At 44.1% G+C, this 70,244-nt stretch overlaps 1 protein-coding gene across 1 annotated transcript; it reads left to right on the forward strand.

The window, feature by feature from the left end:
* Window positions 1-30,029: 30,029 nt before the first annotated feature.
* VLDLR (very low density lipoprotein receptor) lies at window positions 30,030-60,346 on the forward strand. Its single transcript, XM_024734250.1, has 19 exons — window positions 30,030-30,172; window positions 41,252-41,400; window positions 45,577-45,699; window positions 47,085-47,207; window positions 48,865-49,236; window positions 49,339-49,461; window positions 49,552-49,674; window positions 50,111-50,230; window positions 50,335-50,460; window positions 50,967-51,138; window positions 51,742-51,960; window positions 53,696-53,814; window positions 54,425-54,564; window positions 54,887-55,028; window positions 55,876-56,022; window positions 57,239-57,322; window positions 57,710-57,790; window positions 58,633-58,802; window positions 59,692-60,346. Exons 1-19 carry the CDS (start codon window positions 30,030-30,032, stop codon window positions 59,725-59,727), a joined length of 2,712 nt encoding a protein of 903 aa, XP_024590018.1. The 3' UTR covers window positions 59,728-60,346.
* The last annotated feature ends 9,898 nt before the right edge of the window (window positions 60,347-70,244 follow it).

Here is a 70,244-nt window from a genome sequence, read left to right on the forward strand (position 1 = left end):
ATTCTTATCTACCAAACAACAAATAAGATGGGGAAATGCTGTTACACTGAAATACAGAAAGACTCTTGCATGGACAATGCATGGCCTGGTGCAGAAAATGCCAAAATAAATGAAATACTTGACAAACAACTGAAGAGCGATGAGAAAGCCAAGACAATGAAAATGTACTACTTCTGAAGGAGCCTCAGAGATAGGAAGTTTAGAGATGAAATCGGAAAAAGTAGAAAAGGCCCTGCAAAACTTTTCTAAAAACGAATTGGTAAGATGGTAAGGAACGGGGGGAGCTATTTTGAGGCAGAGACGACCTTATTTTTTTCCAAGCATGTGAAAATCCACTTGGGGCAAAATATTTTGGCCAGACCCTAATTGCACAGTATGTTTGTTTTTCAAGCTAATAAGGCAAACATATACCACTTAGATTCTAATGTGCTATGATATCAAAGGGCTTTGAAGTATTTTTCATTTACTCAGTTAGCAAAGTGGTTCTGAATCCTTTCTATCCACTAGATGTATTTGGGAGCTTTTAAACTTACAGATGCCTTGGCCCTCCAACTCCCCAGAAATTCTGATTTCATTGGTTTACGGTAGAGCTCGGGCATAGGCTTGTTTTGTTTGTTTGTTTGTGTTTGTTTTTTGTTCGTTTAAAACTCGTGTACTGATTCCAAAGTGAAAGCCAGAGTTGAGAAAAACTGGATCAAAAAATAATACTCGGTGGCATTGAGGGTACAGTGAAGTCAGAACACACAGAAACACTAATGAGTGAAAATCAGTATCATCTGTCTGAAATGCAATTTAACAATATGTCAGACGCCTAAACAAATTGATTCCCTTTCTAAGAATATATCCTAAAGAAATGGGCAGAAAATCAAAGATTAATACATGAAATGTTCACTGCAACATTAGTTATTAACAATATCTAATAATGGGTACAATTAAATAGCCTGACACATCTGCGTTAAAACGTTTTCAAAGAAACACTTCAAAAGTGCTAACAATGGTCTCATAATGGGGTTACATTACTAACATTCATTTCTTTATAGTTTTATGTACTTTTTCAAATAATCTATGTACACATGTTAATTTTACAACAATCAGGAATAAAACAAAAAACATTTCTTTCCAAAGCCTTTGGTTGTAGTATTTGTGGGATCTTCTTTTGGCTGGAAAAGTCTGATTACTGCCATATTTCCTGAGTATCAGGCTTTTAGGTTTTAGTTTGAAGAAAAACTTAGGTTTTCATCATTAAATGATCAGGTCAAATAAGCTGTAGAGAAATACTCAGAATACTTTTTAGAGAAAGCTTTCATAGCTTCTTTATAAAATTAGCTCTTCTATTTCATGAAAAGTATAATTTAATCTTCAAAATATAATTTTAAAGGAATATAACTATATACAGTCATTATGTATAATGAAATTAGCCCAAATTTTCTATAGCATTGTTGCCAAAGATACTATTCCCCTAGGAGAAGTTTAACCAGAACTGTTTTTGAATATGTTAAATATACCAGATAATGCATGATACAGTAAACAACACAGAAAAGCTGTGGGTATTCATTTATAAAGGTGTTCCTCCAGAACTGGACACTTCATCTTTTTCTCTCCTTATTCCGTACTTCTCATTTTGTCCCCATGATCCTTTCCCCGAAAAAGAGAGGTAGTCTACTGTCCCTCTGAACTCAAATATTTACAATATTTACAATTGCAATATTTAGTTTTGCTTCGTGGAAACTCACAGCTGAGCCAAGCACACTGCAGCTTTGGTTTCCAATTTCACATTCCCCAGAAAAAAACAGCTAGCTTAATGTCATGGCTATTGAGTTAATTGCTGCTTTGATGACTTGGGGTAATGACTTGCACAAGCCCCTAATTTAAACCACTTCAGAAAATGTGCACAAGCTCTGTTGGGTATGGACAAGAGTCCAGTCTGAGTCACTATGTTACAGAGAAGGATGACTGTTGCCACACTGGCTGAGAAGGGAGAAAGAGAACCCGGCCATGCTGTTAGCACTATGGGTGAGAACCACGGGCTATTTGCTTAGCCGTCACGGGTAAGGAAAAGGGTTCTTTCTCAATGGTTTGGGCGAGTCAGACGTGAGCTACTGTTCAGGTCACAAGCCTCGAATTCGCTAGAGGGGAAGAACACGTAGGTTACCTCTGGACACACAGAGGAATAGTTTATTTGGACTAGGCTCAGCCAATACTGCATGGAAGAAGCCGAACTAAGAGCGGGTGTGGTTAGAGAGTCTCCATTTGCTAAAGGCAAAGACAATGGGCTGTAGACTGCAACCTAGGGAGGCCCAGCAAAGGAGATGAGTGTAAATGAGCTCAGGAAAACCTATAAAACGGGCAGTTTGATGTGGGTACTTTCCACCAGCTCAACACTAGATGCTGAGCGGCTCCCCAGGGCCCACCCAGGTCCTGTCTTTGTTTTCACACAATTGTCAGTTAATTCCCACTAACTCGAAAACGGCAAAGGCAGGGCTGGCTGACAACATCCCAAGTGGTGACACTCATTGCGTCTATTTACATTTTAGACAGAGAGGAGAAGGGACGTACAGAAATCCAGGAAAAACTCCGGTTGCTGCCCGGCAGGACTGGCAGCTCCCCTCCTCCCAAGCCCTCAACAGCAGCTTCGGTGAAGGGATCTAAGGCAGCTCCATTTCTCTGTCATCTTCTAGGGATTGAGGGTAATGAGGACGCAGACTGTAATACAACTAAAAGGACCTTAGGGATCACTTGAGACTCACTTAAATTTAAATGAACAGATCAAGACAGCACGTCTTCTCTGAAAAGTCACTGATTATTCTTCTAAACTTCATACATATTTTACCCCATCCCCATCTCAACTCCACCAGCACCCCAGAACTTCAGCAGGGATCTAAGACTGCCATCCTTGAAAGAATATTAATAATCATGTTATAATAACAACTGGTGAACATTTACTATGCTTCAGGCACTGCATTACAACGTGAACTCGAGTACGTCACCCTCATCATCTCCGCCATTATCGATTCTCAGATACAGAAACAACCTCAGAAAAGGGGAAGGTTTTATCCCAGGTGACATAGCAAGAATGCGTGGGTCCAATATCAACCCCAGGAAACCCCATGACGGAGCCTTGATCTGAAGCACTCACTATAGGAGGGGGACGAGGGGAGAGGAGAGGGAGCAGAGGTGAGTCAGCCATACCTGAGCGCTGACTGTATGCCAACCTCTTTGCTAAGCGCCTTTCACCCACTTCGGCTTATTACAACATCCTAAGATAGGCTTGTTTCATCAACTCCTATGTTACACATAAGAAAACTGAGGTTCAAAGGGGTTAGATGATTTCTCTCTGGTCCTCCCAACTGGTAAATGCTGGAACTAGCATCAGGATCCAGACAGCCAGATGCCCAAGTGTTTTTGGACCCAATATTCTTGCTGCTACCAGGAAGAGGAACTCACTGAGACGTCTGGCTGGTAATTTGAACCTTGAGCATATTCTAATCTCTAGGAGGATACGGAAAGTTTCGTTTTGTGTTGTTTGATGTTTTTTTTTATTTGCTTTGTTTTTCTTAAAAAGCATGAAAAGGAGGCAGTTAAGAGGGTCCTCCAACACTGTAACTCCACCTTAAATAGAGATGGTGCAAAAGCACAGAGAAAAAGTTGATCGATTACTCTTCCTCATGAACCGCAAGTTTAATCACTAGGGGGTTGTAAGACCAAAGAACACTAAAACTAGTATATGTAAAAGAGGGTTGTTCTTTAGTACTATTATCTTTTTATAGACTCCAAATAAAACTAATTTCCCCACAGTAAATACAATCTACAGCATGACACCTGAATCGCAGATGCCTGTTGGAGTCCATTACACACCATATTATTTCCCTGGTATCTGATGAAAGCGAGAAAGGATGATGAACATTTTGGCATGCTTTATACAAGGCTGATCAATATTTTCCATTTCTCCAGTTATGTGCTACTACAATTCACCAGCCGAGAGGACAAGTTAACGGGATACAGCAGGAGAGAGCAGGCCAAGCAGACCCATACGTCAAGGCAAAAAGAGAAGGGAAAAATTAACGGAAAGAAGCTGGAGGAAGAGGAAGGATTAGAGATGCACAACAAGCTCATCAAAAATCCTGTGAAGTGACCAGTACACATATCATGAAGGTGGCGGAGTGAGCGAGAAAGCACCCACCATCCACGCAGCACCAGCCCAGTGTTGTCAGTCTGTCTCCACATGACCGTCAGCAATTCCTGGAGCCCCGGAAAGCAGAAGCTTCAGATCCTAGACTCATCACCAAGAGGAGACCCAGAAGAGAACTTTGAAACTCTGGCCAGTTGCAGCATCAGCTCACTCCCTCTAAGATCGGTCTCGGTAGGCTGAAGGCTGCCCGTTAGAGTCAGTGTTGACAGGTTAGACTTGAGGCTCCCTGACACTGCTAGGTTGGGGTGCCTTGCTTCCTGGGTCCCCATTTTCCCCAAGGACTTGAGAGTTGGCAGTAATGGAAGAAAGGTGTGCAGATCTGGGGATAAAGTCCAGTCTTAGCCAGGTGGATTACCAGCAACTACCTATCTCCTAGCATGCTCTGGTGGGTTAGCGTGAGGAGACTATATTGGAGCCCATCGTTGAGTTCCTTCAACTAAATAAAGCAGAGCTTGGGGATATATTTAAGAATATCAAAGCCAAACCATCACATGACCAGGGAATCAGGAAATGGCCACGAGGCCAGGGTTAGAAATGTGGACATTAGAACCCATCAGAAGCCAAGAGAACAATGAAGAATAAGGTCAGGAGTGATGAAGACCCAAGTCAGGTTTCCTGGGAAGAAAAGGAAAATCAGAGACAGTCGCTAAGGATCCGCCTGCTCAGACAGATGGGAGACTAGGGAGATGGAACTCCAACAAGAACATCTCCTGTGGCTTCAAAGCACCTGCTGCATCTGCTCAAGTCTCCTGGACTTGATTCTTCCATGAATTTACCCCAGGGGCCACTCGATCTGCTTGTTTTTTTGTTTGTTTGTTTGTTTTGCAGTACGCAGGCCTCTCACTGTTGTGGTCTCTCCCGTTGCGGAGCACAGGCTCCGGACGCGCAGGCCCAGCGGCCATGGCTCACGGACCCAGCCGCTCCGCGGCATGTGGGATCTTCCCGGACCGGGGCACGAATCCGCGTCCCCTGCATCGGCAGGCGGACTCTCAACCACTGCGTCACCAGGGAAGCCCCAATCTGCTTGTTTAAAAGTGGATGTTTATTAAATTTGCTTCTGGGATACCCACAGCCCTCACTACACGTAATAAACTAATGACCCACAAAGCAAGAGGACAGCCTTCTGTGAAGCTCCAGTTGACATGACTGTCCAGACAAAGAAGGGCCATCAGATGAATCTTTGGCCTAATGGGATACATACTTGATAAGGGTTATCTCTAGGAAGGGCAAGGAAGAATATGGGACCAAGGCATCAAAAAGGGCTTTAATTTTACCTATAATGTTTTATCTTATTAAAAAAATTCGGAGTTTGAAATGTTAATTATAAATTTTACATGGTGGAAATAAATTGCTATATTATGCTCAGCGCTTTCCAATATTTTTTCTAATGAATCGAAATAAAGAGAAAGAAACCAAAAAAAATTATGAGAGCGAGGAAGGGAGGATTGGGGGATAGGAGGGGGAGGGGGAGGGGGAAATAACAGGAAACGGGGGAGCTGGATGGGAGTGAGAGGAAAAGAGGAAACATTCATGTGGAAAGGCTCTGTGAGGCTATTAAAGAACCTAGGGCTCAACTGACACTGAAACCCAGCTCCACAGAGGTCCTTACAAGTATCTCAACTAAAGGGAGAATGAAGAAGTTTTAGAAGCCATGAACATCGAGACAAACATTCTTAGAATCCACAGATAGACCCAGAGTCCTCTTCCCAGGAACGGTGTGACCCGAGCCTCTAAAGGAGAGAAGACAATTACAGGTGAAATCCATTGATGTTCCCAGAATTTCAGGGACCCAGTAACCCTCTGAACCAATCGTCACACGTTTTCGAAGTCATTTGTCTAGTCTAGCAAGGCAGTTTCTCTGCTTTAGAATAGAAGCTCATGAGAAAAGAGGATTCACTTTGCAGTTAAATGCTGAACCAATCTGTCAGGAAATTGACATTTTCTATGACGGAGTACCTAGACTACATTTACATTTCTGAAACAGAAGTATGAGCAGTAAACATACCACCTAGGGACAGCCTACCTCTTATGCTAGAAGCACAAGAATCCATTCCCTCTTGCGACAAGAAAGAAAACTGGAGTTTTTTCTCTTATAAGACTTTAAATATCCAAAACTAGCAGCTTATAAAATTTTCAATGTTGGAGAGAAGAAAAAATCCCAAACATGTACAGACTGTTTCCTTTCATTAACTGAATACTGGTAACCGAGGAGGATTCATAACTGCAGGCAAAATACATTCTCTCATTAATCCCAGCTGCTTAATTAAACCAAATGAAAGGTTCTAATTTTATTACGTCTTTTCAGATACTTAAATTCATTTATTGGGAAAGGAAGAATTTAGAAGGTTCAAGTCACATTTGGTTAAATTTCCTCAGAAGAAATCATCTTTTAGTGCAAAAGGGATTGTCTGAGACAACCTACTGATGGATTTCCTGCCCCCCACTTTTTAAGGCTGTCAGAGAACAAAGCAACCATAACACTGGGTCTGATTTCTACAAGCCTCATATGATAGGAAGAAAAAAGCTTAGCTTCTTCACTGGAAAGTCACACTTCAGTCCCAGGAGAAGGTAAAATCTGACCATGGCATCTGGCTAGCAGAAAACTACCTCAATTTAAGAAAATGCATTTATATATCCCTTCCTGGAACAGAAGGTAATTCAAAGTCGCAGAGAAAAAAGTGACACATTTCAAAGCCATACAGTAAGGAGATAAGGAAATCTACACAAGGTCAGCAAAGAAATATCTGAACCTAGAGGTCATTCCAGACATGAGTTCAGTGCATTTGCGCTTGTATTTAAGCATCAGAAATGTTTTATTTCTGGGAGGGAGAAACACAAAATTGAAAGAAATGAGCAATAGATTATTGGGAAGTTTTGTATATGGGGACTAGTTTAAATGTAAACACCAGTGTCTAACTCTATAATCGGTAACAAATTTTTGTCCATCTCGCCCCAAAAAAGGAAAAATTCTTGACCGTGAAAAAAGGGACTCCTGGGAAAGCTACTTTAAAAGAGGAGAAGACCTGCCAAATAGTACCATTCTCGTCTCTTTACTGATCACCGATCCATTTAAACAGCCTCTTTTCCTAATTTTCCCAAAGCATTGTTTTCTCACAGCATGTGGGTGTATAGCACTTCACCGAAGGCCTAAAACCATGGTAGGAATTATATCACAGCACCCTACATGCCCCAATAATAGAAAATACAATCACTGATTTTATGCAGCTTAGTTAAATGAAAAATGATATAAAATTATATGCAAATTCTAATTTTGTTAACATTACCCATGGTAGATGGCGGGCATGGGGAGGAAACATACAAAAGTGCTAATAGCAGTTACCTTAAGGTAATAAAATTATCGTTAACTTTTTTCTTCTCCTTCCTCCAAATTATCTACATCTTCTCTGATGCACCTGCCCTTCAACATGCAGGAGTAGACGGCCTCCTCTTCGCCTCCCACACCTTTGCGTTTCCTTTTTACATTTATAAAGGAATGTCATCTCTGCCCCAGCTTATCGAACCGTTTCAAGTTTGTGTCTCTGCACTTTCCCATCTACAAAGAACTGCCTTCCAGTTACTTATCCGAGATGACTGCCAACTCTTTGCTGCTCAATATTTTGCACAAGTTCATTTGAAAATACATAGTATAAATGGAGAATTGCCTGAAGGCTTTCTTTTCCTTTATAGAATCACACTTTGGCAAAATGCCAGCAATGAGGGACATTCTATAAAGCAGTCCTATAGAATTCAGTGGCAGTCACTGTGGGGCATTTGAGAAAATTGATCCTCAGAGCTCAAAATATACTCTTTATTTGTACCTGTGAGAAAAACGTAATTCTGTTCTCAGTGCCAGGGACAGTTGAGCTCCTTCTAAGAAACTTTATTTTTAAAAATCATGTAACCAAATGAGATTTTCCTCTTTGCCCTGGTTGCCAAATTTTCATCCCACAAGCACACATTTTCTACCCCCAACTTTGCCTTATTTCTCATTGTCCTTAGTCCTCGTTACATTTTATCTTTTTTTTTTTTTTTTTTGCGGTACGTGGGCCTCTCACTGTTGTGGCCTCTCCCGCTGCGGAGCACAGGCTGCGGACGCGCAGGCTCAGCGGCCATGGCTCACGGGCCCAGCCGCTCCGCGGCATGTGGGATCCTCCCGGACCGGGGCACGAACCCACGTCCCCTGCATTGGCAGGCGGACTCTCAACCACTGCGCCACCAGGGAAGCCCCTATGTTCTTATGTTTTAATTATCTTAGTCTTTATGAAACAAGATAGTTACAAGAAAAGCACTTGCCTTAATGTTATAAAGAAAATCAAGTTTGAAAAAGTGTCCATGGACTGATGGAAGCATATGATCAGAACTTCCTTTCACTCTTCAGTGAAAAAGACAGCCAGCATCTTCTTTGGCAAAACAACACTGATAAAGGAAAAGAATACTTCTCCAACCTTCAATATTTTCTCTAAGAATCCTGGGCTGTTTTCCATAAGAAAGCTGGATCTTTTTAAGAAGTTCTGAGCTAGCAAAATGTTTTCATTAAATACATCCAAACAGTTTTTCTCTGTGGTTTGTCCCAGGGAAATGTGTGCACATGAGAGGACCTGCTGGTTGCTTGTTTTGCATCAACAGAAGCACACATTATATTCGCTTTGGGGGGAAATAGCACAGATAAGGAAGACTCCCATGAACTTCTGTTCCAGGTCCTTTCCAAACAGAATAGTAATAGGTTCTAACTCTGCTTAGCTAGAGATAAGTCAGCATGACAAGGCAAACCTGCAATTCCAAAGCAGCCACTGCATATACCCCCAATTGTATAAAGGTTATTGTATGATGGTCATTATGCCATGGCTGCTCAGAGGTCCCTTGGGACTGAGGATGAAGTATTAAGAAGAAATTCCCTTAAGTATTAAGGGTCAGAGGGAAGATGTCTGCTTTCATATTTAAAACATTCCATGCAACATGATCCAGAGTTGGCTTGTTTTCCCCCTAAATTACTTTCTAGAAAAAGTCCCATCACTTTTTGCAGAAATGGAGCTGTACTTTGTCACAGCGTTGTTCTATGCAGCCTCAGTTGTGACAAATGCTCTTCCCCACAAAAATGAGTCCTCAAAGGATGACTGTTTTACCATAAGCAACGACAAAAATAAATGCAGTGAGTTCTAACCAAGTGCCTGAAACCCTGCAAAGCTTTTCACTAAAGATCTCATTACTCCTCACCACCAACCTTCCAGGTAGGCCTATGCCCATTTTCACACTGAGGCTCAGCCTGCCGAGTACCTTTTCCAGGGTCACACAGTTACCAGATGACTGAAACAGGATTCAAACCCAGATCTGTCTAACTCCCAAGTACACACTCTTAAACATGACTTGATTGGGACTCTACTTGTCCAGAAGAGCAGAAAGTCTACATTCCCTTTCCAGCACCTGCCCACCCCAAAAGATCTAAGAACTCCCCAGGCACTTCCTCATAAACAAGGGGTTTCTTCATCCCTCTTGGTTCTAGGTAGCCCCTAGAACCAGAACTCAGATGTCTCCTTTGATCCCAGAAGACCATAATAGCTCCTGACAGAAGATGGGTGCTTTAGAAAACAAAGACCAGAAACCTGGTGTTATGGACTTATTGTTTTCATCACCCCAAACTTCATACACTGAAGCCCTGGAGGTAAGGTCTTTGGGAGATAATCAGGTTTAGATGAGGTCATGAGGGTGGGGCCTCCATTATGGCATTTGTGTCCTTATAAGAAGAGGAAGACAGACCAGAGCTCTCTCTCTGCTACGTGAGGACACAGAGAGAAGGCAACACCTATAAGCCAGGAAAAGAGGAACTAAATCAGCTGACACTTGATCTTAGCCTTCCCAGCTTCCAGAACTTTGAGAAATAAATTCCTGGTGTTTAGGTCACCCAGTTTGGTGTATTTTGTTATCGCAGTTCAAGCTAATATACCTGGGGTCCCATGAAGTTCAATAAGGTCTTCCATTGGCTATTAATCCCTTCACTAGAAGGCCTGGTCACTTCCAACTGTCTCCAGAGCAATGGAGGTGAGCTGGACCTCTACCCTTGTGCTTCTCAATGAGAATGGCATGACCTACAGAGGGTGTTTTAAAATTAGAAGGGCACATTTTGGTTGTCACAGTGACTGAAGGTGTGTTACTGGCTTTTAGTGGGCAGAGCCAGGGATTCTAGACATCCTGCAAAGCAGGTGGTACATCTTACTCATCAAGAACAATGACCTACATGACTCAACCATCCAAAAATACTCTACCAAGCATTAAAGTTTTATCCCCTGTTTATAATTATCTGAGCCTAGATCCTGATTCTGTTTTACATATAAGCACAAAAGATCGTGGCAAGGTTTTAACATACACTGAAATTTCCAGGAATGCAGCTACCACGTTCAGTAAAGGGAAAATTATTGGGTTATTTGTTTGGAACGTCACCAGTTGTGGCTCACCATTTCAGAAGACTGTATCACTAACAGCTAAGCTGCTTGTAATATGACAGTCTTCAACCCACTATACCTGTATCAGTTGGCCTATGTGGCCATTGTGCTCACAGAGATTCTACACGTGTAATATCTGACTTTGTATTGTGTCTTCTGGTATAGTTGGGCCATATTGCTTTATTACAAATTGGTTTCCATTCATTTTTTCTTTATATTATACTTAGGACATTAGGTTATTTTTTGTAGATCATATGGGTGTATATGTGCTATTATCTATAACTTTCATTTCAAGATAGGAAAGGAGCATTTTAAGATATTCCTTATTAAAGGGGTAAACTGAGAGCATTGGGAACCACTCTACTCCCCCACCAAACAGAGTGCCAAATCCTGTCTAGGCAACATGGATCTTCAATTAGAAAGGAGGAGGGTTCCCTACTCAGAGTTATCTCAGCTGTGGGTGTCACATGCCAAACGTGACTTGGGCTCCCAACTGCCATCTCTTTAGATTCACCCACCCAAGACATTTGCTCAAGGCCAAACCCTTTGCTTTTGGGAACAAGGCAACATCCAGCATCTCTGCTCACATCCAACACATGTTTCCACCCTGAGTGCTTTTACAGAGGCCTTTTTATACTCCTATGGTACTAGATCACTCAGCCCACCCTGAAGGTTTCTATAGCCTGAAATTACTAGGAAAGAGGGTTGAGATTTTGGTCTCTTCCTTCCCAGGAAGGTTATCAAAGTCCTTATGCAAATTTACGTACCCCTACCTACCCCTTCATATGCACTTTCTCTCTTTGGAGCCAGATGAAATGCTGTAGGAGATAAGTAGGGCAGGAACTATCTCCTTTCCCCAGTTGAAGAAAGTGAGGCCCAGGAGGAGTTCAGGAGCTTACTCAAAGACACAGAGCTCATGAGCAGCAGAGTCTAGACTCCAACCCCAGTTTTTGAATCCAAATGTCAGCACAGGTCATATCACATCAAAGTGATGAAAATGGAAAATGTTGCAAAGCCATCCCAGAGTCAAACAAGCCCCTTCTGCAACATGCTGTAAAATGTATTCACTGTTTCGTAAACAAGGTAACCAGAGTCACCCCCGCTAGACAAGTAGAGAGGATAGGACTTACAATTTGGACAGTACTGGGTCACCAACAGGAGCCAGAAATTCTTTTAACACACACACACACACAAACTCCCACCTGTTACTTACTCAGCTGCTATTAATGGAAAATGCCCAAATTGGAATTATCAAACACCACTGCGTATTATCCCCTGCGTTGCTGAACTCGAAGGTCGGCGGAGCCTGGGAAAGAGCAAGAAGTTTCAAGGATGCCTCTTTTTCGTGTGTGTTCCTCATCACAGCAGGAGAGCTAAGGCCGCTTTCTGCTCTGAAACTCCATACCGCTTGGACAGAAGTTATTCTTCCTTTCCCTTACCGAGCACGGGCACCTCACCATTTCCCTTCAGTGGGTGCCCCTGAACTCCGGGAGAGCACTCCAGGAGCTGATGGAACAGCCCTCCCACTTGCCTCTCAGAACTAACCTAGATCTGTGAGCAGAATGCAGCTCTGTGAGTGAGAAGGGCTGTGGGCTTCTGGGATCTGGAAACCAGTACTTGCTACAAGCAACGGGAGCACCTCCAGGCTGTATGCATGGGACAGATGTGCACCCCTAGTGCCCACCCATCAGAGTTCATCCCTTAACGATGGCACTTGTTCTGCATAATCTCTATCAATGAACAAGTACCACAGATCACATTCGGTGGTTCAAATTACACACAGTGGAACCCCACTGTTAACTTCTCTCCACAAAGCAACTTTAGCACAAGGTAAATGTTTCTTGTGTCCAGTCCCCAACTTAAGCTGCCAAGTTACACAAGGATTCCGGTACAAAGTGTCACATCTATGAGAGGTCCACGTTACATGCTCCAAAGGACAGAACTTTATGAAGGCTTCAAGCATTTGGGGTCTCAGTTCTGATTCCAGTAGGAATTTCAGTAGGTTACAGAAGGTAAGTCAGTACAGGCTGGGGACAGACATTCCTCATGTGTGTATGTGCTGAAGCCTCCCAGCGTGGGCACCATGGCTGTGGTCCCAAACATTACAGGGAGGTCAACACAGTTGAAGGGATTGGACAGCCTTAAAAGGTTAAAAATAACAAAAGGAGGGCAAAGTTACACAGCAAACAAAGAGCAATGTTTTGTGATCCCCAACCTTATTGAATATGACATGTATATAATGGCCAAAATTTCATAGACCCCATCTCACATGACACTAGCAACCAAAGGCCAAAATAAGCCACGAGAAAACACGTGACCATAGCAGGGGGTTCTGGGTGGGAAGAGAGGGTGATGCACTCACAGAGACAGGTCGGGGCAGGAGGCTCCAAGTGTCCATAATAAGGGGGTTAGCCTTTCGAAGGAAAGACACTGGAAATTTCTCAGCAAGAGTAATGTGTACAGTAGGAAAAGCTGAGAAGATGAATTCGGCAGTCCATCTACACATGACCCTTGAACACATGTCTATGAACTGCACGAGTCCACTTACATATGGAGCTTTTCCAATAAATACATTGGAAAAGTTTTTGGAGATCTGTGACAATTTAAAAAACATGCACGCGAACTACATGGCCTAGATATACCAAAAAAATTAAGAAAAAGCTATGTCATGAATGCATAAAATATATGTAGATACTAGTCTATCCTTACACAGGCACAAAGGTAAGTGATACTGCATGTAAAATTAATCACATATTAGTTTCCTTACTGTTTTATAACTTTGCTTTCAAACAATTACATTACCATACAACATGCCTCTCTCTGGTAATTGGAGAAACTGTATATCAGCCTATCATCACAGGTAGGTGGGTTTTGAAGTGTAACAATGTTTCCAACACAATATCCAATATGAACATCACTGCAATACTGTATGCCATAAAAATTTTATAACGATTCATTCATTAGTGTACAGGTTAGGCTACTGTGAAGCAATCGTATTGATGACACTAGGCTACCACAGGGCAATCGTATTGCTGCTTCTTTGTTAGCAACGCACGAATCATTATACCATATGTCAGTATATCATCATAAATATGAATTTCTTTGTACATTATCTTTTTACTTTTGATGCTAGTGTTAGTATAACATCTACACTGTTTTATATCATATAAGACGGTACTGATACAGGTATTAACAGACAAGGCATCTTGTAAACAAAGTAAACTTACAGTATGGATAAAAACAGTACAGTGTTGTAAATGTATTTTCCCTTGTGATTTTCTTAACATTCTCTTTTTCCTAGTTTACTTTATTGTGAGAATGCAGTATATAATACATATACAAAATATGTGTTAATCGGCTATTTATGTTATCAGTAAGGCTTCTGGTCAACAGTAGACTATTTGTAGCTAAGTTTGGGGGGAATCAAAAGTTATATGCAGGGCTTCTCTGGTGGCGCAGTGGTTGAGAGTCCGCCTGCCGATGCAGGGGACACGGGTTCGTGCCCCGGTCTGGGAAGATCCCACATGCCGCGGAGCAGTTAGGCCCGTGAGCCACGGCCGCTGAGCCTGTGCGTCCGGAGCCTGTGCTCCGCAACGGGAGAGGTCACAGCAGTGAGTGGCCCGCGTACCGAAAAAAAAAAAAAGTCATATACAGATTTTTGACTGCATGGGGTTGGGGGGTTGGCACCCCTAACCCCTGAATTGTTCAAGGGTCAACTGTATAAATAAATGCCACAAACGATCACAGTCTCTTTTTCAATCCAATTCAATCAATCAAAGACTCCCACTATACCCACAAGAAGTTTTTTTGGTTTTATTTTTTTTTTAATTAACAAGGGAGTATTTGGGGAGAGAAACACGAAGAGCCCACCAAAAATCCTGGTAAGCACACAATAAGGCACAGGGCTTGCTGCTGTGATTGTAAACCTAAGAAGTACAGTGTCATGTCTAGATACAGGACAAGTATTTATAGCATGATTGAAATGGCCAGCACCATTTCCTTCCAGAGATATTCTGGTGATTAAGAAAATAAAGATTCTAATGGAACAGCTACTTCATCTGACAGAGTATCACACCTGTCAGTGGAAAAAACACTGAAGCCAGTTCATCTCAGCGTCAAAGGAAATGGGAAGAGAATCTGACCTATACTGCTAAACAGTTCCTGTTTTCACCTTCAATTTCTAAATAACCCTTGTTGCAATACTTCCAGTAATTCCTCCAGTGAATCTTCCCCTGAAGTGGACCTTGATTTGAGGAAATGATTTAAGATCTACAAGGCACCCTTCCATTCCTCTTCATATCCTGTGAATTTTCTGCCATGGGCAGGACCTCCCAAGATTTCTTAAGAGAGCCAGGCAGAAGGCAGGGCAGGGACTGGGAAGTGGAATGAAGAAAAGAAAAATAAGCAAATTTATTGGATGTCATTACATTTCCCTTGCAAAGGCAGAAAAAGAAATAACTACCGCATTTGTTCTTTCCTTCAAGTTAACAGAATTTCTAATTACCCTACTTTGCCACAAGATCCTATCAGAACAACAGAGGGAGGTACGACGTCTCCATTTCTCTCTTCAAGGAATCTTCTCTAAGACTCCAGGTTTTGCTGAGGTGAGTCAATTTGGTGTTGTCATGATGACACAAATACTTCTTGGTGTCTCTTGTTTTGTTCTGTCATTTTATTTTTGCCTTGCGCCAAAAAACAAACAAACAAACAAAATGGATGGAGGCTAGATTTAAGCATGGCCATTTGGGAAAAAGAGTAAGAAACAAGAAAAACATAGTGTGCCTTCTTAAAGCATGAGACATAGAGTTCACCAAGAGACTGCAACGTAAACTTTATCTGGCCATGTTCAGTATTAACACCCATCTTTCTCTATGTGAGATTTAGAACTCAACCAATCTGGGACACTTGCTTAAGCTGAGTCTGGACACTGATCTCTGCTTGAGCTCCTTCCAAACTGCTGAAGAGGGATTATTCCCCTGAAAGTCTGTCCACAGTCTCCTCCCAGGGAGTAATGATGTCATGTTTGTAGAGTACTTCGAACATTCTCAGAAGAAAGGCAGTGCACAAATTCAAGACATTCTTCTCACACTATGTAAGACATAACCATCACTTTTTGTTGTTGCTACACATTTAGAAAACAGCCCCACCAGCCAGGCAAGTGCTATGGAATCACTATAAAACGAAGAGAAGATCTTCCATGACCTTCAGAGATTTTCTGTTGGGTGTTCTGCATAGTGTTTGTGCCAGCCAGCCTGCCCTTTCTCCCTCATCTCTTTGTTCTTTGTTGGAGTCTCCGGCAAACGGAAGAGAGGAGTAAAGGAATGTCAAGAGAGAAACCTCAGCAGTTACCCATCTTCCTTTCAGTCACTTATTCACAGAAACATGCCTTTCTGGAGTTCACCAAGAGAACCTGATTAAAAGACCTGTTCATATATTCCAATTCAATTTCACAAACATGGCAAATATTTAAACCATAATTTTTGCTTACTATTTGTATCAGGAAAGGAGTAAGTTTTGATTGCAAAGAAGAATACTGGTGATATTGGGGTGTTACGGCTAAGAAGGTGAAAGGCAAGTATTAGATTCAGTAGAAGTCTCAGCTGTGTCTCATTTCCCAAGCTCCCTCATCCCAATCCCAGTACCCTCCCAACTCCATCTCTATCTACATAAGACCTCTGATCTGTGCTTCCCAATGGCCTTCTGTTATCTTCTTTTATTTTTCTTAAAGGTCCACATGTGTTTAATTAATTTATTTATTTTAATTTAATTTATTTTTGGCTGTGTTGGGTCTTCGTTGCTACGCATGGGCTCTCTCTAGTTGCAGCGAGCAGGGGCTACTCTTCGTTGTGGAGCACGGGCTCTAGGCACGCGGGCTTCAGTGGTTGCAGCAGTGAGCTCAGTAGCTGTGGCACGCGGGCTCTAGAGCACACGGGCTTCAGTAGTTGTGGCACGCAGGCTTAGCTGCTCCGTGGCACATGGGATCTTCCCGGACCAGGGATCGAACCCGTGTCCACCGCACTGGCAGGCGGATTCTTAACCACTGCGTCACCAGGGAAGCCCATGTTATCTTCTTCCCAAGTCAAATCCAAGGAACAAGGTTTGATTTGGGTCATTAACCATCAATCGTCCTTCAGTTTGGATCAGTAACCATGAACCTTTCTTCAACTCTAGAAGGAAACCCCACCCAAAGGGTGAAGCTTTTTTATTTCCCTCACATGTAAGAATTGTCCATCCAGAAAAACAATCAGACCCAGAAAATTACTGTGGTAAACATACTCTCTGAGAGAGTTCAATTTCCCCTGGGGTAGGGGAAATAATTGTTAAGGTCTCAAAATAGAATTTCAATTTCCACCAGGTCTTACATGTGTTCCCACCACAGTTTAGAAAACAACCACAACTTGCACGTTGTTAGCCTATGAGATGATCAGCTGAAATCACTATTCCTTAATGTTCAAAAACATACTTTGTCTCCCACACAACTTATTCAAGGGCTCCTTTACGACTTCAGTGGGGGCTTCTCTGGTGGCGCAGCGGTTGAGAGTCCGCCTGCCGATGCAGGGGACACGGTTTCGTGCCCCTATCCGGGAAGATCCCACATGCCGCGGAGCGGCTGCGCCCGTGAGCCATGGCCACTGAGCCTGCACGTCCGGAGCCTGTGCTCCGGAATGGGAGAGGCCACAACAGTGAGAGGCCCGCAAACCGCAAAAAAAAGAAAAAAAGACTTAAGTGGAAAACCCAGCTCTTGCTCAAATTGCCTCTCCTAGTACAACGGAATCCCCTTAACCCTTTGATCTGTCTATCCATTTATTCCAGACTTCTGACTCTAGGAATCATTAAGTGGTCTTTCCTCTCTTAGATGGCAAACTCTGTCATGCTTCATAATTGAGTGGGCACTCGATAAATGAATGCTACAGTGCTAGGAGGAATAATACACTTCCTATTGGCAGCAAATCCAAGAGAAACTTCCTTAGAAGGAAGGACTGTCAATTACCACTTAACAAGCCTGAATTTTGGCTCCTGTAGAAAAGGCAAACAAAACAATAACAACTCACTCCTCAGTGGCAGCCACATCGCTATCTGGTTGCTGCCCTCCAGTCACCTGGCAGGCGGCTGGGCCCCAGAAAGTGCTCAGCAAGTCCTTGCTGGGGGACTGATGTGCAAAGGCATGAGACTGGCGATACATAATCTATCACTGATGGGGAGACACCAGCTGGGTTCCTAGCAGTCTGGTTGTGCAGAGCTTCTGACTTCCCATGGTCCTTGGCTCTCTTACAGCTGACAAATCTAGCTGAATGTGGGATGCCAGGCCAGGAGCGGGACACACAGAGCGAGGACAGCGAGGCTGTTCTGGAACACAGACGGGGGATTTGCTCGTGTTTCCTCTGCAGCCGCCGCCATGGCATCCCTGTCGCCCTTGGGGTGAAGTTCATTCAAGTGTTACCACCCAGCTTTTCCTGTCTTCTCTGGGCCAGGCAGGGCATCAGGCCTGACACCAAGTGAGTCATAATTAGAATGCAAGTCACTTGGGAAGCTTAAAAATGCTCACATCTAGGCCCTGTTTCCAGACACTGTTATTGAATTGATCTTGAGTAGGACTGCAGGGTTGATAGTCTTAAAAAGCTCTCCGGGGAATTTTAATGTGCATATGGGGTCCAGTACCACTGCCTTCCAACGTTCCAATCCTGGGCCCACACCTGTAATCCCTTTGCCTCTCTTTTACACGGGAGGTAAAAGATAATAATAAAAACAACAACAAAACAATAAATGTCATTACTATTAACAAGAGTCGCTAACAATTCCTGAGCACTTATCATATGCCAGGCATATTTCTAACTGCTTTACTTGTATCAATATGAGTGCACTGAATTCTTTTCTCTTTTTATTTATTTATTTATTTTGCATTACGTGGGCCTCTCACCGTTGTGGCCTCTCCCGTTGCGGAGCACAGGCTCCGGACACGCAGGCTCAGCGGCCACGGCTCACGGGCCCAGCCGCTCCGCGGCATGTGGGATCTTCCCGGACCGGGGCACGAACCCGTGTCCCCTGCATCGGCAGGCAGACTCTCAACCACTGCGCCACCAGGGAAGCCCTGAATTCTTATAAGAAGTGGGCATACTTGTTATCTCCATTTTTCAGGTGAAAAAACTAAGGCATATCGAGAGGTTAAATAACTTGCCCAAAATTTCACAGCCAGTAAGTGATTGAGCCAAGCTTTGAACCCAGGAAGACTGGCTCCAGCACCTTCTCTCATAATTGTTAACCTACATTGCCTCCCTGCACGCACCGAAGGCACAAAGGCTTTCAGGGACCACATAGGGCGACCTCTGGATCCTATACAGCCATAATCACCTTCTCAAAAAATCATATTTCTGAAGACATATATCTGATCCATCATGTCTTGATCCAAAACCTTCAATGGTTTACCAACTGCTTATGGGATACAGATCAAAACGATACACAAATAACTTCCCCAACTGTACTTGGCTACCCCTCTGGTATCTACTCCCACCTTAAGCCACTCTACCCTTCAACACTTCAGAATTACTTGCACCTCCTTCAAACAACCATAAAAAGCAGGCTGGAAAACCCAGGCTTCCCTCCACACTCCAGACACAGTCATCAGCATTTGAACTCCTCGTAAATGTGTTTCTAAACGATTTAGAGATGCTAGGACAAAACCTTCTCAGAGAGCCAGGTTGGACAGAAGCATATCCATGTAGAAACTCAGCCCTTCAAGGAATGCAAGCAGCAATATCACATGAATTTAAACTACATACATAGCCAACTAAAACAACATTAGATATACCAACTATCCATTTCTACAAAACTCCTAAAAGTTTGAAAATGGAACTATCCTGGTGAAATGGTACATGCTTTACAGCTCACTGCGTTACTCATAACTTGCAGATTAAAATTCTTATGTTCTAATAAGCATCTATACTTAGCTAGCACGGTAGGGACCACAAAGCCCCTACTTCCAAAAACACTCCAGTTGTAAGAGTGTTCTAAATGCTACAGCACTACGTTCTAAAACCTCTTGTAAATTGCATTTATGACAAATGAAAGCAATCAAATTTGGGACAAGGATCAGAGGAATTAACTATCAGAATTAAAGCAGAAGTGGTCAAGCACTTCATCCCTGCCTTGAAAAACAAAACAAAACCCTTGCAAACTAAAGGGCACTATGAATTCACAATGCAGCCAGAATGTAGATAGCCTACACTGGTCTACCTCAATTTGAATGTAATCTACTTGTCATTTGCTTTACATCTCCCAGGTCTGTAAATCTACACATTGCCCTTTGATACTGCATTCACAGCTGTCATCCACTGGACAAAACCCAGTTTGTCCTTTCGTTGTTCAAAGGGAGAACATCCTTCTAACGGGCCATCCAAGTTCCAAATAATGTTCCCCTACCCTGTTCGAGGTAAAAAGCTCCTACATTTCAGAATCATCTGACTTTACCTAGTCTAGCCCAGGATATCTCAACTGTGGCACCATTGATACAGATAATTCTTTGCTGAGGGGGCTGTTCTGTGCACTGTAGGAGAAGCAGCAGCAGCCCTGGGCTCAACCCCCTGAACAACTACAGTAGTACCTCTCCCTGAGGCATGACAACTTAAAAATGTTCACTGGGGGCAAAACTGTTCCCAGCTGAGAATCACTGGTCCACCCTCATACTCAACCCATTTTGGAGTTTCTCTCTAAACATAACTCTATTTTTACCACATTTGGCCACACTTCTACTCTCTGAAATTCTTCAAAAGCCATCTGCAAAATAGTCTTTGGCCTTGGGATTTTAAAAAAAAAGTGTTCTTATTAAATCGTAACCCTCAATAAAGGTTCATTTGTAATAAGCCCATATGGAGTTTTTGATTCAGGGCTGAGGTATGGTGGGAGTCGACTTGGTCAGGATGCCCAAGAGAGCAACTGTTTAAGACGGTCCTTACTGATACCTGCATTCCTCTTCAAAACCACGCCAGAAGGGGTGGGCATGTTATTTCCACCGTAAATACGTCCACAGGTGGAGTTTTGCCCAGTGCTTTATCATATAGACGCTACTTCCCTCAAGAGGACACCTCTATCAGCTAATTACTTGTTAACAATGGAAAACTCAATCCATACTGGGCTTAAGCAACACAGGGAATTTATTTGCTAAGAAAAGTGAAAGTCCTACAAATGGCAGCTTTCAGGAGAATCGCACGTGGGCTCCAGCTCCAGTTTGGGTGCTATTTCCCTGATTCTCTCAGCTTCCTCTTCTCCATGAGTCAGCTGGTCTTCAGATTGGCTTCCTTCACAGTGGCACAATGGCTACAGAAGTCCTGGCCTAAGTCCATACACCACATTGCTTATAAAAGAGTGCCTTGCCACAGAGGGAACCTACCTCAACATAATAAAGGCCGTATATGACAAACCCACAGCCAACATCGTTCTCAATGGTGAAAGGCTGAAAGCATTTCCTCTAAGATCAGGAACAAGACAAGGATGTCTACTCTTGCCACTTCTACTCAACATAGTTTTGGAAGTCCTAGCCATGGCAATCAAAGAAGAAAAAGAAATAAAGGAATACGAATTGGAAAAGAAGTAAAACTGTCACTGTTTGCAGATGACATGATACTATACATAGAAAATCCTGAAGATGCTATCAGAAAACTACTAGAGCTCATCAATGAATGCGGTAAAATTTCAGGATACAAATTAATACCCAGAAATCTGTTGCACTTCTATACACTAACAATTAAAGATCAGAAGGAGAAATTAAAGAAACAGTCCCATTTGGTATCGCATCAAAAAGAATAAAATACCTAGGGATAAACCTACCTAAGGAGACAAAAAAACCTGTACTCTGAAAACTATAAGACGCTGATGAAAAACATCAAAGCTGACACAAACAAATGGAAAGATATACCATGTTCTTGGAATTAAAGAAACAGTCCCATTTGGCATCGCATCAAAAAGAATAAAATACCTAGGGATAAACCTACCTAAGGAGACAAAAAAACCTGTACTCTGAAAACTATAAGACGCTGATGAAAAACATCAAAGCTGACACAAACAAATGGAAAGATATACCATGTTCTTGGATTGGAAGAATCAATACCATCAAAATGACTATACTATCCAAGGCAATCTACAGATTCAACGCAATCCCTATCAAATTACCAAGGGCATTTTTCACAAAACTAGAACAAAAAATCTTAAAATTTGTATAGAGATACAAAAGACCCCAAACAGCCAAAGCAATCTTGAGAAAGAAAAACAGAGCTGGAGGAATCAGACCGCCCCCTACACCCTGCCAACTTCAGACTATACTATAAAGCTACAGTCATCAAAACAGTATGGTACTGGCACAAAAACAGAAATAAAGATCAGTGGAACAGGATAGAAAGCCCAGAAATAAACCCACGCCCCTATGGTCAATTAATCTATGACAAAGGAGGCAAGACTATACAATGGATGAAAGACAGTCTCTGCAATAAATGGTGCTGGGAAACTGGACAGCTACATGTAGAAAAATGAAATTGGAACATTCTTTAACACCATACACAAAAATAAACTCAAAACAGATTAAGGACCTAAATGTAAGATGAGATACTATAAAAGCGCTTAGAAAAAAACAAAGGCAGAACACTCTTCGTTGACATAAATCACAGCAATATCTTTTTGGATCTGTCTCCTAGAGAAATGGAAGTACAAACAAAAACAAACAAATGGGACCTAATTAAGCTCAAAAACTTTTGCACAGCAAAGGAAACCACAAACAAAACGAAAAGACAACCCACAGAATGGAAGAAAATATTTGCAAACAATGCAACCGACAAGGGATTAGTCTCCAAAATTTACAAACAGCTCATATGACTCAATATCAAAAAACAAACAAACAACCCAGTCAAAAAATAGGCAGAAGACCTAAACAGACATTTCTTCAAAGAAGACATACGGATGGCCAAGAGGCACCTGAAAAGATGCTCAACATCTCTAATTATCAGAGAAATGCAAATCAAAACTACAATGAAATATCACCTCAGACCAGTCAGAATGGCCATCATCAAAAAATCTACAAACAGTAAATGCTGGAGAGGGTGTGGAGAAAAGGGAACCCTCCTACACTGTAGATGGGAATGTAAATTAGTACAGCCACTATGGAGAACAGTATGGAGGTTCCTTAAAAAACTAAAAATGGAACTACTATATGATCCAATAATCCCACTCCTGGGCATGTATCCAGAGAAAAACATGGTTCAAAAGGATACATGCACTCCAATGTTCATTGCAGCGCTGTTTACAATAGCCAAAACATGGAAGCAACCTAAATGTCCATCGACAGATGAAAGGATAAAGAAGATGTGGTACATACATTCCATGTATTTATATGTGTGTGTGTGTGTATGTGTGTGTATATATATATATATATATATACACACACATGCATACACACACACACACACACAATGAAATATTACTCAGCCATTAAAAATAATGAAATAAGGCCATTTGCAGCAACATGGATGGACTTGGAAATTACCATACTAAGTGAAGTAAGTCAGGCATAGAAAGACAAGTATCATATGATATTGCTTATATGAGGAATCTAAAAAAAAATGGTAAATGAACTTATTTACAAAACAGAAACAGATTCACAGATTTAGAGATTGAACTTATGGTTACCAGGGGGAAGGGGACGGGGAGGGATAGATTAGGAGTTTGGGACTGACATGTACACACTACTATATTTAAAACAGATAACCAACAAGGACCTACTGTATAGCAGAGGGAATTCTGCTCAATATTCTGTAATAACCTAAATGGGAAACTAATTTGAAAAAAAAAGGATACATAGATATGAATAACTGAATCACTTTGCTGTACACTTGAAACTAACACAACATTGCTAATCAACTATGATCCAATATAAAATAAAATTTTTAATTAAATTAATTAAAAATAACAACACTGGAAAAAAATTAAAAATAAGAAGTCAGTGAAAAGGAAAAAAAAAGAAAAATAAAAAAAGGGTGCCTTTCTAACCAAGCAAAAATCCTGAACTTCATTATAACTGGATCGACTTGAATAATGTGCTTAGGACTGAAGTATCCAATCAGTGTGGCCAGAAGACCACAGGCTGACTGGTTGAGACCCTTGAATTGATCACAGTGGCTGAGGGGGGAAGTTATGCTGATGGATTTAGAGCGATGGTTCTCAAAATGTGTTCCCTGACCAGTTACATCAGCATCTCCTGGAAACTTGTTAGAAATGCAAATACTCTGGCTCCACCCCAGACCAGCTGAACCAGAAACTCTGGGATGGTGCCTAGCAATCCGTGTTTAACCAGTCCTCCAGGTGATTCTCATGAAAGCTAAAGTTTGTGAGCCACTGGTTTAAACCATCAGATCCTACCTGTAAAGCCTAGAGTGCGGTGAATCCCGTTTATTTCACTGGCTGCCACACAATTAGAAAATGGTGGAGCGGAGGCCTGAGAAAGTACCGTCAAAATACTGTAGAAGGAGAAGGCTCCAGAAGGGGACAGTTCATTTCACTTCTTACTTCCTATGGTAAGGCTATGAAGTAGAAAACACAGTAATGAGTGCTTCAGCCTAGCAACATGGTTTGAAGATGACTTCTGCTGCCCATATTTATTAGTTTCCAGGGCTTGAAGAAAAAGAAATGCCCAACATTGACCTTCCCGTTCTCTGTGAGCCCTAACCCACTTTCCCTGGGGAAATTGGACAAATATATACATACAGGTTTTAGAGAAGTAAAGCTACTTGGCAGTTAAGACTGCATTGAAGAAGACATTCTGTAGGAAGGTTTCTTAATCACGGCTAATCCTAAGAGTCGCCTGGAGTAAGGTTACAAGTCCAGCCTCTTGGGCTGGACTAGACCTACAGAGTAAGGATCTCCAAGGGAGGGACCTGGGAATCTGTGTTTTTAACACACATTTCCAGGAATTCTTTTTTTTTTTTTTTTGGCGGTATGCGGGCCTCTCACTGTTGTGGCCTCTCACATTGCGGGGCACAGGCTCCGGACGCGCAGGCTCCACGGCATGTGGGATCTTCCCGGACCGGGGCACGAACCCGTGTCCCCTGCATCGGCAGGTGGACTCTCAACCACTGTGCCACCAGGGAAGCCCGAGGGATTTTTTTTTTTAATAAATTTATTTTTGGCTGCATTGGGTCTTTGTCGCTGGGCAGGGGCTTTCTCTAGTTGCAGAGAAGGGGGGCTACTCTTCGTTGTGGTGCTTGCGCCTCTCATTGCGGTGGTTTCTCTTGTTGCAGTGCGTGGGTTCCAGGCACGCAGGCTTCAGCAGTTGTGGCTCACAGGCTTAGTTGCTCCGCGGCATGTGGGATCTTCCTGGACCAGGGCTCGAGCCCGTGTCCCCCACATTGGCAGGCAGATTCTTAACCACGGCGCCACCAGGGAAGTCCCCAGGGATTCTTATGGATTGACCATGGTTGGAAAACACTGTTCTAAAAGCTGTATGCAGGGCTTCCCTGGTGGCGTAGTGGTAGACAGTCCGCCTGCTGATGCAGCGGACATGGGTTCGTGCCCCGGTCCGGGCAGATCCCGCATGCCGTGGAGCGGCTGGGCGCGTGAGCCATGGCCGCTGAGCCTGCGCATCCGGAGCCTGTGCTCCGCAACGGGAGAGGCCACAACAGTGAGAGGCCCGCGTACCACAAAATAAATAACTTACTTACTTAATTAATTAAAGCTATATGCAGAGGACTGGGGAGAAAAATCTCATGAAAGAATTACGTGAATATTTCTGACTGCAAATAATAGCTTCTTCCTGTCCTTTCTTGGTGCCTTCCGTCACTACCAGGGCCTCTAACTATTCTTCCTCTAGTCTCATCCTACACTGCTTCCCAAAGAAGTCACCCTACAGACCACTTCACGTCAGAGTTCTAAAACACACTGCATGTCAGGCCTCTGATCACAATCTATCACGGTAGAAATCCATCACAAGTCCTCACCATGGCCAACAGCATCAAGTCCGAAGCGTTGGCATGAAAGGGGGGGGGGATAAATTAGGAGTCTGGGGTTAACAGATATGCAATGCTATATATAAAATAAATGAACGACAAGGACCTACTACTATACAGCACAGGGAACTATATTCAATATCTTGTAATAACCTATAATGGAAAAGAATCTGACAAAGAATATATACATATTCTCACATATATGTATATGTATAACTGAATCACTTTGCTATACACCTGAAACTAACACAACATTGTAAATCAACTATACTTTAATTTAAAACAAATTATTTTTAATGCAAAAAAAAAGTGTTGGCATTTCATACACAGTTCCATATAATCCAGGCCCTTTCTTCCTTAGCCTTACCTCCTGCCGTCAGCCCAATGCAACCCCATTATGGAACCATCCTGAAGCCCCTGCATTTCCTCAACACTTGATGTTCTCTTTGCCTTTGTTCCCTCTGTTCACCGAGGTCTTCCTTCCCCCTTCACCCAGAGTATCAGTCAAGTTAACGAACGAGAGGTCATGCTGCGGTAACAAAAGCTCAGTAGATAAAGACAGCAAAGGGTTATTTTTCACTCTATGTCAGGAGGTGGTAAGTTTTTTCTCTAAAGACCCAGATGGTAAATATTACACACTTGGTGAGCAACATACAATTTCTGTTGCCTTTTCTTCTTCTTCACTTTTTTGCATAACTCTTTTAAAAATGTAAAAACCACTCTTTTTCATAGGTCATATAGAAACAGGTCACTGGCCATCTGCTGACCTCTACGCTACATGATCATTGCCAGAGACATGGAGACAGCAGAGTACTACTCAGTCTAGTCATTCAGACCAGGCTAATGGAGCAGCCATCTCTTGAGCATCTCTAGTCACCATGCAGACCAAAAGAGAGGGTCTCATGCAAGAGACCCACTAAATGCCCCAGTCCAGAAGTGACACCCTAGAACTTCTGCTCACAAATAATTGGCCAAAATTGGTCTTTCAGCCCCACCTAACTATAATGGAGCCAGGAAGTGCAATCCTACCATGTGTCCAGCAGTAAAGAGAATTGGAATTGCTTGGTAAAAGTCATGACTTCAGCTCAGAGAAAAGTGCTCTGGAAAGCCTTTTCTGACACTCTGGTCCCCCAGTCAGATTAGCTACTCTTTGCCTATAACCTTATAGCACCTTGAAGCCTAAGCGTGTACTGTGCATAGGGTACCACAATCGCCAACTTCTCTGCCTCCCCCACCAGATCCTGAGCTTCCTTAGACAAGCATCTCCGTATACCTACCGCCTAGCACAGTGCCTGCTGCCCAGGGATGCTCAGTGTGTGTTGCTTCAACAACTGAACGAATGTGGTAGATTGTGGGAGTGGGGTTGCCTATGCATTTACCTGAAGGCTCTGTATGCAGCAGTGTCAGCCTCTCTGAGCCTAGTTCAACCACACCCATCTCCACTCATGATAAATTTATCATTTTGGTTATTCGGTTACTTTCTATATTAATCAAATTCACTCTTCCTTACAACCTTTCCTTCTAATAATCAACACTTTGCAGAGAGCTGGTCCTTGAGGCCACAGAGCACTTTGACTTTATGTGAATGGCTTTGTGTCCAGTTTGTAGGTCAGAAGGCAGGCACAGAGAGGCACTGAGATTTTCCCGAGTTACACAGCCAATGAGAGGTAGAGCCAAAAGTTATGCTTCCTTTTGATCCAACAAGAGAGCTACAGGGTTGAACACAGAGCCGCAGCTAAGTGCACCAACAGGTTATGTATATCCTTTGGAGAGATAGAAAGCATAACATGTATGTCAAAGGTAAATCTTATTATACCATATCAGTGTTCAGCTTATAGTATACATATTTATCTCTGAGTAAAATATTAGAAACAAACCACACGACTATATTAATGTGCTCTTTCAGAACCCCAAGAATACTGAAAATGCCACACACCTGTTTTACCACCATCCCTTAATGCCTGCTAGGTGAGCAACAACTTCACTACTAATGGCATAAAGCAGAGCTCAACTCAGTTTCACACGCAACACATGTGCGTCTGCTGCAGTTTGTATCAAACGTGTAACCACAGAGCGAGCAAAACAGAGTTCAAAATGAACTGTAGTGCAAGTCTCCACCAATACATATTGACAGAGTTAAGCCCCTTCGTGTAGACCATTCACAATCTGGGTGTCCTCTGACCCCACCCCAAAGTGTATCCTGACCTGGAATTTTCCTCTCCTCTCCATCTCCTGGATCCAGTAAGTTCCTAATAAACATTCAATGTGATGGTTAGCCTTGACAAATGCCCTGGAGCACCAAGACAAGAGGAATATAGCTAGCCAGGAGCCCTCTACTTCTCACATCATCGACAGAATAGCGTCAGAGCTGGTCCTATTGAAATCGGTGGAGTTTGAGTCATTCGAGATCGAAACTACTTTTTAAAAATATACAAACCCTTTATTTAAGAAGGTGAAATAGCCCGGTGTGTCCTCCCCATCTGGTTAAACGGGGACAACCAGGGAAATTGTGCAAGAAAACTGAAGTATACAAAAGCAAATTACAGGCTCAGTATTGCCACACACAAAACAGGAATCAATCCTTTACAGGAGTCTTGCCTTTGCTTCCTTCTTTCTTTCCTTGAGCCTTGTAATTGAATGTTGCAAACTATATCAAGAAGAATAAACCGGGTTTCCCCTCCCCCAAGCAAGAAAAGGTTAAGCTTCTAATTACAGGCCCTCTGACTGTCATTTGTGCAATTAGCAATTAACTATAATCGTTGATGAGAGAATGCAGAGCTGAGCTAGCGATATCCCCCTCCTCCTCAGCCCAGACTGGGTTACTTTCGTCCCATTCTGTTACAGAGGACCAACCACAACCGCGCGCACTCTCCTTACACACACGCTCTCACTTAAAGACACATTTAATTTTTAGCAAAAATGGCATCTTAGCGTTTGACTGAGACAGGCATCCCCAACCCCACACCAAAGTAGCCCAAACGTTTAGATCCACTCCTCTTCATCACTTTTAAGTGGAGAGAGGAGGCCCAAGAAAGAAGCTACCTACCAGCCTCACAGGACCAGCCTCCTTTGAGGCGCAGGAGAAGGTGGTAGAGAGACGCTTGTTGCCCCTGGAAACTGCAAGTCCCCCCCCCCCTCCGGACTGTAAGCCGCGTTAGTGGGAAGGCGGTGGCAATAGCCTCAGTAGTTGCATCAGTGCTAACTGCTGCTGCTGCTGCTGCTGCATTTACGGTTGGCGGCTGCCGGGAAGGTACAGTAATGACTGCAGGGAGCTCCCAGCTGCTGCGGCGGCAGGTTCCCTGGATCAGGAAATTAGGGCAGGCACCGGGGATTGGAAGCGGCCTGCCCGGACCCAGCCGGGGCGCCAGGGGGCCCCGAGGCGCGGGTCCTTTTGCCCACCCCCCTCCTAAGAGGCGCCTCTTCACTCTCGTCGCCTTCTCTCCCTCCCCACCCTGGTGGCGCCTCTGAGCTGTCAGCACCGCGGCTCCCGGGAGCCAGGCTGGGGGTATAGTGGGATTTGGGGTGTCCTAAAGCCTTGCCCGAACTAGTCTTCATTCCCTTACACTGCCTCCCCTAAAACCTGTGCTTTGCCTCGTTTTTCACTCCGCTTGGCCGGGGTTGGGGAATATGGGCTTCTGAGCCGTTGAACAATGGTTGTGTCTCTTCTGCCAGGCGGAGTGTTAGGAAGGAGGCAGGGGGCCGGGTGGGCCGGGACGTGCGCGGCAGCCCCCGGAGCGCCCCTCGGACCTCACGGAGGGTGGGAGCGGGCGGTGGGTGAGGAAGGGCGCCTCCGGCGATGCGGGGCGCCGGGTGCCGACCGGGAGTGGGGTTCCCCGCGGCGGTGAGGAACCCGCACCTTCGGTGGGCTGCCGCCGGGAGTCTCCGCCGAGCGGCTAGAAGTGCGCAGCGTGCGCACCCGGACTGCGACTCCCCGGGCGCCGGGCAGTCTCTGTGTAGTGCGGGTTAGAGGAAGAGTGAGGCTTGAATCAAATAGGACTCACCTCTAGATGTTTCTCCGCTCTCCGGGGAGCGTTTGTAAACCTCTCGGGTTTCCAGGATAGCTGAACGGGGGAGGGGAGTGGAACGAAGACTTAATCAGGTTAGTTTGCTGAGCCTCGTTCCCGGTGAGATTTCCTCGAGAGGAATTGGGTCCTTATCTGCTGACTGTAATTAGCCTTCATTCTAACCAGTAGATCAAAGGGAGTAGCACGAGAGCTGGGAGAGCTGGTGTGTGACTGTGGCTTGTTGGGGAGGGCGGTGGGGACAACTGTCGGGTCCCCAGGGTGTGCCGCACTGGGCCTGGGAGCCCTGTCCTCAGCCATTCTCTCATTTGGGGCCGCACAACTTTCTCAGGCAGGCGACAAGAATCCTTTCTAGGAGGATTCGGTGAGAATCCTGGCAGGTCCCTGAAGTGATCTCGACATGACACCAAGGGGCTGGCTCGCCAGCTCTGGGGAAATGGGACGGAAAACTGCCCCCGTCCTAAGTACCCACTCCAGAGTCCCTAGCTCCTGTCGCCCGGTGGCTTGGGAGACCCGCCTGCCCGCAGTCACGAGTCTCCTGAAGTGAGAGCGAACTTTAATGTATGGTCAAGCAGCCCCTCAAGCAATACTTGTGGGGGTTGAGTCTCCGAATGCCCCCTGCCCTTAGGTTCTGACTGTCCCGAGCGTGAGAAGCTGGGACGGGCTTTTCTGCGCTCTGTGATTGGCTGGCCGCCCGATCACGTTTAGGTTGGTCACGTGGCTCCGCGGGCTCGTAATTTAGCAGCCTGAGAAATGTTATCTTTAAGGGAACGTGAAAAACTGACAGGCTCCAATGGACTGTTCTCTCAAATGCTTTCCCCTGCCTGGACTCCTTGAAAAACGGCGAGTGTCTAGTGAAGATGACCCCTGATGTGTAACCAAACTAAGAGATTGGAAAAGCCCTGAAATGTTTTCAGACTCTAACATTAATCATTAATGGTTGAGCAATACTAACTTATTAAACGATTTCTCAGAGTAGTGCCATGGCTTACATTACACCTTTCATATCATTTCAAAAGACTCCGATATACCAGAAACCACTGATGACTGTCCAGAAAGGTGGGACAGAAGATTCGTTTTTGCTGCGTTCTTTTCATATTCTTTTAATTTAATGTATAATAACTTTCCACTGGAGGTTAACTTTATCCTCTAGAACGCTATGAATGCACCTACATTGTCGAAATGAGTTAGTTGAAGCCATATGTTCACCTTGTATCAGGTAGGTGAGCCTCCCTTTTGCTCCCCTAGGCCACATGTGAAATATGTGACATGCCGTGAACAGCGGAAAATAGAAGCCCACGTAAGACTTAAATTCTTCGAAGGAAAGGAGACACGTCCTTTCTGAGCTGGAGGAAATTTGGGGTTGGCTGAGGCAGGGATTGACCCTAAGCTAACCCAGGCTGGCTCCTGTCTGAAGTTCAAAGCCCCAGGGCATATGGACTGACTTTCTGGCCCTGGTCTTCTACACTCTGCCCATACACACGCATGATGCTGGTCTAAAATACTCTAGGACAGGGCACGTGTGCTTTAAGACTCTGCCAAGGAACTTAAGTCAGGCTAACAAGAGAAATTAAAATTGAGTAATGGAGCATACCTGATGGAAAAAAATTCCTCGGAGTTCCAGGACATTTTCCTCCAGCCTAGGTAGTCAAGATTAGGATCTGGGGTACTATATATTCATTAAGGCCAGAGCCTAGAAGAACCAGGGTTTTGTGAGAGCTATTCAGATATGGCTAACCACCAACAAGAGTCAACGGAACTTCTCCTCTTGTGGGGAGTGGGTTGGTGAAATTGGCAGTGCCTGGAGGGACAGGAGACCGGAGGGCAGAGGGAAAATAAACCTGACTTATCCAGATAGCACCAAGAGGAGATACGACAATAATTGTAATCCTCATCTAGATCAAAGAATGAGCATGTGAGCAGGGACTCTTTAAAGGAGGGTCACCAGTCAGGCCTTCATTGGCAATGACGGCTGCCCGTGGTCTGGAGCAGCATTGCTCCCCAGATCACCCCTTTGCCCAATTCACGTTACATTTAGCTATGTACCTGCCCTGGCTCATTTTGGTTCTTTGCTCGAATTGTTTGGAGTCCCTAGATACCTAAAGCACGTATAAAGGCCAAGTTCAGTAGGGCTGCCAAATGTTAGGACTTCAATATAACCATACTGTGTATTTTAATTATAGCAGCCTCCGTGCTCAAAAGAAGTGCTTCTGCCTTTTATAAAATTGGATACCCATAAACCCAATCTCACTTGAGTAGTTTTGTTACAGTTCTAGGAGAGGTGAAAAATAGTCACAAGCCCCTTCTGTTCCAGGAGGAATGTCAGACTGATCAGACTTAGCAAGAACTCCTAGAGTAGAGCACAACCAGAAGATCAAGGGAACAGCCCCCAGCCGTAGGGTTTTGGTCCAGAGACCAGAAGACCTGGGGCACCACATAGAAATGTAGATATTAGCTATTTAGACCATTTTCTAGTTCTTACAGAATGTGAATAAAGTTGTCCCTCTCTAGAGGGAATAGTGATCAAATTTAGGTGGTCATCTATACAATTTCGAGTCATAATTGAATTTACTTTGGATACTGACCTTTCTTTGGAAAGCCACCTTCACATTACTAGGCTATAAAAAATTAAATCCCTCAAAGGACTATGATAAGCTCTATAATGAAGCTTATGATAAAAGTTCCTGCCTTAGAAGCATTTCCCAGGGTGGGCTAATACAGCTGCTCTCCAGGTGGTTATGGGATAGACTCAAAATTGCTTCGTTTGTTCCCGTCTGTGCTTAAGCCACAGCACGGAGACTGCTTTCAAGAGAAAGAGTCCAAGAATACCTTGGGCAGAGATGGATGAGATGTACCTGCTGAGCAGAAGTCAGTGGTCCAGGGGCAGTTTTTTGGCCCACCTGAAGAGTTGTTGGCTAGGAAATCTGAAGACTGGTAGCTTTTCGTAGGACTTAAAGACAGAGGAATGACTTAGCTCTAGGAGAATCTGGCTTTGTAAATGACAATTACCTCAGTTTCACTCTGCATTTTTTCAGTCCGAATTGGTGTCTCTGCTAAGCTTTTCTGTTGGTTTTCAATAAAAATTCTAAACATTGTTAACACTGCCTAGTTAGATACACTAGATGCACTGCAGGGACTAAATGAGATGGCAGGTGATACCTTAAACTTAGCACACGTTTCCCTTCATGCGAAGTTTCCTAGAAAAGTTTGGGCCTGATGGCTATATGGTGGCTCTAAATTAACAAGAGAACGCCTGCCAGGTGCTGGGAGAATAAATACAGCGATTCTGCTAGAAGTGGCTTAATATCTGCTTAGAGATCCTTTGCCCACTTTGTATTTTAAAGATGCTGCATGGGTGGGCGGAGCAGGGAAAGGGCATTCATGGCCCTGTATTTAAGAGAGAACTTTGGGGGCAGAAACTATAAGATAGGACCATGGTTGTGGGAGAGGGAGGGGTGGGCTATCGGGTCGGGCTTGTAATTTGCCAAACAAGGGAGGCGATAAAACCCTTGGTGATAGACAACATTTCCAAGTTACATCGTGTGTTATAATTCTTCCCCCAGATACTATGAGTAAGTAAGGTTCTTTTATAGACTGCCTCTAATCTTTAGTTTTCTTAAGATACCTGTCCAAGGTCTGAGCTACTAACTGATCTATAGGTTCCCTAAGTAGGTGGTAGCTTGATGCCAGCATCCTTTGTACCTCTGCTCAAAAGCACTTGACTTCCATTTACTGAGTGCCCACCACATGCCATATAGCACCAGGCATAAGCGACACAGCGACCAAGAAGTTGGGCTCTTCCTTCATGACATTTAGTGTAGTGGGAAAGTCAAACGGGAAATCAGTGATCCAAAGACAGCCTGGTATAGAAGCTCTGGATGGGAGCGAGCAGACCCAGTGGTCAAGACTTAATCATAAAAGAGGCAGGTAGCAGCTGAAGATTGCTGGAAGTCCCACACACCACGTGGGTTACAGCTTATGAAGATTTCTCAAAACTCACCGAGAGCTTAGACTCTCATGTGACAAAGCCAGGAATTAGTCCATCTCTGCAGATGATCCTACAAAGGTGATAGCACTCAATCAACAATAGATGGCTGCCAACGTTACCGAAGAACGCTACAATCCGTCAGAGGTAAAAGCCCTGAAATTTCTAACTTTACCAGTGAGCCCTGCGTGCTGGCACCTCTCTCCTCACGTGGAAACGAGGCTAACGGACCCACACTGACACACTCATTCTGATAATATAAGTGCAGGAAAGTGCTCTGTTTTTAAATGATAAAGTTTCTGAAGATGAGGTGAAAGTACCCTCGTAGGCATTGAGAACTGTGGCCTTTGTAACCTAAGAGTCTTTCAAAGTATGCTAACTAGTGAAACAACTGCTCATACTTGGTTTCAAGTTAAGAAAACCTGGGAAGAATGCTTTGGGAAAAAAATCTGTAGTTCAGACCAACGTTATTAGTGAACTAACAAGTCAACGGATGCATTGGGGACTACTCGCTAGTGCCTAAAAAATTTTTAGACGTCAGGCACCCGGTCCCAACTTACAAAGACACGTTCCAGGCCCTGCCATAGGGGATCTCCGCTTGTAGAGATGGAAACACGTAGGTGAGCACATCTCAGTATGTGACGGCTCTGTGACAGGCACAGGAGACGGTGAGAAAGCAGCCTGACCACACCTAATTGGTCAAGAAAGCAATTGAGGGGCTCGTTCAAGGATGACATTTGAACGGGTGGTAAGCGATAGGAAGAAGCGGGGGAAATGGGTAGGAAACTAGACTCAATCCTAGAGCCCATGAGAAGCCTGCAAGTGATCCCATCCCTGGCACTCTGGGCCATCCTTGGCTGCCTGATTCACCACGTTGATGTGGACAGAGAACATGGCAGCCTGGAGGCAGAGGAACAAGAGACAAATTTAGATCAAGTGAGAGATGAGTGCTTGGACATGCCCAGGACTTGATGGCAAAATGTCAGGGGAGAAGAATCTAGGCTCACGTTTGGACTACTGATTTAGAGTGAGTGGTGGGTCAGTCAAAGATCAGGCACATGGGGATGGGAAGACAGATTTTAGAAGAACCTCTTTACCGTGTACGCCTATTAAGATATCCAAGTAGATTTTACCTGATGGCACAAAGGTCGTCATCATAATCTCTGTTGTTCGATTGGCAGTTGTCACCTATGTCCATCCAGTGATGCACACGACTTATGGGGTGAGTACTATAGAGTCCAACCCTGAGAATGAAGTAGTCACCCGCATTGTGGGTAGAATCTTAGCCTCCTAACCTTCCCCCAGTGGTTTCAGAGTGTGGTCAGGGACCAGCAAGGTCAACAGCCTCTGGGAACTCAATAGAAATGCAAACTTGGGCCCCATGCTAGACCTACAAAGTCAGAATCTCTGGTGAGGGGGCAGCATTGTGTTTTAGTAAGTCCTTCAGGGGCTTCTGATACAAACTTGATCTTGAGAACCACTGACTTTTACCACCCACAAAACGAATAACTTCCCAAATATATCAGGAGGGCCTTAGCTCTTTCTAGACAAGAAAACCAAGCATTATAGTCCTTCTAGGAAAAGACCTGCTAGGGATACTGAGGCAGCATTTTTTAAAATTCAGAATGGGGATGGGAGGGTGGGCTCTATCTCAACAATAAGGCTGTGTTAGGACAGTGACATCCTGACAAGTGATAGTACCTAATTCTGGATTAATTTAAACTGACACTACTACCCACATCACAAGTCAGCAGAATATTCTGGAAGGAGGTGGTCCTGAGTCAGGTGCTCTAGTCGGTATGCGTGCTCAATCACATGGTATCTGGAGCCAGACTGCCTGAGTTCAAATTCTAGTTCTGCCCAAGGTGATCTTGGGCAAATACTGTCCTCCCTTCCCCAAACAGGTTCCCTGGTATGTAAAAGGGGAACAGTAGCGCTGACTGTGTAGGATTGAGAATTAAATCAATTAAGAAACTGAGGTCTTAGAACAGTGTTTGGCTAAGAATAAAAATTAAGTTATTTATCCATGATTCTCAAGATCATCTCAACCTGATGTAAATGGGAAAACTGATGATTGAACTGTAGGATTGAGTGAATCAGGATTAACCCAAGTATTTCACAGTTTTTAGTTGGCCCCCGCCTGGTTCTCACAAGGCTTGAGAGGCTGTCTGTAAGGCCAGAATACAGCTCAGTCCCTCATCCTCAGTTCCTCTTACTAACCTTCTTCCCTTGTAGGAAAACTTCTTTGCTGAGTTGAAAAGCTGCTTGTCCTAAAAGGAGTTTTAGCCTATGAATAGAAAGATTGGCGTTCAAGTGGCAAGCAGTAGGAATGAGCTGGACTAAAAATAAATGCCCTTGGCAGCCCCAGAAGTGCCAAAACAAATGGACTGAAGAAAATTCCAGGAGATGATAACACCCGTACACTCAAGCAAATGGGAGGGCTGTGAAAGATGTGAACACTTGGCCTTGCTAGTCCCAGCAGTGTGGCAGCCGCAGCCCCTCTGTGCAGGCTGAAGTTCATGTCTGAGCCTGACACGCAGAAACATCTTACTGTGGGCATCCCTTCTGGAGCACTCCTGCAAAGGTGCCACTCGGAGCCCTACAGGGAACTTCGTAGCCCACTTGGAAGGCTTGGTATTTACCGTAAGATCTACGCAGTTTTTTGTTGTTTTTCTTTAACCAAAGCTTACGTACTGTTCTTCCATGTTAACCGTTGCAGGGACAATTAGACAACAACGGCAGGCTGACTTCTAAATGCATTAAAACCCCTGAGTTGCTTGGAGCCAGTGAACTGCCAACATGTCTGGGTAGCAACGTTAACTATTTAGGTAAGCAAGGCTCCTGGGACATGGGCGCCTTGAAGTAAGTTTGCAGAGTCTGATATCAACTGTGTAAGCGCAGAATTAGTGAGGAAATCTTCAACCCTTCTGGGCCTTCAGTCATTCATTACAAGTGAGTGTAAACAGCCATGTAGACGACTAGGTACAAGTGACTTCCAACCCCCTGGCCCAAAGGGGTAGGGGTATTCATCCTAAGTATTAGAGCTGAAAGGAAACCCAGATCTAGTCCAACCGTTTGATTTCTTAAAAGTTATGGAACGCTTTTCAAATCCTTACACAAAACTCCAATGTTGAAAAGAGACGCTGGTTGAAACAGAGGCTGAATACCCAGGTTCCCTGCTGTCATAGCCTTTGCCCTGACTGCAGCCACCCCGATGCTGCCAAGGCATTCCTGTGAACCCCGTGACTTTGAGGAACCCGCTAAAAATCACATTGACTCCGACTTTTCACCCTTCTGAGCAGATAGACCCTGGGTTGTAGGATGCCGAGCGCTTCTACTTGTAATTTATTTTTTGAGGCATCATTGGCTTTAGCTTAACCTAAGCATTGAAAGGACCCTGGGTGTCGATCATTTCAAGCTTACCCTGTTCTATGAAAGTATAATGCTGAACTTGAGACTGAACTGTCACGGATGGAAATAGACTACAGGCCCACAATCCTGTAATCCCCCAAAGCTTTGCAAACCGAAAGCTTAATTCATTTGGTGTTTTCGATTCTTTTGGAGCTCTGTACGGCAGCATTCCCAGGTAGGCACCACAGGTGTAAAGGGAGAAGCTTCCTGAAACTTGGGCAGAAAACCCACCATGCTGCAGTCAGGTGGCTGAGCTCTCCCCGCTCTGCACGATACAGGGAATTAAACAGAACTAGGGAGTCCTTTCTACCCAGGAGCAATCTTTCAAAACAAGGTGCTTAGGAAACTTAAGAAACCGAGGCGCGGCCATAGAGCTTAGGGTCTTTCTTCTCTTCTCTTTAAAGAAAGAGCCCTTTATAAAGCCAGCTAGCTTTACCCACCCCCACTCCCACCACTCTCCTCTTTTAAAGAAGCAGGGATGGTTGGTTAGCAGCGTACTCCATTCCTAACGCCATTGTTCTCCTTTCTTAACGGAGAGCCGTGTGTGTCATGGTAAAACACAGCTTTATGACCATCGGGCAGAAGCTTGGGTGAAGTGGAAACGTCTGAGATAAGAGGTAGAAATTAAACTCCTTTTTGTCTTGAGATATTGGAATAAACACTAAGGAAATGCCCGTGTCTGTCCTGAGCCCGCTCAACAGCGACTCTTAAAGCAGCATTGCTGGCATTTTAACCCAGTATTTGTTACTGTTGATTGCCTGTATGTTACAGTTACATTCAGAGAGCTTCCTTAAGGTGACAGTGGACTAAACACCAGCCTTACGCTATTGTGCGCCCATATTTAATCCCAGGCCAGCTTGAGTGTCTATAAAATCTGTAGTTACAGTCAAGGCTCATTGTTAAAGAGATCTGCCAGGTACCTAACCCCAAGTGGAAAACCATCATCTGACGCCTACTTTTAAGTCCCTGTCCAAGTCGGATTATATGGTTACCTTTCTGACAGCATAGATGTCAACATCGATGTTTTTGTCTCATTTTGACCAAACAACTAAAACCTTTGGTAACTAACACCTTTTAAAAAGGTATTCTAATTGCAACCTGACTTTTCTTTCCAAGTATATGTATATTTCTGTTCTCTGACTATCATAAATTGTTCTTTTTTTACTTTCCAAGTAAAGTACTCTAAGTAGATTCTTACCACTCCCACAACAGTCAGAGGTCGTGGGGATAAAGAACTACAGCCAGTGGGCCCTGGAACAGATAACCCCAGCATTGAGAATATTAAGACTATATCGAGACTCCAGTGATAAAAGGGGGAGGGTGAGAGGCAACCAGGCACTTCATACTTGGTTTCGCGGTATAAAAACTAGCGTGCGATGCTTCCTGACAGCCTCTACCCTCTCCTTGTTCCCCCTTCTTGTGCCCAATAAAATATTTGTGGAGGGCTTCCCTGGTGGTGCAGTGGTTGGGAGTCCGCCTGCCGATGCAGGGGACGCGGGTTCGTGCCCCGGTCCGGGAAGATCCCGCATGCCGCGGAGCGGCTGGGCCCGGGAGCCATGGCCGCTGAGCCTGCGCGTCCGGAGCCTGTGCTCCGCGACAGGAGAGGCCACAGCAGTGAGAGACCCGTGTACGGCAAAAAAAAAAAAAAAAATTGGGGATTGAATGAATAGTATGAAATACAGGTAGGAAGAGGAGTTCCCTGGTGGCCTAGTGGTTAGGATTCCAGGCTTTCATTGCCATGGCCCGGGTTCAATCCCTGGTTGGGGAACATCCCTCAAGCCACGCAGCACGACCAAATAAATAAATAAATAAATAAATAAAAATGGTTAACATGGTAAATTTTAAGAAATGCCGGGGGTGGGGGGGCGCGCAGGGTGGATTTCGTGGTGGTCCAATGCTTAGGACTCAGCACTTTCACTGCTGGAGGCTGGGTTCAGTCCCTGGTCAGGGAACTAAGATCCTGCAAGCCACGTGGTGTGGCCAAAAAGCTAATAATAATTATTAAAAGATAAAATAAAAAACGAACTACAGATAGGAAGTGCCATTGATTCATCCTGCTTTGTATCTGGGTCCTAGCTTAACTACACGCTTGTGGGCAGAGTGGTACATATAGTTTTTAGACGAGTACCTTTAGTACCTAAGTAACCACACACCCGTATGGTAAACTAGGACCAAATTTTAATCTCCCTGGGAATGAGCCACAAAGTATACAATGTTCCCAGACAGTAGGGAGTAGCTGATGGTATGGATGCCAACTAGAGCATTGTGTACATGACACAAGAGTTCCAGTCTGTGCTTGTCACTGTAGCATCTGTTCTTATACCCACATGCCACAGCTGCAGACGCTGAAAGGTACAGGAAGTCGCAAGGCTTTCTGCCGGGAAGACCTCCCTAAGGAATCTGCATGAACTATATGGCTCCACTGTTTTTCTCGAATATTTGCAGTGTATTTGCTGTAAGCAACCAGATCTTTGCCTTTTATCTCGAAGAAATTACATCCTCCAGAAGGATAGACCTGCTAATGATAGGAAACACCTGAATATCAGCTGTCCCATTCCAGGCAAAAAAAACTAAGTGTATTCATTCATGCCATTATGTGAATTATATTCATACACTGAGCATAGGAAAACTGAGTTTCAGAAAAATAGAATCCAGGTCTGTGGCTCCCACCTTGCTTCGCTTTTCTCACATCACTAAGTTAAAAATGATCTCCCTTTGGGTGTGGAGAAAAGCGAACCCTCCTACACCGTTGGTGGGAATGTAAATTGGCACAGCCGCTATGGAGAACAGTATGGCGATTCCTTAAAAAACTAAAAATAGATCTACCATATGACCCAGCAATCCCACTCCTGGGCATATACCGGAGAAAACCATAATTCAAAAAGATACATGCACCCCAATGTTCACTGCAGCACTGTTTACAATAGCCAGGACATGGAAGCAACGTAAATGTCCATCGACAGACGAATGGATAAAAAAGATGTGGTACATATATATATACAATGGAATATTACTCAGCCATAAAATGAATGAAATAATGTCATTTGCGGCGACATGGATGGACCTAGAGATGATCATACTAAGTGAAGTAAGCCAGACAAAGACAAATATCATATGATGTCACTTATATGTGGAACCTAAAAAAGTGACACAAATGAACTTATGTACAAAACAGAAACAGACTCACAGACTTCAAAAATAAACTTACGGTTACCAAAGGGGAAAGGTGCAGGGGGGGAGGGATAAATTAGGAGTTAGGGATTAACAGATACACACTACTAGGTATAAAATAGATAACCAACAAGGACCTACTGTATAGCACAGGGAACTCTACTCAATATTCTGTAATAACCTATGTGGGAAAAGAATCGGGAAAAGAATCTGAAAAAGAATGGAGATATATATATGTATAGCTGTATCACTTTGCTGTACACCCGAAACTAACACACTGTAACTCAACTATAATATAAAATAAAAATTAAATTTAAAAAAATGATCTCCCTTCACCTCTTAACTGTACCTTCTTCATGCTTTTTATCTTATCTTGGAGTCATTTTGTAAACATGTCTTTTTCCAATTAGACCTCCAATTCGGAGATGAGGAAGCATGGATTAAACCTCACGCCTTTTCTAAATATCCTTTACTTTGCTCGTAATAGAAGCATCATTGATGAGTAACAGCATAGAATGTGGACAAGAAATGCCATTAAAAGATTAGGATTTGGCTGCATGATTATAATGACACAAATGAGTTAAAGGAATGGGAGAAATGAGTCCACAGGTGAATCCCCTGCCCTGCCACCTGCAGTCTCTGGGCAATCTACGTTCCTTCTATCTTGGTCTGGCTCCCTTGACCCAAGATTACTATTCCAGCCACCATGCCTAGTTTTCAGGAACCAGAAAGGAATAAAATTAAGGAAACTGGATCCCCTGTGCCTTTGAGGATATTTCCCAGAAGTTGTATATACCCCTTCTGCTTACATTCCATTAGCCGGAACTTAGTCCCATGGCTATGCCTCCTGCAAGAGAGGCTGGGGAATCTAGTCTTATCCAGATGGTGTGTGCCCAGCTAAGAACTCAGTTACTGTCAGTCACTGCCCCAAGGCCCATCCAGCTCTGGCCCCTACAGTGTTATGGCCTCTGAGTCTGCAGCTGTCCCTCCAAGAGGACTCCTATCCATGGGTTTCAGGTAACGAGCACCTCTAACTTACCATCCTTGTGTCCCAGCTTAGCCAAGTGTTCCTTCCTGATTTTAGGAAGAAAAGCCAAATGTGAACCCTCCCAATTCCAGTGCACAAATGGCCGCTGTATTACCCTGCTGTGGAAATGCGATGGGGACGAAGACTGTGCTGATGGCAGTGACGAAAAGAACTGTGGTGAGTAAAGAGCTGGACAGTCTCACCTGCCACCTCGCTAGGACGTACGCATTGTATTGAAAGATGATGATATTATATCTTAGTGTCTACAAATGTATCGAGATTCTGAAAAATAGAATCCACTCCTAAGAACTGCTTTGAACTCGAGTCCAAAGATTCTATACTTCCTGGTCTGGAGGGATATGATTGTTTGATGTGAAGTTAGCGACTTGAGTATGGAATTTTGAAGATATAGTGGAGTTCTTTTCAAATGATAGACGCGGTTGATCTTAGATCAGACAAAATTTTGGTATAGGAAGCTAGAGGAAGGAAGGGGAGGACCAGAAATAGAGACAGACAGAAAACTGCTTTGAACAGACTTTCTTTTTTTTTTTTTTTTTTTGCGGTACGGTGGCCTCTCCCGTTGCGGAGCACAGGCTCCGGAGGCGCAGGCTCAGCGGCCATGGCTCATGGGCCCAGCCGCTCCGCGGCATGCGGGATCTTCCCAGACCAGGGCACGAACCCGCGTCCCCTGCATCGGCAGGCGGACTCTCAACCACTGCGCCACCAGGGAAGCCCCAGACTTTCTTTTTTTAATTCTCAAATGGTTCCGATCCCCAAAAAGCAAGCCGTGGACAGTAAGAAATCCCCTGCAGTTTCAGGAATTAATTAACTCCTGGTATAGAAACTATAAGCCAGCCCAGATCAAAGATCAGATAAGGATTCTTTTTTTAATTCCCTGTCTACAGAGATGCTGATTTTAAAGCACTAGGCAAGATGGAAGACATTCTCTCCCCCAAGAAAATAGGGATACGCCATCATACCCATTGATCAGCATCTATTAAAAGATCATTATGAGGGCTTACCTGGTGGCGCAGTGGTTAAGAATCCGCCTGCCAATGCAGGGGACACGGGTTTGAGCCCTGGTCCGGGAAGATCCCACATGCCACGGAGCAATTAAGTCCGTGCGCCACAACTACTGAGGCTGCGCTCTAGAGCCCGCGAGCCACAACTACTGAAGCCTGAGCGCCTAGAGCCCGTGGTCCACAACGAGAGAAGCCACTGCAATGAGAAGCCCGCGCACCACCACGAAGAGTAGCTCCCGCTCACCACAACTAGAGAAAGCCCGCACACAGCAACAAAGACCCAACACAGCCAAAAATAAATAAATTTATATATAAAAAAAAAAGATTATGAGAAATGCCTGTCTTTGCAACCTGTATAACCTCTCATTAAGCCAGGACAGCTGAGAACTACATGTCAAGATGGCATTTAGGTACCTTGAGTACATGCTGAAGTTTGCTTTATGATCCCTTTGTTCTCTGTTGTAAAACTCTTGAAATAAGGTTGTTCATGAATGTCGGTGATAACATTGCCATTTGCCTTTTAAAAGACGTTACATAATAAGGTAGATAGCTAGTGGGAAGCAGCCGCATAGCACAGGGAGCATAGCACAACGTTACATAAAGATGTCCACTATACAAACTAAAAATCCAGAAGAAAAATAGTAGCTAAATGTAGATTTCACCAACTGCCATCTTGTTATGCCCTTACCTCCTTCTTCATGCATCATTACTAAACTGCTATAGTATAAACATACTGGCAGACAGTCCTGTGCTTGAGCTCTCAGAGCAGCATCATGGGTGTCTGCATGCCAATATGTAAATTAGCAGCTCATTTGGAAGCAGAGTAAACCCATGCTGCAGTATCAGAAAAGAAGCTTATCTCCAGTCTCAGGACCAAGAATAGTTCTCCAATGTGACACATTTATATCATTTGCATCCTAACACTAAGATCTTAATCTATTCTACAAGATATCGAGTTCCATGCTCTTTCTGGGTTACCGGGGTGATATAATTCTCTCACTGATTTTCTCACTAAAGGACCTCACTCTTGTCCACTGTTCTCTTGGTGTGAGTAGCCATTCTTCTTCTGTGCTAAACTATATTTGGCAAAACCCATTTGTTTTTGTTTTTGTTTTAAGAGAGTAATTATTCTCTCCATGGTGTGAAGTCTTACTTTACCGTTTGACTACCTCAGTAGAAACTAACCTGAGTCATTGTAGGGGTCATCGCTGGCTTTTCCTAAAATAGTCTCTGCATAAATCGATTCTAGCCACGTAACAGGAAGGTTTGGAAGAGGCAAGGAGGTAGATGTACCTACAATCAAGATCATGCAAAGTGGGAAAAAGTAAATATATTCTTGGCCAGAATTTGTCTCTGCCTCTCAGATATGAAGGTAGAGAAGGAAAGTGGGAGCTTTGCTCGGGGAAGCTCTGAATGCTTATTTTGAGATGTTCCTCCATGGAAGGGAAAAGCTACACAATTACTTAAAACTTCCAAAGCCAATTCCTGTTTTTCCTGTCCAACCTCTTGATGTTGAACTTGCTTACTATTTCAGCAGGGCCTTTTCTTTCAAGCATGTCAACTAGCATATTTAGTCAACTTCAGCTTGGATTCTGCAAGCCATGTTCCATCAGTCCTAGTAACTCACTCTTCTACAAGTGTTAGGCTGAACTGATACATCAGTGACTCGGATACCCCAAGAATGGAACTGGTAGTTCTCTTCCCCGGTGGCCCATCTAAATTTCTATCCACCTCTCAAGGCCCAGTTCAAACAGCCTATCTTTACCCTCCCAGTCTGTGCTCAGAATGGAGAGAGAGGAACCCTAGCAATCTATCTGACCCTGTGTATCTTGTTCACTTTGTAGTATAACCAGTCTTTTCTATCCCTGTAACATCTTATACTTCTTAAATTCATGAGGTCTCTTTACAACCATTCCGTACTCTCTCTTTTGCAACTTCTGAAGAGTATCACAGGGTGAATTACAATAACTGACTCTGAGACCCTCTGGCACCTTCCTACATGCTCAGGAGAAGATGGGCCTTGGATATCACTTAAACTGTTAACACTGGCGTTTTGAGTATTTCAGTGATTTTAGAAGCAGGTATGAATCTAGAAAGTAATATGGCCTTTCATGTTCCCTTGGCTACACAATTTTAGGAGGTAAATAATCCTTTTCAGGTCATCATAATTGATCATCCCATCTTGAGTTCTAGAAATTGACTATAATCACTGTCTCCCCATTAACAGTATCTGAGGCTAACCCAGAGCGGCTGTCTGGTTTACTACACTCTGAACTCTGAGTGCTGTACCTGGCTTAAACCCCTGACCTGAGGTGGTCCCTTTCATCTTTTTAGCAAATTGTTGGCTTTTAGCTGATTTCCGATTACAGAATATTCGTTAGAGAAGAATGTTTTAAACTGGAAATTCAAGTAGAAAGTATAGGCACACGGGCAAAGAAGAATATAATCTGAGGATGACCCTAGAATACCCGATGTGGCTCCTTGTCAAGCCCCTTCTTACTCCCTCACTTCCTCACAGGTAGGATGACCAAGCTGCCTGCTTTGCTTAGCACAGTCCCTGGTCAACGCTCATCTTCCTGGGAAAATTAACACTGTCCCCCTTCTACTGAGATTGTGTCAGTTTGGACAACAGAGCGCGTGGTCTCCCTAATTGAGGAGAAAAGGCTGCCCTAGTAAGAATTAGTAGCAGAACTGATACCTTGTCTTAGGCTATTTAAGTCTGGTAGTCAGTTACGGGTGCCGGCAGCCTCCATAGCAGGCTCAGTGACTTTTAGCTGGTTGATGTGAGCCCGCCCTTCGGATGCTAAATACAACCTCTCTTATACTCAGGTTTGCGCTTTCTCTATTTCTTACCCAGTGGGTTCCTCTGCCCCAATAGACCTGTAGGGGTGACAGTATTCAGTACTGGAGCTGGGTCTTCTGCCTCTGCACTAAACCCATGTGTTGTTACGAGATGCCGCTAGAACAGTTATACTATGATCCAGTCATTTGACTGTTAAACTTGAATGACTTGGAAGAAATGCGTGAAAAGAACAAAATTATTACTTAATCTCAACATCATCAAGCAGGGAAGAAGTTCATTATAAGGGATCCCTTCACCTCAGTGTCCTCTAAGTCTCTCAAATGATCAGCTTCCTCCCCTTCCTCCTCTGAGGAAAAAAAAAAAATTTTTTTTCTCTAAGATTCTCCGGGATATTGGCAGTTGAGTGCTAACTGACTCAGATTTATTTTTTAGAGTAAAACACATCAAAATGCAGTTGTACCCCCAGTGGGAATGTAGGGCTCTTGGGTGAGTGACTTCAATTTTAACCCTGCAAATCAACTTTCGTAGTGAAGAAGACGTGCACCGAGTCTGACTTTGTGTGCAACAATGGTCAGTGTGTTCCCAACCGATGGCAGTGTGATGGGGATCCCGACTGCGAAGATGGTTCTGATGAAAGCCCAGAGCAGTGCCGTGAGTGTGACTTGCTTTGGACTTGAACTTTTCCAAGCTGTTCCGTGTCTCATAGCTCTAAGTATTGTATAATCTAAAACTTGATTAGTTTTCCTTGGCCCCCCCTTAAAGTTAGGCCAGTTGACTCTGAGGTCAGTCAAATCACTAACAGCCAATCTTGAAAAACATAAAGAATGTTCTTCCTAGTCTAACAAGACTGACGTTCTCTTGGGTAGCTTCACTATTGAACATTTAAGACTGAAGCCAGATTTCAAGAACTCCTTGACTAGGTGCATAGATTTCAAATGTTTGATGATAATGACTCAGAGTGGATGGCACTCTGGTCCTGGAAGCTAAGTCAAGATGTGAGGGTCCCCCCGTGGGCCAAGTGTAAGCTCTTAGATGCACAGCTTCTCACGTTGTGAAAAAAAATCTGTTACTGAAGGGGTAAGGTGACTAGAAATAGGATGATAGAGCAATTCTTAAGAAACATGTAACGTAAAGTTATTAAAGTAGGGAGCTTACAGCTTGTTCTTAAATAAGAGAAACTTCATAGGTATGCAAATACGTATGTATCCTCAGCTGATATTCAGGAAAAAGTCTATGAGATCATAGAGGAAGATGATTTGGGACAGTTAAATCAGAATCATTTGCATGTCCTGGTGAAGAAAGTCTCCGTGTTCCTTTTAAGGCGGTAGAGGCCTGTTAAAGCACTAAAAGTGGAAGTCTAACATGAACAAAGTTTAGGTCTGGAATCAAGCAGAAAGGAAGGGATGTGTGTTAATTTCGGTTTTCCAGGCAAGAAGTAAGGGAAGTTATATGAGCATTGGCCAAGGGAGGTGAGTTACCATAGGTGAAGACAGGTTCCGTGAAGATTCAGCCCAAGTTTTAGCGGGGGATGACCCCATAAAGTCAAGAATTAGGGGGTGTCCCTACTTTGCAAGATGTCCGTGGAAAAGAGGTTGTGAAGGAGGCCTGTGAAGGAATCCAGGCAGAGGAAGACTTCATAGGTGATAGAGCATCTGGCTTTTAATGAAGTTGGGATTAGGTTGCCAGTATCCGGGCCTGTCACTTGATACCCAGCAGATCAATAATGGTCAAGGAGCAGGCCAGCCAATGAACATAACCACGCCAAGTAAAACAAAAGCCAGGACTGCGCACACCGCGGAACCTTGACGGAGTAGCACGGTCAAGGCTCTCCGGTGGACTGCCAGGTAGCCTAGGTTGGCATGGCTTCCGAGACATGGAGCTGTCGAAGGATCTGCCCAGGCTTCAGCTAGTAAGTCGAATTTCCCCCGTGTGCCCGGCCACTGAGTTACAGATGCCACCACTTCCAGACAGCACAGGGGCAGCAGCTTTGCACTCACGAGTTTGGAGGCTCTTTTGAGACTGTATATCATCAACAGATATGAGAACATGCCGCATAAGTGAAATCAGCTGTGGTGCCCGTTCCACTCAGTGTATCCCAGTGTCCTGGAGATGTGATGGTGAAAATGATTGTGACAGTGGAGAAGATGAAGAAAACTGTGGTAAGAAGATCAGTGTTGAGTGGCTTATCCCAAAGACCCTTTTGCTCAAAGAAGGGTGGGCATGAAGGTGCAGTTGACTTGCCTTTTAATGACCTCACTCTCTGCTCTACTACTTGTCCTTCTTAAATGCCCTCAAACTCTGAGAGAAGTTCGCATGGTAACTGACCATTGCTTGCTTGGGTGTTTCTTCTAGGCAAATAGAATAAGAAGGTAAGTCATCCGAGGCACTTCCATGTAGAAGTAGCTCAGTGAAGCCGCAATTTTGTGGACTCTCGTCTCAGCCAGGACAGTAACTCGTGGGCCTTCCTCACTTGGGCTCAATCAAGCTAGAAGGGGACTAGGGCCCCCGAACACATCCCTAGGTCGAAAATTGGATCTTCTTAGTGGAATAAACTACTGGAGTCTCACACAAGCATTTCTCAGTCCCCAAACTAGTTTTTCTTTTAACCTTTCCAAAAGTTAAACTGGCACAGAAGTAGGAATTAACATCTTGCTGGCAGATACCCAAAGATAACTCTACCCAACCGGTGGTACCTTTGTCTCCTATCACACAGTTCCTGCCTGTAAAAGCTAACTCTGTTTCCTAGCCTTTCATGTTTCTGCTCTTGGAAAATATGTAATAAAATGCTCAATGTTAAAGGTGAGGCCCTGGGAAAATCTCTAGGTTAAACAAACATTGCATTGAATGTTCTTTCAAGCTACCGCCCTTTTTATAGGGCCTCCTGAGACTGACAAGCATAGGCCTCTTGATGCAGTAAGTATACAATGAGCTGAGGGTACTTGTAGTTGAAACACCAGTCTTGCGCGTAGAAGTCACCTCCTGAGGTCATTACCACTGCACCTAGTCCAATGAGTTTTGGCATTTAATCCTAGAACTGAGCTTTATGGATTGGTAAGCTGTGGCGCTGCCACATGTTTCCCTCTGAAATCCAGACTTTGCTTCCCAAGAGAGTCGTGGTCTCCACCCCAATTACCACCAATTATCGACCTTAATTAATTTGGCAGGAATTTGAGTCAAAGTACAAACTGGCTAGTCTGACTAGCTTATCGTTATTATTGCACCTGGCTGCTAGATTGCAGTTCTAGCCCCAGAAGTGACTTTCTAAAACTTGAAAGTATTGAAGACCTGTTATTCCTGAGCCTGGTTGGAAGGACCAAAAGAGAAGGAACCGTGTATGGTGTTATAATACATGGGGGCTACTTTTTGGTGATGGTGTCATAATGCTTATTATGAGTGAATGTTTGCTTACATACCTGATGCATAATAATCTCATCTCATGATATGTGGCCTGGCCCGATGAGCAGTATATCCATTTAAAGATAACTCACGTCTGCCTTCCCCAATGAAGTCTCTTGTGACAGTTTATTAATCACTGTCCCTTTAAGATGCATCTCATCTCAAATTAACTTCTAGTCTTCAACTCTTCTCTCTGTCCTACATTTCTCTTCTTATTCAAATGTCCTAGCATCTCTTACATGGTAAGACTGTTTCCTAGTATTCTGGGAACTGCCTATTGATATAATCTGACTTTAGCTTTTAAGTTAGGCAAGAAAGCTTGGATTCATGATCCATGATCTGCATGTTAGAGTTTGGGACAAGATGCTTGAAAGGACAGGTCTGGACGCATTTTCAGTGGGGCGTCCTCTCTCTCAATAGGCAATGTAACGTGCAGCCCTGATGAGTTCACTTGCTCCAGTGGCCGCTGCATCTCCAGGAATTTCGTGTGCAACGGCCAGGATGACTGTAGCGACGGCAGCGATGAGCTTGACTGCACCCCACCCACCTGCGGGGCCCACGAGTTCCAGTGCAGCACCTCCTCCTGCATCCCCATCAGCTGGGTGTGCGATGACGACGCAGACTGCTCGGACCAGTCGGATGAGTCCCTCGAGCAGTGCGGCCGCCAGCCAGTGATCCACACCAAGTGCCCAGCCAGCGAGATCCAGTGCGGCTCTGGCGAGTGCATCCACAAGAAGTGGCGATGTGACGGGGATCCTGATTGCAAGGATGGCAGCGATGAGGTCAACTGTCGTAAGTAGCTTTCCTATCAGTGTGGCACGTTCGGTTCTCTCCCACGTGTCAACCAGGGACTCTTTGGCTGGCTTCATCCCCTGCCGTTCCCTCCCGCTGTAGCTTCCCGAACCTGCCAACCTGACCAGTTTGAGTGCGAGGATGGTAGCTGCATCCACAGAAGCAGGCAGTGCAACGGCATCCGAGACTGTGTGGACGGTTCTGATGAAGTCAACTGCAAAAATGGTAAAGGGTCCCTAGGTGTGGGGTGTTAGTCAAAGGACTGCTCTGATCAGACCCACGAATGGAATGTCTCTTCTGTGTTTCTCTTTGTAGTCAATCAGTGCTTGGGCCCCGGGAAATTCAAGTGCAGAAGCGGGGAATGCATAGATATCAGTAAAGTGTGTAACCAGGAGCAGGACTGCAGGGACTGGAGTGATGAGCCCCTGAAAGAATGTCGTAAGTGAAGGGGTTGCTTGAGGACAGATTTGGGAAGGTTAATTAGACCCGGCAGAGCTAATGCGGTTTGGAGAGCCTGCCTAATGCCTGGGTAAACTACTTGGATGAACTAGGTTCAGTTGTTGGGCTTCAAAGTGAAATTTTATGACTTAGAAGTAGTGACAAAGTAGTTCCTAGTTTCACCCCCTTCAAGGTAACCAATCAGCAGTAGAGAAACTTGACTAAATACTGCTTAACTAACTGGTACCGTGCCAAGGAGGTTGGGTTTACTCTTCCCCCAAAACACGCTGAGATGCGTATGTGTAAGACGGATTATTAGATCTTAGAAAAATCATGGGCTTGACCAGACTCTCTAGACAAACAGCCTGGATTTTAAATGTTAATAGGACAAATATCAATTTGAGTGTTGAGTTACTCTACTACCTTTTGATTTCAGATGTAAATGAATGCTTGGTTAATAATGGCGGATGCTCCCATATCTGCAAAGACCTAGTTATAGGCTACGAATGTGACTGTGCAGCCGGGTTTGAACTGATAGATAGGAAAACCTGTGGAGGTGAGTCGAAGGACAGAGCCCAAGCCCCGGGGGTGATGGGAAAGGTCTGTAGATCTCCATAGGTTATCTAGGAACAGCAAGACTAACTCTAATTTCCCTCCTAGATATTGACGAATGCCAAAATCCGGGGATCTGCAGTCAAATTTGTATCAACTTAAAAGGCGGCTACAAGTGTGAATGTAGTCGTGGCTATCAAATGGATCTTGCCACTGGCGTGTGCAAGGCAGTAGGTAAATGGACTTGGACTGGTGTGGCTCTGGTACCTTTCTGAGTACGTGATTATGAAAGGTACAGCCAGTGACTACAACAGTCAAACGAAATATAAGATCTAAAAAGTACTTGAGAGCCACGGTACTGAACTCACAGCGCAATATCATAGGTTAAATAGCAAATTGTTGCCCCAGACCCCTGCCTTGGTCAGTTCCTTTTGCATATGGTACCTTGAATATCTACTTACTCTCTGCTTCCAGAACTTGAGTGCAATTCAAATAATTCAAATAAGTAACTTATCATCAGCCGCCCTCTTACTGAATGCTGTGACTCCAGGGCTGTCTTCTTAAACCGTGGGAAGTGCTGAGGTGCTTGCAGGTCCCAGGGCATGGACTTCAGCAAGAGTACTCCTGAGGTGTTCAGCAGTGCCCTCACTTTTTAAGTGCTCCTCTGTTGGGAGGAGGGGACTTGGAAGGACGTTGCCTTCTTACAGCGAAACTAAATTAACCTGACTCCTGTCTTGCAGGCAAAGAGCCAAGTCTGATCTTCACTAATAGACGAGACATCAGGAAGATTGGCTTGGAGAGGAAAGAATATATCCAACTAGTTGAACAGCTGAGAAACACTGTGGCTCTCGATGCTGACATTGCTGCTCAGAAACTATTCTGGGCTGATCTAAGCCAAAAGGCCATCTTCAGGTAACTTTCCGTTCTTGGTATCTTCGCCTAAGTCATTGTCACTGGCCTTTGGGAAGGTTTGGAGGAATTTCTCTTGTGTCTTGCTCCAATCTAGCATCTAACTAGTTGGAAATAATAATTCTAAACACTGATTCTTTATTAAATTACTGTCGGTTCCTCATTAGAAACTAACGATCGCCTATAAAATAAAATATGGCTACAACTGTAAGATTATAACAGACAACAGCTTAATTTTTCCAATTTTCCCCCCTTTCTCTCCAGTTAGTTGAGAACTGTGCATAGTTGCCACAAATAGAAATGGTAGTGATAGCTTTTTCTTAACGGCAACTATAGAAACTCAGATGATGGTTACTGAAACAAATAGCTTCACTTAGAAGTGTGGTGTTCTTGCATGTAGAGTACAGACCAACAACGAGATAACCTGCAGTATTGTTTAGGATCAGTAAGCAAAATGGTTACATAATTTGAGTGGTGAGCTGAGCTATGGGGTTTGCTAGAGTTCTTTCCGAACAAAGTTGTTGACCATTTTGTGAGCAGAAAGTCCATTCTCCAGGCTCCGATGGTGTCAAACTCTTAAATTTCTTGTGACCTATTCTGTTTCAGTGCCTCAGTTGATGACAAGGTTGGTAGACATGTTAAAATGATCGACAATGTCTATAATCCTGCAGCCATTGCTGTTGATTGGGTGTACAAGACCATCTACTGGACTGATGCGGCTTCTAAGACTATTTCAGTAGCTACCCTAGATGGAACCAAGAGGAAGTTCCTGTTTAACTCTGACTTGCGAGAGCCTGCCTCCATAGCTGTGGACCCGTTGTCTGGGTTTGTATTCTGTGTTTTTCGTCACGTAGCCTTTCGGATGCTATCTGCATAGGTCAGGAGCTTTCCTCATGCCTAAAGCAGTACTTAAATCCCAAGACTTAGCAGCTCCCCACAACAAAGAATCATCCAGTCCAAGATGTCAGCGGGGCCACGGTTGAGCAACCCGGGAATGGCCTCATCTATACGACAGGCCCTCCCTGAGCAGATAACTGCTGGTTCACATTAGTGAAACAACATTTCTGATTTGAGGTACACCAAAAGCTGTATCTAAACCCTTATGCCCACCCAGCTTCCATGCAAGTGATTTTTTTTGATTGAAGTATAGTTGGTTTACAGTGTTGTGTTAATTTCTGCTGTACAGCACAGTGATTCGGTTATACACATATACATTCTTTTTCATATTCTTTTCCATTATGGTTTATCACAGGATATTGAATATAGCTCCCTATGCTATACAGTAGGACCTTGTTGTTTATCCATTCTGTGTGTAATAGTTTGCATCTGATAACCCCAAACTCCCAATCTATCCTTCCCTCACCCCCGCTTCTCCTTGGCAACCACAAGTCTGTTCTCTGTGTCTGTGAGTCTGTTTCTCTTTCATATATAAGTTTGTGTCGCTATGCAAATGATTTTTAATTTCTGTCTGAACACTTTATCAGGTCAGCTCTGGATGATCCAACCTAAGTAGTAGCATGAGTTGTAAGGATTTTGGTAACCACATTACCTCTAGGCTTTCATCTAAATGTGCAAGTTGTCTGAAAGTCCAGTGGAAATAAACAGACCTCTCTAGAAACATTTCACTGAGGACTTCCCCCAAACTGCCCCTAAATAATATAGAAAAGCAGCTGTTAGGAATTTGACTATAAAGAATATGTGGTACATATATACAATGGAATATTACTCAGCCATAAAAAGGAATGAAATAGTGACATTTGCAGAGAAGTGGATGGACCTAGAGACTGTCATACAGAGTGAAGCAAGCCAGGAAGAGAAAAACAAATATCATATAATATCGCTTATATGTGGAATCTAGAAAAATGGTACAGATGAACTATTTGCAAAGCAGAAATAGACACACAGACGTGGAGAACAAACATATGGATACCAAGGGGGGATGAACTGGGAGATTGGGATTGACATATATACACTACTATGTATAAAATAGATAACTAAGGAGAACCTACTGAATAGCACAGGGAACTCTGCTCAGTGCTCTGTGGTGACCTAAATGGGAAGGAAATCCAAAAAAGAGGGGATGTGTGTGTACACGTAGCTGACCCGCTTTGCGTTATAGCAGAAACTAACCCAACATTGTAAGGCAACTATACTCCAATAAAAATTAATAATTAAAAAAAAAGGAATTTGACTAAGGCTGTAGTAATCACAGTTGGCCCCCATGAAGCTTCACTAGGACACAGTCAGCCCGCCCCTACGGTAAAACTTAACAGATATTCATCTTTTACTCCACTGAAAGAATTGGCCTTTTATACAGGAAATATATAACCTGTGACTTTGGGCTGAAATTTATATATCAGACTTATATAGTTTAATATAGTTAATAATGAGCTTGTAGATTCAGTGTTAACTTCTGTTTACCCAGAACATAATTTAGACCCTTAAGTGGCACAATTTGTACCCTCGAGTTTTCTGCTCACTCTTTGAAAATGTCTGTCTCAAGCTGCAACTTTATTCCTTCTAAACCACCAAGGCTTATTTCTAATTTAATTCTTCCCAGCTTTGTTTACTGGTCAGACTGGGGTGAACCAGCTAAAATCGAAAAAGCCGGAATGAATGGATTTGACAGACGGGCGCTGGTGACAGCGGACATTCAGTGGCCTAACGGAATTACACTTGGTATGTATGTTCTTCCTTCCTCGACCACGATTCGACTGTCTGCAGAGTTTTAACTCATCTCCACAGTTAATTCTGGACTACAGCAGACAACTCTCATGGTGCCTTCTTTAGCAGGGACTTAGGATGAGAGGAACCGAACAGTACAAGTGGAATGGTGGACTTAACAGATGACATGCTCCATGATTACTAGCTTCTCTATCCATTTGGAGCTAACATGTGACCTGCGTTAGGTGAATCTTGGGCCTTGTGAGCTGTCATCCTACATACTCCTGGCCTAGGTGTCGCAGCATTTCCTGAATTGCAGGCTCATAACGGTTTTCTTCTGGCTCCTAAGGGGAGAGCAACAAAATGCTCACCTCTTTTAATACTTCTATAACGTCACTAATACTTCTTAAGTCAGTTACTTTGACAATCTCAGGTACCCCTTGAGCCCCCCCAAATGAATGTGGGTACAGATTCTGCATGCTGCTTCACAAGGTTGGTGGGACCCTGTTAACAGCCCCTGCTGGAGAAGGAACCGTGAAAGTAGAGTACTGGATTCCTTAGCTATTTTAAATGGAAGCAGGGCAGTACTGACTTCTTATACAGTGACCATTCTTCTCCCACCCAGACCTCATAAAGGGCCGCCTCTATTGGCTGGATTCCAAATTGCACATGTTATCCAGTGTGGACCTGAACGGCCAAGATCGCAGGGTGGTCCTAAAGTCTCTGGAATTCCTAGCTCATCCCCTCGCGCTCACAATATTTGAGGTAAGACGTGTGTCTCACATCTAAGTGTATACCTCTGAGTTACTGTAGCACCTTGGGGAGAAGGAACCGGGGAAGGAGGGAAGGACAGAGGGGCATGACTTGAGAAACTGCGTTCACCTAAAACCTGGGACAAATGACGTACCGATTCCTCATAGCATTTTAAGAAACCTGAACTCATGCTTCTCTCAGAGTTTTACATCCGATGTCCCAGACCAGCTTTAAATAAACTTGGTCCATTAAATTGCCAGTAAATAATAATGACCTCAGAGACTGACGCGTGTTAATCCTACACGTACATACTAATATGGGGGTTCTGTTTTAGGATCGTGTCTACTGGATAGATGGGGAAAATGAAGCCGTCTACGGCGCCAATAAATTCACTGGATCGGAGCTGGCCACTCTAGTTAACAACCTTAACGATGCCCAAGACATCATCGTCTATCATGCACTTGTACAGCCATCAGGTACCGTGGGGAAGCAGAGCCCCTCGTGGCTACTTTCAGGGTAGCAGCATGACACAGTGCCCCTGGGTATCTGTAGCTCCCTAGCAACTCAGCTTGCTCTACAATGGAACTTTCCCCTCCTGGACCCTCCCTCAAACCTGGTGCTCGGTTTATTTTATTCTGACTTCCAAGTCGAAGAGCTTGAGGACTTCATCTCTTAGCTGCCCTCCCAACCATCAGTGTTCTGTCTTTTATTTCAGTCCCTTCCATATCTCCTTGGCATTCATTCCTTCTTGCTAGGACTGTTGCACTAGCCTCCAAAGTCGCTTTTATGCCACAGCCTTTTCCTCCCTCCCCACTATGGCACGTCGTATATGGAATTGTGTGCTTCCTCAAACACTGTGGTCTCCTGCTCAGAATACTTGACTGGTTCTACCCAAATGAAACCCTTAAACCTCCCCATAGCTGGGTTCCTTCTGTGTTGTGGGAGTGAGGCAAAGCCGCAGAGCATGCTTCTCTCCTTCCTCTGAGCCTCAGACTAGCCAGTTTGTAAGCTTTGGACCAATAGTGAGGCCAGGTCCGGTCACCCATCTCCTTTCCCCACCTCTTCCCTCACCACCCAACTGTTTACGGCATAACTCTTGTCCTACTTCCAAGAAGTTTCTGTGGCACTTTGCTGTCCTTAGAGCGTGCTGCCTGTACCCTTACATTTATCCTTCACTGGTATTGGTTTAACTTTAGGGTTTGACAGAGTATACGAGTTTAGGCTCCTTGGAGACAAGGAGTCATGTCTTCAGCATCTAGAACCAAAGTTTATGTACAGCAGGCACTGGAAGACCCATTTTAAAGGACTTTTCTTTCTGAACAGGTAAAAACTGGTGCAAAGAAGACATGGAGAATGGAGGATGTGAATACCTCTGCCTGCCAGCCCCACAGATTAATGACCACTCTCCAAAATATACCTGTTCCTGTCCCAATGGCTACAGTCTAGAGGACAATGGCCGAGAATGCCAAAGTAAGGCTTTTTACTTTTCAAACACAAGCAGGACATGCAACAGGCATTAGACTAAAACACTAGCTACAGAAACTAGCCTGGGTTTTAAGAATTCTGTTTTAACTCACTCTTGGAATAGATTGGAGAACATATCTGCTACTATTGCATGCCAGGAGTTCACATCACTACTTCAGGACTAACTCATTTCAACATTAGATGAGTCTACAGGTGACTATGCTGATTTATACCAATTACAGCACTGAGCCAGCCAACTTGCAGATAATTAAACAAAGTCTTAACATTTTCCTCCAAAGAGAGAGGCCTGAAATTAGTCTTAAAAAAGGCCTTGGGGGACTTCCCTGGTGGCTCAGTGGTTAAGAATCCGCCTGCCAATGCAGGGGTCATGGGTTCGATCCCTGGTCCGGGAAGATCCCACATGCCACAGAGCAACTAAGCCTGTGTGCCACAACTACTGAGCCTGGGCTCTAGAGCCCACGAGCCACAAGTACTGAGCCCGCATGCCACAACTACTGAAGCCTGCACGCCTAGAGCCCGTGCTCCGCAATAAGAGAAGCCACCGCAGTAAGAAGCCCGCACACCGCAATGAAGAGTGGCCCCCACTCACCGCAACTAGAGAGCAGGAAGACCCATCGCAGCCAAAAAAAAAAAAGGCCGTGGTTACAGGAAACCTTCTGGCCCCCGTGGGTGACATTATCTTAAACTCCTACTTAAACGAAACGTGCATTTTAGTCTCCTGTTCTTAGCTTTTGATTAACCGGCAAATTAAACCCGCGGGTTGTGAGCGAGGATCTCATATTGTGAGGTTTTTATTAGCGTGATACTGAGTCCCTACGGGGACTAGCTCTGTTTACTGAGAAAGCAGTTATCAGACAATTAGGCAGGAAGACTGGTATGCCTGGTGGTCTGGTTTTGAGAGCATTTCTTGCAGCTTCCAGGAGCCTGGGACTTTGCTTAGAGGGGTCCTTAAGTGAGGCCGTCGGTCCTTTTGAATTGTCTAACTCCAGATGCTTGCGATTCTGCCCGAAGACCCCAGTGTCTCTCTGGTTTTGCTGCTGTTTCCCTTGGTTATGGCACACCCACCCTGCAGTTTGGTTTGGCAGTGGTTTGTCAATTTCCCGCAGCGTTCAAATAACCCATCGCATGGCTTGTCTGGGCTAAACGGCTATAGCCACTCTGGAACCTTGGCATTGACCTGGTTCTTGGTTTTATAATTCAGGTACTGCAACTACTGTGACTTACAGTGAGACAAAAGATACCAACACGACAGAAATGTCACCAACTAGTGGACTAGCTCCTGGAGGTATTGGGTTCCGTTCTGCAAACTGTTCATCTCAGCTAACAGCCACACTCTTTGTACCTACCTGTTCCTTAAATCATTAATGCAGCCTTTAACTACTCGTTCTGCCCCTAATTGGTAACCTATATTTAAACTCCAAAGACTTAGAACCTGCAACCCTTAGCCTGACCTGACCCATTAAGATTTCTCTGAGACAGCTGTTAGTGAAACGGCTATTATAGCATGAGACTCACAAATACTTCTAGACCGGTTATTCTTGGTACACGACTGTAACAGATATTGAACATCAGTGGTGGATGCAAAAGGGCATGAGGCTTTCTCTACCAGGTGGTTGAATTTCTAAGTCTGAATTCAGATCCTTCTAAACTGATTCCTTTTATTCCCCTGTAGAGATCAATGTGACCACAGCAGTATCGGAGGTCAGTGTTCCCCCAAAAGGGACTTCTGCTGCCTGGGCCATCCTTCCCCTCCGTAAGTAGATTCCCCACATATCTGGATCCAAGGAACTTCTTAAATACCCGATGGGTATTTCTAGTTCATCTAGAGATGCCCTTCCCATGGCCCCTTGTACTGTCATAGCACTCGTGACACTGAATTACCCTTGCTCCCCTCACCAGCCCGGCACACTGATTTCAGAGTCCACAGCCTTCTGTACAGTGGTATCCTTAGCACAGCGACCGGCAGTGATGAATGGGGCTTACTGCTTTCTACTTCAGAGCTGTTCGTCTGGCTTTATCCCCTTTCATAATAAGTCCTTTCCAGTGAAGAACACTGTTCTGTTCCCCTTCGAAATATGTATAACACTTCATACAGAGGAGCTACACAAATGCTAAAAAGATTTCTTGAGGAGTCATAGAACTTGTAGAGGGTAAATTAAAAACAGTTAAGAATTTTCAAACGCTCTAAAGCTATTCTAGGGCGTGTGAATTCTAAAGCACTATGCCAAATGGCCTCTTTATCCTAAATTGTGGGATTCCAAGCTTGGCTAACAAACCAGGAGGACCACTTGAGGAGCCCTCCAGAAGCTTCCGCCGTTCGAATTCAGTCAGCCTGGGGAGGGGCCCAGGACTCCACATTTGCCCAGATGGATGTGCTGAGCTGAGCACCAGAGTCTATAGAATAACACAACCTCTGGTCTGAACTTGTTTTAAGCTCCCAGCCCATTTATAGTCTAACTTCTAGTCATCCCAGATTCCTAAAACGTGAAGCTTTTAATTAATTAAAAGCTCGGATTATCATGGATTCTTTAGCATGATCTTTTTCGTATGTTTTGAAACTAGACCTTGTTTAGTCACCTTCTAACTTTTCTTCAGTGCTCTTAGCAATGGCAGCGGTAGGTGGCTACTTGATGTGGCGGAACTGGCAACACAAGAACATGAAAAGCATGAACTTTGACAATCCTGTGTACTTGAAGACCACTGAAGAGGACCTGTCAATAGACATTGGTAGACACAGTGCTTCTGTCGGACACACGTACCCAGCAGTAAGTCAGCTTTGTGTCTTTATGTACCATGACTCACAGTAGGACTTTTTGGAAAGGAGACCACAACTCAAGCTATGGCTGTCTGGGCTAGAAAGAGCCATTAGAATCATGGAGCCACCAAATACTTCATCTGCTACCTGGAGATTAGACAGTCTAGGCTGTTAGAACTTAAGTAAGTCAGTTGACAAGTGTCTGCCCCAAACAGAATGACAAATCAATTAAGGACATCGCTATACAATTTGAGATATTCTGGGTTATAGAAACTACATGTAAGCATCAGCGTGTATCTAGGAGCCAAGTATCTCCTTTCTGAACTGTTCCATCAGTCGCCTGCTGGATTCTTAAAAGTAAATTAGCATATCATAGATTGGGGGGTTGACTTAAAGTCAGTGTATTGAGGGAGATTCATTTAGCCAAAATGACCAGATACCTGAAAATGACCTCTCACACCTCGTGGAGCTAGCTTCCCTTTCAACAGTAGTCAGTCACTTGTTCTTCAGTTGAAACTCACGTGCAGTATATGGCCTTCACTTACAGAACTCTGAACAGAACAAGTGCTGAGCACTTCCTCAAGCTCTGGTGAAACAAGAGTGTGGTCAGTTCACGGCACACGTGTGTCTTTTCACATTTTTCTCCAGGTTCTAAAATCATTAAGTAGAACAGGCAGAATTAGTCACACTGTTTTCTCTCTCTGCCAAGTAGCTGGAGTTGAATTCAAGTTAAAATGCATCAGTGATGCAACTCAGTACTGTCTGGGATCTGGCTTCCCTTCTGTGCACCTTTGGTCTCTGGATGACCAACGCAAAAGCAAGGTTCATTTTAGAGACTGAAGTTGCTACCTTCAGTGAGGGAATCACCAGACACATTCCGTGCTTTTTCTCTTCCACAGATATCCGTTGTAAGCACAGACGATGATCTAGCTTGACTTCTGAGACAAGTTGTGACCTCTGAGGTCTAAACCAGTAATAACCCACTTCGGAATGGTAACCGAGCCAGCAGCTGAAGCCTCTTTCTTCCTCCAGTTGGGAAGAACATCGAAATATCTTTGCGTGGATCAAGCTTGTATACTTAACCATTTTTATATTACTTTTGTAAATATTCCTGTCCACATTCTACTTCAGCTTTGGATGTGGTTACCAAAAGTATCTGTAACCCTTGAATTTCTAGACAGTATTGCCACCTCTGGCCAAATATGCACTTTCCCTAGAAAGCCATATTCCAGCAATGAAACTTGTGCTATAGCGTACACCACCTGTACATACATTGTATAGGCCATCTGTAAATATCCCAGAGAACAATCACTATTCTTAAGCACTTTGAAAATATTTCTATGTAAATTATTGTAAACTTTCTCAATGGTTGGGACAATGGCAATAGGATAAAACGGGTTACTAAGATGAAATCGCCAAAAAATTTGTAAACTAATTTTGTACGTATGAATGAAATCTTTGACCTCAGTGGAGGTTTGCAAAGACTAAGTATTCAAACTACTGTACATTTTTTTTCCAAGCGCTAAAAAAATTAAACCAAGCAGCTTAACCGTGGTTTGTGCCTATTCCTCTAGGATGAACGTCTATAAACAAGCTGAGTATCAGGTATTCTAACTAAATATTTGAGCTATGGATCTTGATATCGTATTATATAAGGAAGCCTACAATTTGGCTTGTTTCTCTTACAATCAAGTGCTAAAAGGATGAGGTACCACTTGATACTTGCCTCCCGAAATATTTATTTTGTAAAAGAAGCTAGCTTAACCTGCACCTGGAATTCTTCTTCTTTGAGGAAAGTTCCTATTCTCTTTCATTTGTTGCCTGAGCCAGAAACACATGCCAAGATTTCTGTCAATTCTGCTTCTCTGTACTTAAGTCTCTGTTTTACCTGTCCTATCATTATATAGTGTTCAAGGGCAAGTGCCTTGCAAAGCATGGGTAAGGACTTCCTCCTTTTACACGCCTAGACAGTCAACCCTGAGGAGAGCTAGGGAGGTAACAAGCAGAAATGCCATTCCTGAACAGTCTAAAGCAGTGGTTCTCAGCGGACTTAAGGTTAGCATCTGCATCACCTGGGAACGTGTTAAACATGCACATTCTCAGGCCCCACCCCAGACCTGCTGAATCAGAAACTCTGAGGGTAAGGTCCAGGGATATGTGTTTTCAGAAGCCCTTCAGGTGATTCTGATGTGAACTAAAATTTGAAAACCACTGTTCTAAAGTGACTTCGTGGAGAATCTGTAAGATGATCTAATTTGTCAGGCTGGCTGGCATAGGATGGACTCCTTCTGTGGACAATTTTTGAAACGTGTAATATGAAGAGTAGATAAGAACTTTGGGTAGAAGAAAAAGTAGCACAGAGCTTGCGTAAGTTTTTCATCAGACTGGCCATTTCTTTCTCTAAAGCCACAGGAAGCCAACAAGCAAGGGAAGATACAACGCTTTAACCGTGGGAAGATGCTCTAGGTGAGAGTCCACTGCAGAAGGTCCAGCAGTCTTCATGAATTGAATGATCAGTGCAGTAGCCAAAGGATGAAGAGAAGATGTTTTGAGTAGCTAAATGGATCAGTGGATGAGTCAGAGTACACCTTCATATGGAATACAAATAAGACAGTGGACCTGTGGCCTGTGGCTCAGGCAAAGAGATCAATAATCCTGGATGAAGAAGGTGCTTCTGTCATCTTGTTTAATAGATACCCTCTTGAGATTTTGGTCAAATGGATGAAAGTGAAAGAAAGAATAGGCGTGAACCTTTTTTCTGGGAGATGTGGAGGTCAAACATGTAGAGCAAAAGGACGTAGTTATGAAGGTAGGACTCTTCTGGCCACCTGTTGCTCCATCTTCAGGTAGTCATAACACTAAAAAGGATGTGGCCTGCTGATGTCAGGTGTCTGGAGTGCCTATTTGATAAGTAGGTGAGCATTCATCTTATGTAAACTCTAAAGGCCATTTGGTTGATTGGGACTTTGACCCTGCTCTGGTACAAAACCCACTGATTGGTTTATTCATTTGCAGCAATACAGAATTCCCTCCTAGGAAGCTTAAAGACACCAGTGTTCTCCGCCATTACAAGGATTATACAGTATTAATCAACTCTTAACACTCAAAGTCATAGTTGCTAAGAAGAAAATCAAGCAGATTCTCCATCATCTCTTGGATTCCAGTCCCTAGTGTGTTCCTCCAGGTTCTGGGTCCCAATTTCCAACCTTCCAAGAGTCTAAAGCATCTCATTCTTTTAGCCAAGGACAGAAACGCTAACTTAAAAGGTACAAACTCACTTGAAGAAGTGACGTAACTAGATATTTCTGTGGAAATTAGAATAGTTACATTGCTAGCCAATTCAGCATGAATTAAGAGATCATGGGAGGCCAGAGCCTGTGCATCAGTACCCACACAAGAACTTTAAGAATCCTATGTGAAACCTTTTGCTGTAAGTTTGCTGTGTCTCTACAGTTTAATGTGGGAAATGAGAATGAATTAAGAGATAAAATATGAAGCTTAGCAAATGCTTAAAGGAGACTGTTTGAAGTTAAATGAGCCTGTCATACAAGTCACAGAAAGGAAGTCCTCCAGAGGCTTTACCAACTGCTAGAAAGACTGATACTGATAGATGAATAAACAGGTTTGTGGCCTCTGGTAAGGAAATCCAGTCAAGTCTTTGAGTCCAAATTTTTAAATGGCCTTTACAAGCTATCTACTTGGCAAGAAACAGTCCCAGTTGATCAGCCAGCTCTCTTAAAACATTCTTATAGCTATTTTAAAGCCTTGGTATCATTTCCGAACTTATGGTGTTCAATTCTTGATGAACACAAGGCAAAAAGATGGAGACTTCGACTTTGACACTTGCTTCTGTTCCTTATATCTTTGGAAGTCTGATAGCCCTTCTCAAAAAATGAGAAGACAGGCTTTCGATAGCAAAACTATAGGGCATTTAAAGGACTAACTCTTCAGTTAACACTTAGAAATGGGCGACCTAAATAGAAGTTGTTTTTTTTTAAACCTCTTTATTGGAGTATAATTGCTTTATAATGGTGTGTTAGTTTCTGCTGTATATCAAAGTGAATCAGCTATACACATACATATATCCCCACATCCCCTCCCTCTTGCGTCTCCCTCCCACAGAAGTTTGCCTTTTAAGTATCCTCACACCCTCACACCAGAAGATTCTGATGGGGTGTACTCCCGTGTCGTGCAGCCCAACGAGTAATTTCCTAGAGTTCTTACCTTGGGAAGCAGTTTATTATTTTGAACCCAGTAGAAGCTTGACTCCTTGCTTTAATGCTGGGGAAACTTTCAAAAAGCATCTACACTTTTGCTGCGACAACTTGGGTCTGAGAATGAAGAATACAACCTGCTAGTTTTTATCGTTGATTTTTGGGCTCTCAGTTTCATAATCAAGTGTTCAGCCTGGCTCTGGGAAAATTGAGAATTGTATGTCCATGTTTCAGCCATATTGTGGACCTAAACTGTGGAAGTTCAGGAATACATAAAAGTCGAAAAAGCCTTCAAAGGTATCTTCCAAATGCAGCAGGAACAAATTTGAAGATTAAACAATGGCATTTTTTGGACTTCTTTCTCTCAAATCAAGCATAGAAGCTTTCCAGCTCAAAATAAATTCATGGGAAGGGTGATCAGCCTTCTTTTTACATGAAAAGCTGAATGCGAGATAGTGGTGAGGTCCTATATGTGAAATGTCGGGGTCCAGGGATAAGCTACTAAGAAACAGCCCACAGGAGTGGCCCATCTCTCTGTCCTGTCCCCCAGATGCGTTCAGTGTTTCTGAGCCCGGCTTATCTGAGACACAGGAACGAAGCGGGACCACCAACCAACAGCCCCACCGTCGGTCTCCTTCCAACCACAGTCACTGAGGCAGAAGGAAGGCAGGCTGAGGGTGGAGGTACAGGCTCTGCGGGCGACCCTATGGCACATCAGAAACAGTTTTCTTCTTCACTGTGCTCAAGGGCAAAGTCAGATTGGCAGCAAGGAGGTTAAGGGTGCTGGATGCTGCGTCAGCCTTGCATGTGGTACCTTTGGGCAAGTCACTAAGCCACTCTGTACACAGAGGTGCTGGGGACTGTCTTGCTATGACACGGTAAGGATTCAGTGAGAAAGCACACGAAAGCTCATCCCTGCATCTGGCATTTAGAGGGTGCAAGGCACACGTCACTGCTCTATGTCACTCTCAAAGGTACGCCTCTACTTGTATTTATGGTGGCACGGTCTAGAAACTAGTAAGCGACCTGCCCAGTGAGAATTACGGGTAACTTAACTCATTGAGTGTAACACGCATTCGACCTTGTCCCAACTGTTTTCCACTATACCTATCTGATGAGATCGAAGTCTGAAATTCAGGTAGAAAGAGTACCTTTTATATAGATAAAAAGGCTTAAAGGATTACATGCTTTGAACCCTAGAAACAGAGCAGGTGTGTTTCTGCCTCAACCTTTTGACTTCACTGCCTAAGACGTGGAAATAAATATTTGGGGGCCTGCACAGGCTTTGGATAGCAGCCAAAGCACTTTGAATCTCCCTTAACTTCTCATCATACGTTTAATAATGTGCTAAATAAATGCTCTCATGTATTTGATCTTCACAACAAACTCAATAGGTAAGTATTACCTCCATTTTATAGATGTGAAAACTGAGGCTACAAATAACAAATGATTCCAAACCCTATGTGCTTACTGGCATCTCCTCTCAGGAAAGGAGGCAGTGCTGTGTAAATGTTAAGGTGAATGTCACGTTGTATGTTTGCTGAGTTCCCTTTACTAATGACCTTAGACTGCTTCCACAGTTTCTCAGACGCCCACAATGGCTGACTTCCAATATGGCGGCACAAAGGGGTGGAACGCTAGCACCTCCACATCAGGTTGGCACAGAATAAGTGTACTAGCTCTGTGCCGTGCCTACAGGATGCTAGAAGTTCTGGAATTATTTTCCTTGGCCATCACAGAAGCAGGAGTAGATTATCGGACTGCAAAGTGAAAGATAAAGAGTCCCTAAAGGAATTTATAGACATGCAACATCATTCCTGTGTATGAAGACACCGAGGAGAACAAGCTGTAACACAACAAATCTTAAATGTTACGGTTATTATAAGGAGACACGTGCCCAAGAAGACAGAAAGAACTGGAACTTGAGTCCACGGAGTGATGACGCTGTAACTCTAAGACTGGATCTTAGGTATTCTGGAATCTACCCCTGAGACCTGGGCATTGCTCACATTTCACACATACGCAAGGAGGGGGAAGAATTCTTTGAACGAAATGACTGGCTTTGACAAAACTCTCTTGCCCTTTTAAAAATGTCACCTGATACCAAGATGTGATTTAAGAGCATGTAAGGCCTCAGGAGTCCAGAGCGTACCACCAGTTATCACGCTCAGAATCTTCAGAATTCTAGAGGCGCATGTTGGGACACATCCCATCCTGCTGACCTGTAGATAAACATTGTTTTATTAATGAACTGTACGTTTAACCTAAATAAAGTTTATTTTTGAGAGAATTATTGTGAGCCTTTCCTTTTTCTAGAGAACTTTTCCAAAAGTTTTTACCCAAATCTTTCTTCTTTTCTCAACAGAATATGGCTCAGTCACCCCTTTCTGGGAAGCAACCAGGGCCACCAGATCTGGGCCCATCAAGTTGAAAGAATGAGAGATGTCCCTTTTCTTGCCATCTTTAGAAGTATAGTTAGTGCCTCACCATAGACAGCCAACGTGCCACCCTCTCAAACTCCCCCTTTCCACCCCTCCCAGGAGAGAAATGAAAATCAAAGCCACTATTACCAAAGAATGTTAGGCCAGAGCTTCCTCCCTGTGGATGACGGAGAACAGGCCTTAAAGGTAGGAAGCCCCAGGGTGACAGGACAAGACAGGCCTTGACAAGCAAGAAAAATCATTTTGATACTTTCCCCTCATCAGCTCTTAAGTGGTCTGTGTTGAAATTCATTTATGATAAGGCTAAATTTTTGTGAGCCTTTAGACACAGATATTCCATCCGAAACTTTTTCCAAGCAAGGGCTCCCAAATGTCTGAGTGATATTGGGTGCTCAACCTTAGAAATGGCTCAGGGAGTAGTGGGAAGAAAATAAGGAAATTGAGGGAAAGATAAACTGTCAAAAAAAAAAAATCTTTAAAAGCTCAACAGAGAGTCCGTAATGAATTTAAGATTCACTTAATGAGTGAAATGTTGAGTGAATACCAGCTTTGCAGTGACAGGAATGTAAGTTTGTTCCCTCCTCCACCTGACTAGCTGTGGCCACGGGCAGGTTGCTTATCATCCAAACTTCTGTCCTCTGAAAATCATAACACCTACTTGCATAGGGTCCTCCTAAGACAGAGAGGCAACACTTATAAAGTGCTTTACTCAAGTAACAGCTGCTGTTCTCCAGTGCCAAAAAAAATCATCATTCATTTTTTTAAAAAGTTAAAACTCTTGACTTGTGTCCATTTGGAGATCTGATTTTGGTCTGCACTCATACTCAATCCCATTTGCAAGTGTTCCCTCTTAGGTCTCCCCTCGAAATGCTAGCATTTGGAGATCTTTCTTCACTCCAAGAAATCAAAATTAATCGTGCTGTACCTAAGAGCTCTGCAGAAATCCTTGTATGTGTGACCCTCTGCTGATTAAAGCGCACAGGTGACTGGTTTAAGTTCACCGGTTATGCAGAGAGGTCTGTTTAATCAGTGGGGGGGGGAAAGATGTTAAACTTTGTACCACTCCAGGAGGTGAAGTTAGCACGATCTTTGGATTTATCACGCTCAGCAAATGTGATGGGCCCGTAACCTAAGAGATGTGGAAGAATGATAAATATTGGGTCTGAACATTTAACTAATGCTCTAGGCTCTTATTTAGAGGTATTTCTTGCCTGCTGGTTGATTAAGGGCATAGAGTATGGCTTAAACCTATAGTCATGTATTTTTTCTTAAATTTGTCCATTTACATGTGATATTTGCCGAGGACTACTTCTCTAAAGCTAAAAGCAAATTTGCCTTTTTACCTGACCCCAAACAAATAGCCCTGTGATTTCCTGAGAAGGGCTTATAAATGCTGGAGGATGATTTTAGATAACTAGATAAGCACTGGCATTCCTTCTCTGGTGTCAGGGTACTTGCAGTGAGAGTTTCTGGAAGGTTCTAGGACAGTTTTATAATTGGCATATCCTAAATTGATCATCAGTTAGGAGGGAACTCAAAAAGCTCTTGAACTTTTAATGAAATTGAGGAAAGATATATATGCACCAACCCCTTCAAAAGGTACCGCCTCTACACACACACACACACACACACTTCATTTGTCCTTATTTCATGCATTTGTTCAATACCACCTATGTGCCATACTTTGTTCTGGATTCTGGGGAACCAGTGGAGGACAAAACAGGCCAAAGCCCCATCCTTCATGGTGCTCATTCTAGCTGGGAGTCAGGAATGGAACAGACATTTAATATGTCAGGGAGTGGTAAGAACTCCAAAGAAAAACAACCAGAGTAGAGGGCAGAGAATGATAGAATGAGCTATTTTAGAAACAGCCACCAAGGAAGCCCTCCAAGGAGGTGACTTGGGCAGAGAACCTGGTAGAATTGTGGAAGTGGCCTACTGAGGACAGAGCAGAAGCAGAAGTCCTGAGGCAGGAGCGTGCTTGTTTCACCTATGACAAAGCAAGGTGGCCATGTAGGTGGAGGTGACCAAGGCAGAGAGGGAGGGGAGAAGGGAGCAGCAAAGACCAAGTGATGTAGACTTCTAGGGATGTGGTTGGGGTTTGGGATTTTAAGTGATGGGACCACTTAAGAGGGTTTGGGGGCAGTAGAGGGACATCTCATTTTAAAAGGATCGTGCTGACTGCTTTGTTGAGAATAGGCTGCAGGGAAACAGGGGTGGAAACAGGGAGGTAAGTTAGGAGACTATGGCAGTAGGGCAGGTAGATGGCCATGGCTTGGGCTGGGGGGGATGGAAGAAAGCTCTACTCCACATGCAGCGGCCATGGGGATGGTGAGGGCACAGTATGTGTTCAAGCCGTGTCTCTGGAGTGGAGAATGCGTCATGATAGTTGGTCCCCTCCTCCAGGAAAAGCTAGCTGGTTTCCATCCCAGCTGTGCTCTCTACCTGCGGGTATCGGTTTGGCTGCCCCCCTGACTGGGCAGGGGTGACAGGCATGACTGCAGCATCAGTGGAGAAACTCAATGAGGCTGCATGGTAGCCGGAGGGAAAGTCATGCTTCTCCTCCCTAACAAAGGAAGTCTGCATCTAGAAGAAGGTACGAGCCTGGAGCATAAATCCCAGTCCACAGAAGTACAAGCTTTTCACCCATTCAAAGGGTGTCCTCCTATCTGGCAGGGTCCTTTTTGTACAGAGTTCTGTGCTAGCTCTTGAGCAATGTCCTCTACAGGCATGTTTTCTATAGGTCGCACAATGTTTTTTTCAATGTAATGGCTTTAGACAGGATCCAGCATTTTCCATCTATCCAACTGCTATGTATTGATATGTTTCCCTGTTACCCACCTGGTCTTTAAAGGCGTTGGCAGATTATCAGAACTATTTCCCCCAACAAATTTCAGAATCCTGGTATTTCTCAGTTGAAAGGGATCCCAAGGTCACTGAGTCAGGTACTTGTCTGATACCGTTGGTAACAGGTCCCAGCTGGGGAAGCAGAAAATGTCTGCCTATATCTACCCAGCAAGGAGACCCCATTCATCAGACAACGACCCACAGAGTAACAGTTACTACCCAAAATCTAAGGAAAGGAATTTTTTTTTTCTGTCCTCTTTTCGAGGAAAGGCTCTTTAAGTGAGGTGAGTCTCTGAAGGGCACCCATGCATGTCACAGAACAGAAGCCAAATATTAACAAACAGCTTAGAGACGGAAAACAGCCTCTTCCCAGACGTCAGCCCTGGTACCTGTTTCCATTCAGAAAAGAGAAGCAACCTGTCCTATCTCAGGATCCGGTCACCTCCGGAGAGGACGAGGCTGGGACTAGAGGCTACGTGCCATTCTCCCTGGCTTCTCCCTCCCCTGCAGCAGGCACTGTGTGCCCAGCACTCTGCGCACTATCTCTACTAGAAAACAGATGAGATTTCCATGGACCTCATTAATAGTGCCAGTTCGCCAAAAGCGGCACACCGGTTTCGACGGAATCTCTAGTTCTCTTAGAAATCCAGTGACATGAAGGTGAAGAAAAAGACGACTTAAAACCCAAACTAACTGTAGCTTCTTTTGCCTTGGCAGGAGGGCTGGGAATGTCCTGGGAAAGGAAATTTCTATACTGCTGTGACAGAAGGAAAATCTTTGGAGTTGACAAAGGAAGCCCTGGGCTGGGTTTGGGGAGTGAGCGACAGACTGCTGAATTGCTCTGCATTCTAGAAAAGAGGCCTCAGGAGTGGGGTGGGGAAGTGCTGGGAAGCAGTAAGGTGGAGAAGAGGGTGGAGCTACGTGGTGTGCACGGACCTCTGGGGCTCCAGCTGCCGGACAGCAGGAACGTCTAACAGGCAATTTGGGACCGCTGACATTTTCTGCACTGTGAACCCTTCCACCTCTTCAGCTCTTCAGGAAAGTGTGTGGCTTCACACCTTGTGTGAGTGGCTTTTGATGAACGTCCTGGAAAGGAGCCCAGTCCCAGATCTGGGTAGACGTGGCAGCAGGACAGGGAAGGGACTTACAGAACAATCCAGGAACTGAACTGAACTCAGTAGCTGCGAGAGCTTAGACAGCAGAAGCCCCCCAGGGACGCTTAGAACGGGGACCATGGACTTTCTACAGAATGTGAGATGGAAGTTCAAGCCCATATTATCTGGAGCTTAAGGGACAGAGTCACTCCAGACGATGCCGCAAATTATGACATGTATTAGGTGGGGTCAGGTGGCTTTCAAGGGTGCACGCTCGGTGTTTTGCTAGTTAGTCAGTGTACAGAACTTATCACAGCAATGGCCTGCAGGGGCTTGGAGTAATTCAAACCATGGAGTCATCTTTCCAAAGTGCAAATATGACTGTACCACTCCCTATCTTAGATGACTTCTTGCTGCCTGCCGACAGAATGAAAGCCGGCATTCTTAGGCTCAGGCTCGAGACCACCATGACCGACCCCTGCTACTCAATTCTCTTCTATCCTGCAATTCCCCAGCCCAAACTCCACGCTCTGGTAACACTTGACTGTTTGTAATCTCCACCCCACTCCACAAAAGGCTGCTTCCCAGACAAAGCTGTGCCTTTGCTCATGCTCTTCCCTCTGCTTTGTGTGCTCTTCTCATCTCTCCTCACTTGGCTCTTACTCTTCTTTCAAGACTCGGTTCACATGTCACCTCCTCCAGGAAGCCTTCCCTGTTGACCCAATTTGGCTCATGTGTCTCTTATCTACCCCGTTATATAGAGATTATCTATTTTTATGTGTATACCTTCCTGACTGAATGAAATAAAAGCTTCTCTAATGTAAGAATTCGGTCTTGGTTATCTTTGTCCCCCCCC

The sequence above is a fragment of the Neophocaena asiaeorientalis genome, unplaced genomic scaffold, assembly GCF_003031525.2.
Source record: "Neophocaena asiaeorientalis asiaeorientalis breed wild unplaced genomic scaffold, Neophocaena_asiaeorientalis_V1.1 scaffold256, whole genome shotgun sequence".
In the NCBI taxonomy this organism is placed as follows: domain Eukaryota; kingdom Metazoa; phylum Chordata; class Mammalia; order Artiodactyla; family Phocoenidae; genus Neophocaena; species Neophocaena asiaeorientalis.

Bases quoted from the DNA above. Each gene is read 5' to 3' on its own strand.
- VLDLR (XM_024734250.1), top strand. From the start codon at position 30,030: ATGACACCAAGGGGCTGGCTCGCCAGCTCTGGGGAAATGGGACGGAAA. The intron at 50,461-50,966 runs GTAAATGGACTT...CCTGTCTTGCAG, and splicing joins TGGCGTGTGCAAGGCAGTAG to GCAAAGAGCCAAGTCTGATC. The intron at 51,139-51,741 runs GTAACTTTCCGT...ATTCTGTTTCAG, and splicing joins AGCCAAAAGGCCATCTTCAG to TGCCTCAGTTGATGACAAGG.